The sequence below is a fragment of the Narcine bancroftii genome, chromosome 2, assembly GCF_036971445.1.
Source record: "Narcine bancroftii isolate sNarBan1 chromosome 2, sNarBan1.hap1, whole genome shotgun sequence".
NCBI lineage: Eukaryota > Metazoa > Chordata > Chondrichthyes > Torpediniformes > Narcinidae > Narcine > Narcine bancroftii.
The window spans coordinates 260,437,033-260,508,854 of record NC_091470.1 but is presented as its reverse complement, the minus strand read 5'-3'; positions in this window follow the sequence as shown (position 1 = coordinate 260,508,854).

Below are 71,822 nucleotides of genomic sequence, written 5' to 3'. Positions count from 1 at the left end.
CAGATATGGGGAAACAGAGGCGGGGAATCAGAGGCGGGGAAACAGAGGCGGGGCATCAGATATGGGGAATCAGAGGTGGGGAATCAGAGGTTGGGAATCAGAGGCGGGGAATCAAAGGTGGGGATCAGAGGAAGGGAATCAGAGGCAGGGAATCAGTTGTGGGGAATCAGAGATGGTGAATCAGAGGCAGGGAATCAGAATCAGAAGCGGGGAATCAGAGGCCGGGAATCAGAGGCCGGGAATCAGAGGCCTGGAATCAGAGGCCGGGTATCAGAAGTGGGGACTCAGAGTCCTGGAAATCTGAGGCGGGGAAACAGAGGCGGGGAATCAGATATGGGGAATCAGAGGTGGGGAATCAGAGGTTGTGAATCAGAGATGGTGAATCAGAGGCGGCGAATCAGAGGCGGGGAATCAGACGCGGGGAATCAGAGGCGGGGAATCAGAGCTGGGGAATCAGAGGCGGGGAATCAGAGTTGGGGAATCAGAGGCGGGGAATCAGATATGGGGAAACAGAGGCGGGGAATCAGAGGCTGGGAAACAGAGGCGGAGAATCAGATATAGGGAATCAGAGGTGGGGAATCATAGGTTGGGAACATGAGGTAGGGAATCAGACGCAGGGAATCAGAGGCGTGGAATCAGAGGCAGGGAATCGGATGTGCGGAATAAGAGATGGGGAATCTGAGCTGGGGAATCAGAGTCCGGGAATCAGATATGGGGAAACAGAGGTGGGGAATCAGAGGCGGGGAAACAGAGGCGGGTAATCAGATATGGGGAATCAGAGGTGGGGAATCAGAGGTGGGGAATCAGAGGCGGGGAATCAGAGGCAGGGTATCAGAGGCAGGGAATCAGATGTGGGGAATCAGAGATGGGGAATCAGAGGCAGGGAATCAGAATCAGAAGCGGGGAATCAGAGGCCGGGAATCAGAGGCCGGCAATCAGAGGCCTGGAATCAGAGGCCGGGAATCAGAGGTGGGGAAACAGTCGCGGGGAATCAGATATGGGGAATCAGAGGTGGGGAATCAGAGGTTGAGAATCAGAGGCAGGGAATCAGAGGTGGGGTATCAGAGCTGGGGAATCAGAGGCGGGGAATCAGAATTGGGGAATCAGAGATGGGGAATCAGAGATGGGGAATCAGAGGCGGGGAATCAGACGCAGGGAATCAGAGGAGGTGAATCAGAGATGGGGATTCAGACGCGGGGAATTAGAGGCAGGGAATCAGACGCGGGGAATCAGAGGCGGGGAATCATAGCTGGCGAATCAGAGGCGGGGAATCAGAGTTGGGGAATCAGAAGCGGAGAATCAGATATGGGGAATCAGAGGCGGGGAATCAAATTCGGGGAAACAGAGGCGGGGAATCAGATATGGGGAATCAGATGTGGGGAATCAGAGGTGATGAATCAGAGATGGGGAATCAGAGGCGGGGAATCAGAGGCAGGGAATCAGACGCGGGGAATCAGAGGTGGGGAATCAGAGCTGGGGAATCAGAGGCGGGGAATCAGAGGCAGGGAATCAGATGCGGGGTATCAGAGGCGGGGAATCAGAGCTGGGGAATCAGAGGTGGGGTATAAGGGTTGGGGAATCAGAGGCGGGGAATCAGATATGGGGAAACAGAGTGAGAGAATCAGAGGCTGGGAAACAGAGGCGGAGAATCAGATATAGGGAATCAGAGGTGGGGAATCATAGATTGGGAATCAGAGGTAAGGAATCAGACGCGGGGAATCAGAGGCGTGGAATCAGAGGCAGGGAATCGGATGTGCGGAATCAAAGATGGGGAATCAGAGATGGGGAATCAGAATCCGGGAATCAGATATGGGGAAACAGAGGCGGGGAATCAGAGGCGGGGAAACAGAGGCGGGGCATCAGATATGGGGAATCAGAGGTGGGGAATCAGAGGTTGGGAATCAGAGGCGGGGAATCAAAGGTGGGGATCAGAGGAAGGGAATCAGAGGCAGGGAATCAGTTGTGGGGAATCAGAGATGGTGAATCAGAGGCAGGGAATCAGAATCAGAAGCGGGGAATCAGAGGCCGGGAATCAGAGGCCGGGAATCAGAGGCCTGGAATCAGAGGCCGGGTATCAGAAGTGGGGACTCAGAGTCCTGGAAATCTGAGGCGGGGAAACAGAGGCGGGGAATCAGATATGGGGAATCAGAGGTGGGGAATCAGAGGTTGTGAATCAGAGATGGTGAATCAGAGGCGGCGAATCAGAGGCGGGGAATCAGACGCGGGGAATCAGAGGCGGGGAATCAGAGCTGGGGAATCAGAGGCGGGGAATCAGAGTTGGGGAATCAGAGGCGGGGAATCAGATATGGGGAATCAGAGGCGGGGAATCAGAGGCGGGGAATCAGAGGCAGGGAATCAGAGATTAGGAATCAGAGGCAGGGTATCAGAGGCAAGGAATCAGACGCGGGGTATCAGAGGTGGGGAATTAGAGCTGGGGAATCAGGGGCAGGGAATCAGAGTTGGGGAATCAAAGGCGAGGAATCAGATATGGGGAAACAGAGGCGGGAAATCAGAGGCTGGGAAACAGAGGCGGAGAATCAGATATAGGGAATCAGAGGTGGGGAATCATAGGTTGGGAATGAGAGGTAGGGAATCAGACGCAGGGAATCAGAGGCGGGGAATCAGAGGCAGGGAATCGGATGTGCGGAATCAGAGATGGGTAATCTGAGCTGGGGAATCAGAGTCCGGGAATCAGATATGGGGTAACAGAGGTGGGGAATCAGAGGAGGGGAAACAGAGGCGGGTAATCAGATATGGGGAATCAGAGGTGGGGAATCAGAGGCGGGGAATCAGAGGCAGGGAATCAGATGTGGGGAATCAGAGATGGGGAATCAGAGGCAGGGAATCAGAATCAGAAGCGGGAAATCAGAGGCCGGGAATCAGAGGCCGGGAATCAGAGGCCTGGAATCAGAGGCCGGGAATCAGAGGTGTGGAAACAGACGCGGGGAATCAGATATGGGGAATCAGAGCTGGGGAATCAGAGGTTGAGAATCAGAGGCAGGGAATCATTGGTGGGGTATCAGAGCTGGGGAACCAGAGGCGGGGAATCAGAATTGGGGAATCAGAGATGGGGAATCAGAGATGGAGAATCAGAGGCGGGGAATCAGACGCAGGGAATCAGAGGTGGTGAATCAGAGATGGGGATTCAGAGGCGGGGAATCAGAGGCAGGGAATCAGACGCGGGGAATCAGAGGCGGGGAATCATAGCTGGAGATTCAGAGGCGGGGAATCAGAGTTGGGGAATCAGAAGCGGAGAATCATATATGGGGAATCAGAGGTGGGGAATCAGAGTCGGGGAAACAGAGGCGGGGTATCAGATATGGGGAATCAGAGGTGGGGAATCAGAGGTGATGAATCAGAGATGGGGAATCAGAGGCGGGGAATCAGAGGCAGGGAATCAGACGCGGGGAATCAGAGGTGGGGAATCATAGCTGGGGAATCAGTGGCAGGGAATCAGAGGCAGGGAATCAGACGTGGGGTATCAGAGGTGGGGAATCAGAGCTGGGGAATCAGAGGCGGGGAATCAGAGTTGGGGAATCAGAGGCGGGGAATCAGATATGGGGAAACAGAGTCAGAGAATCAGAGGCTGGGAAACAGAGGCGGAGAATCAGATATAGGGAATCAGAGGTGGGGAATCAAGGGTTGTGAATCAGAGGTAGGGAATCAGATGCGGGGAATCAGAGGCGGGGAATCAGAGGCAGGGAATCGGATATACGGAATCAGAGCTGGGGAATCAGAGGTGGGGAATCAGATTCCGGGAATGAGATATGGGGAAACAGAGGCGGGGAATCAGATATGGGGAATCAGAGGTTGCGAATCAGAGGTGGTGATTCAGAGATGGGAATCAGAGGCGGGGAATCAGAGGCAGGGAATCAGACGCGGGGAATCAGAGCTGGGGAATCAGAGCTGGGGAATCAGAGGTGGGGAATCAGAGGCAGGGAATCAGACGCGGGGTATCAGAGGCGGGGAATCAGAGCTGGGGAATCAGAGGTGGGGAATCAGATATGGGGAAACAGAGTCGGAGAATTAGAGGCTGGGAAACAGAGGAGGAGAATAAGATATAGGGAATCAGAGGTGGGGAATCATAGATTGGGAATCAGAGGTAAGGAATCAGACGCGGGGAATCAGAGGCAGGGAGTCAGAGGCAGGGATTCGGATGTGCGGAATCAGAGATGGGGAATCAGAGGTGGGGAATCAGAATCCGGGAATCAGATATGGGGAAACAGAGGCGGGGAATCAGAGGCGGGGAATCAGAGGCGGGGCATCAGAGGCGGGGAATCAGACGCAGGGAATCAGAGGTGGTGAATCAGAGATGGGGATTCAGAGGCGGGGAATCAGAGGCAGGGTATCAGACGCGGGGAAACAGAGGCGGGGAATCATAGGTTGGGAACCAGAGGTAGGGAATCAGACGCAGGGAATCAGAGGCGTGGAATCAGAGGCAGGGAATCGGATGTGCGGAATCAGAGATGGGGAATCTGAGCTGGGGAATCAGAGTCCGGGAATCAGATATGGGGAAACAGAGGTGGGGAATCAGAGGCGGGGAAACAGAGGCGGGTAATCAGATATGGGGAATCAGAGGTGGGGAATCAGAGGTGGGGAATCAGAGGCGGGGAATCAGAGGCAGGGTATCAGAGGCAGGGAATCAGATGTGGGGAATCAGAGATGGGGAATCAGAGGCAGGGAATCAGAATCAGAAGCGGGGAATCAGAGGCGGGGAATCAGAGTTGGGGAATCACAGGCGGGGAATCAGATATGGGGAAACAGAGTCAGAGAATCAGAGGCTGGGAAACAGAGGCGGAGAATCAGATATAGGGAATCAGAGGTGGGGAATCAAGGGTTGTGAATCAGAGGTAGGGAATCAGACGCGGGGAATCAGAGGCGGGGAATCAGAGGCAGGGAATCGGATGTGCGGAATCAGAGCTGGGGAATCAGAGGTGGGGAATCAGAGTCCGGGAATGAGATATGGGGAAACAGAGGCGGGGAATCAGATATGGGGAATCAGAGGTGGCGAATCAGAGGTGGTGATTCAGAGATGGGGAATCAGAGGCGGGGAATCAGAGGCAGGGAATCAGACGCGGTGAATCAGAGGTGGGGAATCAGAGCTGGGGAATCAGAGGCGGGGAATCAGAGGCAGGGAATCAGACGCGGGGTATCAGAGGCGGGGAATCAGAGCAGGGGAATCAGAGGTGGGGAATCAGATATGGGGAAACAGAGTCGGAGAATCAGAGGCTGGGAAACAGAGGCGGAGAATAAGATATAGGGAATCAGAGGTGGGGAATCAGACGCGGGGAATCAGAGGCGGGGAATCAGAGGCAGGGAATCGGATGTGCGGAATCAGAGATGGGGAATCAGAGGTGGGGAATCAGAATCCGGGAATCAGATATGGGGAAACAGAGGCGGGGAATCAGAGGCGGGGAATCAGAGGTGGGGCATCAGATATGGGGAATCAGAGGTGGGGAATCAGAGGTTGGGAATCAGAGGCGGGGAATCAAATGTGGGGATCAGAGGCAGGGAATCAGAGGCAGGGAATCAGATGTGGGGAATCAGAAATGGGGAATCAGAGGCAGGGAATCAGAATCAGAAGCGGGGAATCAGAGGCCGGGAATCAGAGGCCGGGAATCAGAGGCCGGGAATCTGAGGCCGGGAATCAGAGGCCGGGAATCAGAGGTGGGGACTCAGAGTCCGGGAATCAGAGGCGGGGAATCTGAGGCGGGGAAACAGAGGCGGGGAATCAGATATGGGGAATCAGAGGTAGTGAATCAGAGATGGTGAATCAGAGGCGGGGAATCAGAGGCAGGGAATCAGACGCGGGGAATCAGAGGCGGGGAATCAGAGCTGGGGAATCAGAGGCGGGGAATCAGAGTTGGGGAATCAGAGGCGGGGAATCAGATATGGGGAATCAGAAGCGGGGAATCAGAGCTGGGGAATCAGAGGCGGGGAATCAGAGTTGGGGAATCAGAGGCGGGGAATCAGATATGGGGAAACAGAGGCGGGGAATCAGAGGCTGGGAAACAGAGGCGGAGAATCAGATATAGGGAATCAGAGGTGGGGAATCATAGGTTGGGAACATGAGGTAGGGAATCAGACGCAGGGAATCAGAGGCGTGGAATCAGAGGCAGGGAATCGGATGTGCGGAATAAGAGATGGGGAATCTGAGCTGGGGAATCAGAGTCCGGGAATCAGATATGGGGAAACAGAGGTGGGGAATCAGAGGCGGGGAAACAGAGGCGGGTAATCAGATATGGGGAATCAGAGGTGGGGAATCAGAGGTGGGGAATCAGAGGCGGGGAATCAGAGGCAGGGTATCAGAGGCAGGGAATCAGATGTGGGGAATCAGAGATGGGGAATCAGAGGCAGGGAATCAGAATCAGAAGCGGGGAATCAGAGGCCGGGAATCAGAGGCCGGCAATCAGAGGCCTGGAATCAGAGGCCGGGAATCAGAGGTGGGGAAACAGTCGCGGGGAATCAGATATGGGGAATCAGAGGTGGGGAATCAAAGGTTGAGAATCAGAGGCAGGGAATCAGAGGTGGGGTATCAGAGCTGGGGAATCAGAGGCGGGGAATCAGAATTGGGGAATCAGAGATGGGGAATCAGAGATGGGGAATCAGAGGCGGGGAATCAGACGCAGGGAATCAGAGGAGGTGAATCAGAGATGGGGATTCAGACGCGGGGAATTAGAGGCAGGGAATCAGACGCGGGGAATCAGAGGCGGGGAATCATAGCTGGCGAATCAGAGGCGGGGAATCAGAGTTGGGGAATCAGAAGCGGAGAATCAGATATGGGGAATCAGAGGCGGGGAATCAAATTCGGGGAAACAGAGGCGGGGAATCAGATATGGGGAATCAGATGTGGGGAATCAGAGGTGATGAATCAGAGATGGGGAATCAGAGGCGGGGAATCAGAGGCAGGGAATCAGACGCGGGGAATCAGAGGTGGGGAATCAGAGCTGGGGAATCAGAGGCGGGGAATCAGAGGCAGGGAATCAGATGCGGGGTATCAGAGGCGGGGAATCAGAGCTGGGGAATCAGAGGTGGGGTATCAGGGTTGGGGAATCAGAGGCGGGGAATCAGATATGGGGAAACAGAGTGAGAGAATCAGAGGCTGGGAAACAGAGGCGGAGAATCAGATATAGGGAATCAGAGGTGGGGAATCATAGATTGGGAATCAGAGGTAAGGAATCAGACGCGGGGAATCAGAGGCGTGGAATCAGAGGCAGGGAATCGGATGTGCGGAATCAAAGATGGGGAATCAGAGATGGGGAATCAGAATCCGGGAATCAGATATGGGGAAACAGAGGCGGGGAATCAGAGGCGGGGAAACAGAGGCGGGGCATCAGATATGGGGAATCAGAGGTGGGGAATCAGAGGTTGGGAATCAGAGGCGGGGAATCAAAGGTGGGGATCAGAGGAAGGGAATCAGAGGCAGGGAATCAGTTGTGGGGAATCAGAGATGGTGAATCAGAGGCAGGGAATCAGAATCAGAAGCGGGGAATCAGAGGCCGGGAATCAGAGGCCGGGAATCAGAGGCCTGGAATCAGAGGCCGGGTATCAGAAGTGGGGACTCAGAGTCCTGGAAATCTGAGGCGGGGAAACAGAGGCGGGGAATCAGATATGGGGAATCAGAGGTGGGGAATCAGAGGTTGTGAATCAGAGATGGTGAATCAGAGGCGGCGAATCAGAGGCGGGGAATCAGACGCGGGGAATCAGAGGCGGGGAATCAGAGCTGGGGAATCAGAGGCGGGGAATCAGAGTTGGGGAATCAGAGGCGGGGAATCAGATATGGGGAATCAGAGGCAGGGAATCAGAGGCGGGGAATCAGAGGCAGGGAATCAGAGATTAGGAATCAGAGGCAGGGTATCAGAGGCAAGGAATCAGACGCGGGGTATCAGAGGTGGGGAATTAGAGCTGGGGAATCAGGGGCAGGGAATCAGAGTTGGGGAATCAAAGGCGAGGAATCAGATATGGGGAAACAGAGGCGGGAAATCAGAGGCTGGGAAACAGAGGCGGAGAATCAGATATAGGGAATCAGAGGTGGGGAATCATAGGTTGGGAATGAGAGGTAGGGAATCAGACGCAGGGAATCAGAGGCGGGGAATCAGAGGCAGGGAATCGGATGTGCGGAATCAGAGATGGGTAATCTGAGCTGGGGAATCAGAGTCCGGGAATCAGATATGGGGTAACAGAGGTGGGGAATCAGAGGAGGGGAAACAGAGGCGGGTAATCAGATATGGGGAATCAGAGGTGGGGAATCAGAGGCGGGGAATCAGAGGCAGGGAATCAGATGTGGGGAATCAGAGATGGGGAATCAGAGGCAGGGAATCAGAATCAGAAGCGGGAAATCAGAGGCCGGGAATCAGAGGCCGGGAATCAGAGGCCTGGAATCAGAGGCCGGGAATCAGAGGTGTGGAAACAGACGCGGGGAATCAGATATGGGGAATCAGAGCTGGGGAATCAGAGGTTGAGAATCAGAGGCAGGGAATCATTGGTGGGGTATCAGAGCTGGGGAACCAGAGGCGGGGAATCAGAATTGGGGAATCAGAGATGGGGAATCAGAGATGGAGAATCAGAGGCGGGGAATCAGACGCAGGGAATCAGAGGTGGTGAATCAGAGATGGGGATTCAGAGGCGGGGAATCAGAGGCAGGGAATCAGACGCGGGGAATCAGAGGCGGGGAATCATAGCTGGAGATTCAGAGGCGGGGAATCAGAGTTGGGGAATCAGAAGCGGAGAATCATATATGGGGAATCAGAGGTGGGGAATCAGAGTCGGGGAAACAGAGGCGGGGTATCAGATATGGGGAATCAGAGGTGGGGAATCAGAGGTGATGAATCAGAGATGGGGAATCAGAGGCGGGGAATCAGAGGCAGGGAATCAGACGCGGGGAATCAGAGGTGGGGAATCATAGCTGGGGAATCAGTGGCAGGGAATCAGAGGCAGGGAATCAGACGTGGGGTATCAGAGGTGGGGAATCAGAGCTGGGGAATCAGAGGCGGGGAATCAGAGTTGGGGAATCAGAGGCGGGGAATCAGATATGGGGAAACAGAGTCAGAGAATCAGAGGCTGGGAAACAGAGGCGGAGAATCAGATATAGGGAATCAGAGGTGGGGAATCAAGGGTTGTGAATCAGAGGTAGGGAATCAGATGCGGGGAATCAGAGGCGGGGAATCAGAGGCAGGGAATCGGATATACGGAATCAGAGCTGGGGAATCAGAGGTGGGGAATCAGATTCCGGGAATGAGATATGGGGAAACAGAGGCGGGGAATCAGATATGGGGAATCAGAGGTTGCGAATCAGAGGTGGTGATTCAGAGATGGGAATCAGAGGCGGGGAATCAGAGGCAGGGAATCAGACGCGGGGAATCAGAGGTGGGGAATCAGAGCTGGGGAATCAGAGGTGGGGAATCAGAGGCAGGGAATCAGACGCGGGGTATCAGAGGCGGGGAATCAGAGCTGGGGAATCAGAGGTGGGGAATCAGATATGGGGAAACAGAGTCGGAGAATTAGAGGCTGGGAAACAGAGGAGGAGAATAAGATATAGGGAATCAGAGGTGGGGAATCATAGATTGGGAATCAGAGGTAAGGAATCAGACGCGGGGAATCAGAGGCAGGGAGTCAGAGGCAGGGATTCGGATGTGCGGAATCAGAGATGGGGAATCAGAGGTGGGGAATCAGAATCCGGGAATCAGATATGGGGAAACAGAGGCGGGGAATCAGAGGCGGGGAATCAGAGGCGGGGCATCAGAGGCGGGGAATCAGACGCAGGGAATCAGAGGTGGTGAATCAGAGATGGGGATTCAGAGGCGGGGAATCAGAGGCAGGGTATCAGACGCGGGGAAACAGAGGCGGGGAATCATAGCTGGCGAATCAGAGGCGGGGAATCAGAGTTGGGGAATCAGAAGCGGGGAATCAGATATGGGGAATCAGAGGCGGGGAATCAGAGTCGGGGAAACAGAGGCGGGGAATCAGATATGGGGAATCAGAGGTGGGGAATCAGAGGTGATGAATCAGAGATGGGGAATCAGAGGCGGGGAATCAAAGGCAGGGAATCAGACGTGGGGAATCAGAGGTGGGGAATCAGAGCTGGGGATCAGAGGCGGGGAATCAGAGGCAGGGAATCAGAAGCGGGGTATCTGAGGCGGGGAATCAGAGCTGGGGAATCAGAGGCGGGGAATCAGAGTTGGGGAATCAGAGGTGGGGAATCAGATATGGGGAAACAGAGTCAGAGAATCAGAGGCTGGGAAACAGAGGCGGAGAATCAGATATAGGGAATCAGAGGTGGGGAATCATAGATTGGGAATCAGAGGTAAGGAATCAGACGCGGGGAATCAGAGGCGGGGAATCAGAGGCAGGGAATCGGATGTGCGGAATCAGAGATGGGGAATCAGAGGTGGGGAATCAGAATCCGGGAATCAGATATGTTGAAACAGAGGCGGGGAATCAGAGGCGGGGAAACAGAGGCGGGGCATCAGATATGGGGAATCAGAGGTGGGGAATCAGAGGTTGGGAATCAGAGGCGGGGAATCAAAGGTGGTGATCAGAGGCAGGGAATCAGAGGCATGAAATCTGATGTGGGGAATCAGAGATGGGGAATCAGAGGCAGGGAATCAGAATCAGAAGCGGGGAATCAGAGGCCGGGAATCAGAGGCCGGGAATCAAAGGCCGGGAATCAGAGGCCGGGAATCAGGGGCCGGGAATCAGAGGTGGGGACTCAGAGTCCGGGAATCAGAGGCGGGGAATCTGAGGCGGGGAAACAGAGGCGGGGAATCAGATATGGGGAATCAGAGGTAGTGAATCAGAGATGGTGAATCAGAGGCGGGGAATCAGAGGCAGGGAATCAGACGCGGGGAATCAGAGGCGGGGAATCAGAGCTGGGGAATCAGAGGCGGGGAATCAGAGTTGGGGAATCAGAGTCGGGGAATCAGATATGGGGAATCAGAAGCGGGGAATCAGAGCTGGGGTATCAGAGGCGGGGAATCAGAGTTGGGGAATCAGAGGCGGGGAATCAGATATGGGGAAACAGAGGCGGGGAATCAGAGGCTGGGAAACAGAGGCGGAGAATCAGATATAGGGAATCAGAGGTGGGGAATCATAGGTTGGGAACCAGAGGTAGGGAATCAGACGCAGGGAATCAGAGGCGTGGAATCAGAGGCAGGGAATCGGATGTGCGGAATCAGAGATGGGGAATCTGAGCTGGGGAATCAGAGTCCGGGAATCAGATATGGGGAAACAGAGGCGGGGAATCAGAGGCGGGGAAACAGAGGCGGGTAATCAGATATGGGGAATCAGAGGTGGGGAATCAGAGGTGGGGAATCAGAGGCGGGGAATCAGAGGCAGGGTATCAGAGGCAGGGAATCAGATGTGGGGAATCAGAGATGGGGAATCAGAGGCAGGGAATCAGAATCAGAAGCGGGGAATCAGAGGCCGGGAATCAGAGGCCGGCAATCAGAGGCCTGGAATCAGAGGCCGGGAATCAGAGGTGGGGAAACAGTCGCGGGGAATCAGATATGGGGAATCAGAGGTGGGGAATCAGAGGTTGAGAATCAGAGGCAGGGAATCAGAGGTTGGGTATCAGAGCTGGGGAATCAGAGGCGGGGAATCAGAATTGGGGAATCAGAGATGGGGAATCAGAGATGGGGAATCAGAGGCGGGGAATCAGACGCAGGGAATCAGAGGAGGTGAATCAGAGATGGGGATTCAGACGCGGGGAATTAGAGGCAGGGAATCAGACGCGGGGAATCAGAGGCGGGGAATCATAGCTGGCGAATCAGAGGCGGGGAATCAGAGTTGGGGAATCAGAAGCGGAGAATCAGATATGGGGAATCAGATGCGGGGAATCAAATTCGGGGAAACAGAGGCGGGGAATCAGATATGGGGAATCAGATGTGGGGAATCAGAGGTGATGAATCAGAGATGGGGAATCAGAGGCGGGGAATCAGAGGCAGGGAATCAGACGCGGGGAATCAGAGGTGGGGAATCAGAGCTGGGGAATCAGAGGCGGGGAATCAGAGGCAGGGAATCAGATGCGGGGTATCAGAGGCGGGGAATCAGAGCTGGGGAATCAGAGGTGGGGTATCAGGGTTGGGGAATCAGAGGCGGGGAATCAGATATGGGGAAACAGAGTGAGAGAATCAGAGGCTGGGAAACAGAGGCGGAGAATCAGATATAGGGAATCAGAGGTGGGGAATCATAGATTGGGAATCAGAGGTAAGGAATCAGACGCGGGGAATCAGAGGCGGGGAATCAGAGGCAGGGAATCGGATGTGCGGAATCAAAGATGGGGAATCAGAGATGGGGAATCAGAATCCGGGAATCAGATATGGGGAAACAGAGGCGGGGAATCAGAGGCGGGGAAACAGAGGCGGGGCATCAGATATGGGGAATCAGAGGTGGGGAATCAGAGGTTGGGAATCAGAGGCGGGGAATCAAAGGTGGGGATCAGAGGAAGGGAATCAGAGGCAGGGAATCAGATGTGGGGAATCAGAGATGGTGAATCAGAGGCAGGGAATCAGAATCAGAAGCGGGGAATCAGAGGCCGGGAATCAGAGGCCGGGAATCAGAGGCCGGGAATCAGAGGCCTGGAATCAGAGGCCGGGTATCAGAAGTGGGGACTCAGAGTCCGGGAAATCTGAGGCGGGGAAACAGAGGCGGGGAATCAGATATGGGGAATCAGAGGTTGGGAATCAGAGGTGGTGAATCAGAGATGGAGAATCAGAGGCGGCGAATCAGAGGCGGGGAATCAGACGCGGGGAATCAGAGGCGGGGAATCAGAGCTGGGGAATCAGAGGCGGGGAATCAGAGTTGGGGAATCAGAGGCGGGGAATCAGATATGGGGAATCAGAGGCGGGGAATCAGAGGCGGGGAATCAGAGGCAGGGAATCAGAGATTAGGAATCAGAGGCAGGGTATCAGAGGCAGGGAATCAGACGCGGGGTATCAGAGGTGGGGAATTAGAGCTGGGGAATCAGGGGCAGGGAATCAGAGTTGGGGAATCAAAGGCGAGGAATCAGATATGGGGAAACAGAGGCGGGAAATCAGAGGCTGGGAAACAGAGGCGGAGAATCAGATATAGGGAATCAGAGGTGGGGAATCATAGGTTGGGAATGAGAGGTAGGGAATCAGACGCAGGGAATCAGAGGCGGGGAATCAGAGGCAGGGAATCGGATGTGCGGAATCAGAGATGGGTAATCTGAGCTGGGGAATCAGAGTCCGGGAATCAGATATGGGGAAACAGAGGTGGGGAATCAGAGGAGGGGAAACAGAGGCGGGTAATCAGATATGGGGAATCAGAGGTGGGGAATCAGAGGCGGGGAATCAGAGGCAGGGAATCAGATGTGGGGAATCAGAGATGGGGAATCAGAGGCAGGGAATCAGAATCAGAAGCGGGAAATCAGAGGCCGGGAATCAGAGGCCGGGAATCAGAGGCCTGGAATCAGAGGCCGGGAATCAGAGGTGTGGAAACAGACGCGGGGAATCAGATATGGGGAATCAGAGCTGGGGAATCAGAGGTTGAGAATCAGAGGCAGGGAATCAGTGGTGGGGTATCAGAGCTGGGGAATCAGAGGCGGGGAATCAGAATTGGGGAATCAGAGATGGGCAATCAGAGATGGAGAATCAGAGGCGGGGAATCAGACGCAGGGAATCAGAGGTGGTGAATCAGAGATGGGGATTCAGAGGCGGGGAATCAGAGGCAGGGAATCAGACGCGGGGAATCAGAGGCGGGGAATCATAGCTGGCGATTCAGAGGCGGGGAATCAGAGTTGGGGAATCAGAAGCGGAGAATCATATATGGGGAATCAGAGGTGGGGAATCAGAGTCGGGGAAACAGAGGCGGGGTATCAGATATGGGGAATCAGAGGTGGGGAATCAGAGGTGATGAATCAGAGATGGGGAATCAGAGGCGGGGAATCAGAGGCAGGGAATCAGACGCGGGGAATCAGAGGTGGGGAATCAGAGCTGGGGAATCAGAGGCGGGGAATCAGAGGCAGGGAATCAGATGCGGGGTATCAGAGGCGGGGAATCAGAGCTGGGGAATCAGAGGTGGGGTATCAGGGTTGGGGAATCAGAGGCGGGGAATCAGATATGGGGAAACAGAGTCGGAGAATTAGAGGCTGGGAAACAGAGGAGGAGAATAAGATATAGGGAATCAGAGGTGGGGAATCATAGATTGGGAATCAGATGTAAGGAATCAGACGCGGGGAATCAGAGGCAGGGAGTCAGAGGCAGGGATTCGGATGTGCGGAATCAGAGATGGGGAATCAGAGGTGGGGAATCAGAATCCGGGAATCAGATATGGGGAAACAGAGGCGGGGAATCAGAGGCGGGGAATCAGAGGTGGTGAATCAGAGATGGGGATTCAGAGGCGGGGAATCAGAGGCAGGGTATCAGACGCGGGGAAACAGAGGCGGGGAATCATAGCTGGCGAATCAGAGGCGGGGAATCAGAGTTGGGGAATCAGAAGCGGGGAATCAGATATGGGGAATCAGAGGCGGGGAATCAGAGTCGGGGAAACAGAGGCGGGGAATCAGATATGGGGAATCAGAGGTGGGGAATCAGAGGTGATGAATCAGAGATGGGGAATCAGAGGCGGGGAATCAAAGGCAGGGAATCAGACGTGGGGAATCAGAGGTGGGGAATCAGAGCTGGGGATCAAAGGCGGGGAATCAGAGGCAGGGAATCAGAAGCGGGGTATCAGAGGCGGGGAATCAGAGGTGGGGAATCAGAGGCGGGGAATCAGAGTTGGGGAATCAGAGGTGGGGAATCAGATATGGGGAAACAGAGTCAGAGAATCAGAGGCTGGGAAACAGAGGCGGAGAATCAGATATAGGGAATCAGAGGTGGGGAATCATAGATTGGGAATCAGAGGTAAGGAATCAGACGCGGGGAATCAGAGGCGGGGAATCAGAGGCAGGGAATCGGATGTGCGGAATCAGAGATGGGGAATCAGAGGTGGGGAATCAGAATCCGGGAATCAGATATGTTGAAACAGAGGCGGGGAATCAGAGGCGGGGAAACAGAGGCGGGGCATCAGATATGGGGAATCAGAGGTGGGGAATCAGAGGTTGGGAATCAGAGGCGGGGAATCAAAGGTGGTGATCAGAGGCAGGGAATCAGAGGCATGGAATCAGATGTGGGGAATCAGAGATGGGGAATCAGAGGCAGGGAATCAGAATCAGAAGCGGGGAATCAGAGGCCGGGAATCAGAGGCCGGGAATCAAAGGCCGGGAATCAGAGGCCGGGAATCAGAGGTCGGGAATCAGAGGTGGGGACTCAGAGTCCGGGAATCAGAGGCGGGGAATCTGAGGCGGGGAAACAGAGGCGGGGAATCAGATATGGGGAATCAGAGGTGGGGAATCAGAGGTGGTGAATCAGAGATGGTGAATCAGAGGCGGGGGATCAGAGGCGGGGAATCAGACGCGGGGAATCAGAGGCGGGGAATCAGAGCTGGGGAATCAGAGCCGGGGAATCAGAGTTGGGGAATCAGAGGCGGGGAATCAGATATGGGGAATCAGAGGCGGGGAATCAGAGGCGGGGAATCAGAGGCAGGGAATCAGAGATTAGGAATCAGAGGCAGGGCATCAGAGGCAGGGAATCAGACGCGGTGTATCGGAGGTGGGGAATTAGAGCTGGGGAATCAGGGGCAGGGAATCAGAGTTGGGGAATCAGAGGCGGGGAATCAGATATGGGGAAACAGAGGCGGGGAATCAGAGGCTGGGAAACAGAGGCGGAGAATCAGATATAGGGAATCAGAGGTGGGGATTCATAGGTTGGGAATCAGAGGTAGGGAATCAGATGCAGGGAATCAGAGGCGGGGAATCAGAGGCAGGGAATCGGATGTGAAGAATCAATGATGGGTAATCTGAGCTGGGGAATCAGAGTCCGGGAATCAGATATGGGGAAACAGAGGCGGGGAATCAGAGGCGGGGAAACAGAGGCGGGTAATCAGATATGGGGAATCAGAGGTGGGGAATCAGAGGCGGGGATTCAGAGGCGGGGAATCAGAGGCAGGGAATCAGAGGTGGGGCATCAGAGGCGGGGAATCAGACGCAGGGAATCAGAGGTGGTGAATCAGAGATGGGGATTCAGAGGCGGGGAATCAGAGGCAGGGTATCAGATGCGGGGAAACAGAGGCGGGGAATCATAGCTGGCGAATCAGAGGCGGGGAATCAGAGTTGGGGAATCAGAAGCGGAGAATCAGATATGGGGAATCAGAGGCGGGGAATCAGAGTCGGGGAAACAGAGGCGGGGAATCAGATATGGGGAATCAGAGGTGGGGAATCAGAGGTGATGAATCAGAGATGGGGAATCAGAGGCGGGGAATCAGAGGCAGGGAATCACACGTGGGGAATCAGAGGTGGGGAATCAGAGCTGGGGATCAGAGGCGGGGAATCAGAGGCAGGGAATCAGAAGCGGGGTATCAGAGGCGGGGAATCAGAGCTGGGGAATCAGAGGCGGGGAATCAGAGTTGGGGAATCAGAGGTGGGGAATCAGATATGGGGAAACAGAGTCAGAGAATCAGAGGCTGGGAAACAGAGGCGGAGAATCAGATATAGGGAATCAGAGGTGGGGAATCATAGATTGGGAATCAGAGGTAAGGAATCAGACGCGGGGAATCAGAGGCGGGGAATCAGAGGCAGGGAATCGGATGTGCGGAATCAGAGATGGTGAATCAGAGGTGGGGAATCAGAATCCGGGAATCAGATATGTTGAAACAGAGGCGGGGAATCAGAGGCGGGGAAACAGAGGCGGGGCATCAGATATGGGGAATCAGAGGTGGGGAATCAGAGGTTGGGAATCAGAGGCGGGGAATCAAAGGTGGTGATCAGAGGCAGGGAATCAGAGGCATGGAATCAGATGTGGGGAATCAGAGATGGGGAATCAGAGGCAGGGAATCAGAATCAGAAGCGGGGAATCAGAGGCCGGGAATCAGAGGCCGGGAATCAAAGGCCGGGTATCAGAGGCCGGGAATCAGAGGTCGGGAATCAGAGGTGGGGACTCAGAATCCGGGAATCAGAGGCGGGGAATCTGAGGCGGGGAAACAGAGGCGGGGAATCAGATATGGGGAATCAGAGGTGGGGAATCAGAGGTGGAGAATCAGAGATGGTGAATCAGAGGCGGGGAATCAGAGGCGGGGAATCAGACGCGGGGAATCAGAGGCGGGGAATCAGAGCTGGGGAATCAGAGCCGGGGAATCAGAGTTGGGGAATCAGAGGCGGGGAATCAGATATGGGGAATCAGAGGTGGGGAATCAGAGGCGGGGAATCAGAGGCAGGGAATCAGAGATTACGAATCAGAGGCAGGGCATCAGAGGCAGGGAATCAGACGCGGTGTATCGGAGGTGGGGAATTAGAGCTGGGGAATCAGGGGCAGGGAATCAGAGTTGGGGAATCAGAGGCGGGGAATCAGATATGGGGAAACAGAGGCGGGGAATCAGAGGCTGGGAAACAGAGGCGGAGAATCAGATATAGGGAATCAGAGGTGGGGAATCATAGGTTGGGAATCAGAGGTAGGGAATCAGATGCAGGGAATCAGAGGCGGGGAATCAGAGGCAGGGAATCGGATGTGCAGAATCAATGATGGGTAATCTGAGCTGGGGAATCAGAGTCCGGGAATCAGATATGGGGAAACAGAGGCGGGGAATCAGAGGCGGGGAAACAGAGGCGGGTAATCAGATATGGGGAATCAGAGGTGGGGAATCAAAGGCGGGGATTCAGAGGCGGGGAATCAGAGGCAGGGTATCAGAGGCAGGGAATCAGATGTGGGGAATCAGAGATGGGGAATCAGAGTCAGGGAATCAGAGGTGGTGAATCAGAGATGGTGAATCAGAGGCGGCGAATCAGAGGCGGGGAATCAGACGCGGGGAATCAGAGGCGGGGAATCAGAGCTGGGGAATCAGAGGCGGGGAATCAGAGTTGGGGAATCAGAGGCGGGGAATCAGATATGGGGAATCAGAGGCGGGGAATCAGAGGCGGGGAATCAGAGGCAGGGAATCAGAGGCGGGGAATCAGATATGCGGAATCAGAGGCGGGGAATCAGAGGCGGGGAATCGGAGGCAGGGAATCAGAGATTAGGAATCAGAGGCAGGGTATCAGAGGCAGGGAATCAGACGCGGGGTTTCAGAGGTGGGGAATTAGAGCTGGGGAATCAGGGGCAGGGAATCAGAGTTGGGGAATCAAAGGCGAGGAATCACATATGGGGAAACAGAGGCGGAAAATCAGAGGCTGGGAAACAGAGGCGGAGAATCAGATATAGGGAATCAGAGGTGGGGAATCATAGGTTGGGAATGAGAGGTAGGGAATCAGACGCAGGGAATCAGAGGCGGGGAATCAGAGGCAGGGAATCGGATGTGCGGAATCAGAGATGGGTAATCTGAGCTGGGGAATCAGAGTCCGGGAATCAGATATGGGGAAACAGAGGCGGGGAATCAGAGGCGGGGAAACAGAGGCGGGTAATCAGATATGGGGAATCAGAGGTGGGGAATCAGAGGCGGGGATTCAGAGGCGGGGAATCAGAGGCAGGGAATCAGAGGTGGGGCATCAGAGGCGGGGAATCAGACGCAGGGAATCAGAGGTGGTGAATCAGAGATGGGGATTCAGAGGCGGGGAATCAGAGGCAGGGTATCAGATGCGGGGAAACAGAGGCGGGGAATCATAGCTGGCGAATCAGAGGCGGGGAATCAGAGTTGGGGAATCAGAAGCGGAGAATCAGATATGGGGAATCAGAGGCGGGGAATCAGAGTCGGGGAAACAGAGGCGGGGAATCAGATATGGGGAATCAGAGGTGGGGAATCAGAGGTGATGAATCAGAGATGGGGAATCAGAGGCGGGGAATCAGAGGCAGGGAATCACACGTGGGGAATCAGAGGTGGGGAATCAGAGCTGGGGATCAGAGGCGGGGAATCAGAGGCAGGGAATCAGAAGCGGGGTATCAGAGGCGGGGAATCAGAGCTGGGGAATCAGAGGCGGGGAATCAGAGTTGGGGAATCAGAGGTGGGGAATCAGATATGGGGAAACAGAGTCAGAGAATCAGAGGCTGGGAAACAGAGGCGGAGAATCAGATATAGGGAATCAGAGGTGGGGAATCATAGATTGGGAATCAGAGGTAAGGAATCAGACGCGGGGAATCAGAGGCGGGGAATCAGAGGCAGGGAATCGGATGTGCGGAATCAGAGATGGTGAATCAGAGGTGGGGAATCAGAATCCGGGAATCAGATATGTTGAAACAGAGGCGGGGAATCAGAGGCGGGGAAACAGAGGCGGGGCATCAGATATGGGGAATCAGAGGTGGGGAATCAGAGGTTGGGAATCAGAGGCGGGGAATCAAAGGTGGTGATCAGAGGCAGGGAATCAGAGGCATGGAATCAGATGTGGGGAATCAGAGATGGGGAATCAGAGGCAGGGAATCAGAATCAGAAGCGGGGAATCAGAGGCCGGGAATCAGAGGCCGGGAATCAAAGGCCGGGTATCAGAGGCCGGGAATCAGAGGTCGGGAATCAGAGGTGGGGACTCAGAATCCGGGAATCAGAGGCGGGGAATCTGAGGCGGGGAAACAGAGGCGGGGAATCAGATATGGGGAATCAGAGGTGGGGAATCAGAGGTGGAGAATCAGAGATGGTGAATCAGAGGCGGGGAATCAGAGGCGGGGAATCAGACGCGGGGAATCAGAGGCGGGGAATCAGAGCTGGGGAATCAGAGCCGGGGAATCAGAGTTGGGGAATCAGAGGCGGGGAATCAGATATGGGGAATCAGAGGTGGGGAATCAGAGGCGGGGAATCAGAGGCAGGGAATCAGAGATTACGAATCAGAGGCAGGGCATCAGAGGCAGGGAATCAGACGCGGTGTATCGGAGGTGGGGAATTAGAGCTGGGGAATCAGGGGCAGGGAATCAGAGTTGGGGAATCAGAGGCGGGGAATCAGATATGGGGAAACAGAGGCGGGGAATCAGAGGCTGGGAAACAGAGGCGGAGAATCAGATATAGGGAATCAGAGGTGGGGAATCATAGGTTGGGAATCAGAGGTAGGGAATCAGATGCAGGGAATCAGAGGCGGGGAATCAGAGGCAGGGAATCGGATGTGCAGAATCAATGATGGGTAATCTGAGCTGGGGAATCAGAGTCCGGGAATCAGATATGGGGAAACAGAGGCGGGGAATCAGAGGCGGGGAAACAGAGGCGGGTAATCAGATATGGGGAATCAGAGGTGGGGAATCAAAGGCGGGGATTCAGAGGCGGGGAATCAGAGGCAGGGTATCAGAGGCAGGGAATCAGATGTGGGGAATCAGAGATGGGGAATCAGAGTCAGGGAATCAGAGGTGGTGAATCAGAGATGGTGAATCAGAGGCGGCGAATCAGAGGCGGGGAATCAGACGCGGGGAATCAGAGGCGGGGAATCAGAGCTGGGGAATCAGAGGCGGGGAATCAGAGTTGGGGAATCAGAGGCGGGGAATCAGATATGGGGAATCAGAGGCGGGGAATCAGAGGCGGGGAATCAGAGGCAGGGAATCAGAGGCGGGGAATCAGATATGCGGAATCAGAGGCGGGGAATCAGAGGCGGGGAATCGGAGGCAGGGAATCAGAGATTAGGAATCAGAGGCAGGGTATCAGAGGCAGGGAATCAGACGCGGGGTTTCAGAGGTGGGGAATTAGAGCTGGGGAATCAGGGGCAGGGAATCAGAGTTGGGGAATCAAAGGCGAGGAATCACATATGGGGAAACAGAGGCGGAAAATCAGAGGCTGGGAAACAGAGGCGGAGAATCAGATATAGGGAATCAGAGGTGGGGAATCATAGGTTGGGAATGAGAGGTAGGGAATCAGACGCAGGGAATCAGAGGCGGGGAATCAGAGGCAGGGAATCGGATGTGCGGAATCAGAGATGGGTAATCTGAGCTGGGGAATCAGAGTCCGGGAATCAGATATGGGGAAACAGAGGTGGGGAATCAGAGGCGGGGAAACAGAGGCGGGTAATCAGATATGGGGAATCAGAGGTGGGGAATCAGAGGCGGGGAATCAGAGGTGGGGAATCAGAGGCAGGGTATCAGAGGCAGGGAATCAGATGTGGGGAATCAGAGACAGGGAATCAGAGGCAGGGAATCAGAATCAGAAGCGGGGAATCAGAGGCCGGGAATCAGAGGCCGGGAATCAGAGGCCTGGAATCAGAGGCCGGGAATCAGAGGTGTGGAAACAGACGCGGGGAATCAGATATGGGGAATCAGAGCTGGGGAATCAGAGGTTGAGAATCAGAGGCAGGGAATCAGAGGTGGGGTATCAGAGCTGGGGAATCAGAGGCGGGGAATCAGAATTGGTGAATCAGAGATGGGGAATCAGAGATGGGGAAACAGAGGCGGGGAATCAGACGCAGGGAATCAGAGGTGGTGAATCAGAGATGGGGATTCAGAGGCGGGGAATCAGAGGCAGGGAATCAGATGCGGGGAATCAGAGGCGGGGAATCATAGCTGGCGATTCAGAGGCGGGGAATAAGAGTTGGGGAATCAGAAGCGGAGAATCAGATATGGGGAATCAGAGGTGGGGAATCAGAGTCGGGGAAACAGAGGCGGGGTATCAGATATGGGGAATCAGAGGTGGGGAATCAGAGGTGATGAATCAGAGATGGGGAATCAGAGGCGGGGAATCAGAGGCAGGGAATCAGACGCGGGGAATCAGAGGTGGGGAATCAGAGCTGGGGAATCAGTGGCAGGGAATCAGAGGCAGGGAATCAGACGTGGGGTATCAGAGGCGGGGAATCAGAGCTGGGGAATCAGAGGCGGGGAATCAGAGTTGGGGAATCAGAGGCGGGGAATCAGATATGGGGAAACAGAGTCAGAGAATCAGAGGCTGGGAAACAGAGGCGGAGAATCAGAGGCAGGGAATCAAGGGTTGTGAATCAGAGGTAGGGAATCAGACGCGGGGAATCAGAGGCGGGGAATCAGAGGCAGGGAATCGGATGTACGGAATCAGAGCTGGGGAATCAGAGTTGGGGAATCAGATTCCAGGAATGAGATATGGGGAAACAGAGGCGGGGAATCAGATATGGGTAATCAGAGGTTGCGAATCAGAGGTGGTGATTCAGAGATGGGAATCAGAGGCGGGGAATCAGAGGCAGGGAATCAGACGCGGGGAATCAGAGGTGGGGAATCAGAGCTGGGGAATCAGAGGTGGGGAATCAGAGGCAGGGAATCAGACGCGGGGTATCAGAGGCGGGGAATCAGAGCTGGGGAATCAGTGGTGGGGAATCAGATATGGGGAAACAGAGTCGGAGAATTAGAGGCTGGGAAACAGAGGAGGAGAATAAGATACAGGGAATCAGAGGTGGGGAATCAGAATCCGGGAATCAGATATGGGGAAACAGAGGCGGGGAATCAGAGGCGGGGAATCAGAGGCGGGGCATCAGAGGCGGGGCATCAGAGGCGGGGAATCAGACGCAGGGAATCAGAGGTGGTGAATCAGAGATGGGGATTCAGAGGCGGGGAATCAGAGGCAGGGTATCAGACGCGGGGAAACAGAGGCGGGGAATCATAGCTGGCGAATCAGAGGCGGGGAATCAGAGTTGGGGAATAAGAAGCGGAGAATCAGATATGGGGAATCAGAGGCGGGGAATCAGAGTCGGGGAAACAGAGGCGGGGAATCAGATATGTGGAATCAGAGGTGGGGAATCAGAGGTGATGAATCAGAGATGGGGAATCAGAGGCGGGGAATCAGAGGCAGGGAATCAGACGTGGGGAATCAGAGGTGGGGAATCAGAGCTGGGGATCAGAGGCGGGGAATCAGAGGCAGGGAATCAGAAGCGGGTATCAGAGGCGGGGAATCAGAGCTGGGGAATCAGAGGCGGGGAATCAGAGTTGGGGAATCAGAGGTGGGGAATCAGATATGGGGAAACAGAGTCAGAGAATCAGAGGCTGGGAAACAGAGGTGGAGAATCAGATATAGGGAATCAGAGGTGGGGAATCATAGATTGGGAATCAGAGGTAAGGAATCAGACGCGGGGAATCAGAGGCGGGGAATCAGAGGCAGGGAATCGGATGTGCGGAATCAGAGATGGGGAATCAGAGGTGGGGAATCAGAATCCGGGAATCTGACGCCGGGAATCAGAGGCCGGGAATCAGAGGTGGGGACTCAGAGTCCGGGAATCAGAGGCGGGGAATCTGAGGCGGGGAAACAGACGCGGGGTATCAGAGGTGGGGAATCAGAGCTGGGGAATCAGGGGCAGTGAATCAGAGTTGGGGAATCAGAGGCGGGGAATCAGATATGGGGAATCAGAGGCGGGGAATCAGAGGCTGGGAAACAGAGGCGGAGAATCAGATATAGGGAATCAGAGGTGGGGAATCATAGGTTGGGAACCAGAGGTAGGGAATCAGACGCAGGGAATCAGAGGCGGGGAATCAGAGGCAGGGAATCGGATGTGCGGAATCAGAGATGGGTAATCTGAGCTGGGGAATCAGAGTCCGGGAATCAGATATGGGGAAACAGAGGCGGGGAATCAGAGGCGGGGAAACAGAGGCGGGTAATCAGATATGGGGAATCAGAGGTGGGGAATCAGAGGTGGGGAATCAGAGGCGGGGAATCAGAGGCAGGGTATCAGAGGCAGGGAATCAGATGTGGGGAATCAGAGATGGGGAATCAGAGGCAGGGAATCAGAATCAGAAGCGGGGAATCAGAGGCCGGGAATCAGAGGCCGGCAATCAGAGGCCTGGAATCAGAGGCCGGGAATCAGAGGTGGGGAAACAGTCGTGGGGAATCAGATATGGGGAATCAGAGGTGGGGAATCAGAGGTTGAGAATCAGAGGCAGGGAATCAGAGGTGGGGTATCAGAGCTGGGGAATCAGAGGCGGGGAATCAGAATTGGGGAATCAGAGATGGGGAATCAGAGATGGGGAATCAGAGGCGGGGAATCAGACGCAGGGAATCAGAGGAGGTGAATCAGAGATGGGGATTCAGACGCGGGGAATTAGAGGCAGGGAATCAGACGCGGGGAATCAGAGGCGGGGAATCATAGCTGGCGAATCAGAGGCGGGGAATCAGAGTTGGGGAATCAGAAGCGGAGAATCAGATATGGGGAATCAGAGGCGGGGAATCAAATTCGGGGAAACAGAGGCGGGGAATCAGATATGGGGAATCAGATGTGGGGAATCAGAGGTGATGAATCAGAGATGGGGAATCAGAGGCGGGGAATCAGAGGCAGGGAATCAGACGCGGGGAATCAGAGGTGGGGAATCAGAGCTGGGGAATCAGAGGCGGGGAATCAGAGGCAGGGAATCAGATGCGGGGTATCATAGGCGGGTAATCAGAGCTGGGGAATCAGAGGTGGGGTATCAGGGTTGGGGAATCAGAGGCGGGGAATCAGATATGGGGAAACAGAGTGAGAGAATCAGAGGCTGGGAAACAGAGGCGGAGAATCAGATATAGGGAATCAGAGGTGGGGAATCATAGATTGGGAATCAGAGGTAAGGAATCAGACGCGGGGAATCAGAGGCGGGGAATCAGAGGCAGGGAATCGGATGTGCGGAATCAAAGATGGGGAATCAGAGATGGGGAATCAGAATCCGGGAATCAGATATGGGGAAACAGAGGCGGGGAATCAGAGGCGGGGAAAAAGAGGCGGGGCATCAGATATGGGGAATCAGAGGTGGGGAATCAGAGGTTGGGAATCAGAGGCGGGGAATCAAAGGTGGGGATCATAGGAAGGGAATCAGAGGCAGGGAATCAGATGTGGGGAATCAGAGATGGTGAATCAGAGGCAGGGAATCAGAATCAGAAGCGGGGAATCAGAGGCCGGGAATCAGAGGCCGGGAATCAGAGGCCGGGAATCAGAGGCCTGGAATCAGAGGCCGGGAATCAGAAGTGGGGACTCAGAGTCCGGGAAATCTGAGGCGGGGAAACAGAGGCGGGGAATCAGATATGGGGAATCAGAGGTGGGGAATCAGAGGTGGTGAATCAGAGATGGTGAATCAGAGGCGGCGAATCAGAGGCGGGGAATCAGAGTTGGGGAATCAGAAGCGGAGAATCAGATATGGGGAATCAGAGGTGGGGAATCAGAGTCGGGGAAACAGAGGAGGGGTATCAGATATGGGGAATCAGAGGTGGGGAATCAGAGGTGATGAATCAGAGATGGGGAATCAGAGGCGGGGAATCAGAGGCAGGGAATCAGACGCGGGGAATCAGAGCTGGGGAATCAGAGCTGGGGAATCAGTGGCAGGGAATCAGAGGCAGGGAATCAGACGTGGGGTATCAGAGGCGGGGAATAAGAGCTGGGGAATCAGAGGCGGGGAATCAGAGTTGGGGAATCAGAGGCGGGGAATCAGATATGGGGAAACAGAGTCAGAGAATCAGAGGCTGGGAAACAGAGGCGGAGAATCAGATATAGGGAATCAGAGGTGGGGAATCAAGGGTTGTGAATCAGAGGTAGGGAATCAGACGCGGGGAATCAGAGGCGGGGAATCAGAGGCAGGGAATCGGATGTACGGAATCATAGCTGGGGAATCAGAGTTGGGGAATCAGATTCCGGGAATGAGATATGGGGAAACAGAGGCGGGGAATCAGATATGGGTAATCAGAGGTTGCGAATCAGAGGTGGTGATTCAGAGATGGGAATCAGAGGCGGGGAATCAGAGGCAGGGAATCAGACGCGGGGAATCAGAGGTGGGGAATCAGAGCTGGGGAATCAGAGGTGGGGAATCAGAGGCAGGGAATCAGACGCGGGGTATCCGAGGCGGGGAATCAGAGCTGGGGAATCAGAGGTGGGGAATCAGATATGGGGAAACAGAGTCGAAGAATTAGAGGCTGGGAAACAGAGGAGGAGAATAAGATATAGGGAATCAGAGGTGGGGAATCATAGATTGGGAATCAGAGGTAAGGAATCAGACGCGGGGAATCAGAGTCAGGGAGTCAGAGGCAGGGAATCGGATGTGCGGAATCAGAGATGGGGAATCAGAGGTGGGGAATCAGAATCCGGGAATCAGATATGGGGAAACAGAGGCGGGGAATCAGAGGCGGGGAATCAGAGGCGGGGCATAAGAGGCGGGGCATCAGAGGCGGGGAATCAGACGCAGGGAATCAGAGGTGGTGAATCAGAGATGGGGATTCAGAGGCGGGGAATCATAGGCAGGGTATCAGACGCGGGGAAACAGAGGCGGGGAATCATAGCTGGCGAATCAGAGGCGGGGAATCAGAGTTGGGGAATAAGAAGCGGAGAATCAGATATGGGGAATCAGAGGCGGGGAATCAGAGTCGGGGAAACAGAGGCGGGGAATCAGATATGGGGAATCAGAGGTGGGGAATCAGAGGTGATGAATCAGAGATGGGGAATCAGAGGCGGGGAATCAGAGGCAGGGAATCAGACGTGGGGAATGAGAGGTGGGGAATCAGAGCTGGGGATCAGAGGCGGGGAATCAGAGGCAGGGAATCAGAAGCGGGGTATCAGAGGCGGGGAATCAGAGCTGGGGAATCAGAGGCGGGGAATCAGAGTTGGGGAATCAGAGGTGGGGAATCAGATATGGGGAAACAGAGTCAGAGAATCAGAGGCTGGGAAACAGAGGTGGAGAATCAGATATAGGGAATCAGAGGTGGGGAATCATAGATTGGGAATCAGAGGTAAGGAATCAGACGCGGGGAATCAGAGGCGGGGAATCAGAGGCAGGGAATCGGATGTGCGGAATCAGAGATGGGGAATCAGAGGTGGGGAATCAGAATCCGGGAATCAGATATGTTGAAACAGAGGCGGGGAATCAGAGGCGGGGAAACAGAGGCGGGGCATCAGATATGGGGAATCAGAGGCGGGGAATCAGAGGTGGGGAATCAGAGTCCGGGAATGAGATATGGGGAAACAGAGGCGGGGAATCAGATATGGGGAATCAGAGGTTGCGAATCAGAGGTGGTGATTCAGAGATGGGAATCAGAGGCGTGGAATCAGAGGCAGGGAATCAGACGCGGGGAATCAGAGGTGGGGAATCAGAGCTGGGGAATCAGAGGTGGGGAATCAGAATCCGGGAATCAGATATGGGGAAACAGAGGCGGGGAATCAGAGGCGGGGAATCAGAGGTGGTGAATCAGAGATGGGGATTCAGAGGCGGGGAATCAGAGGCAGGGTATCAGACGCGGGGAAACAGAGGCGGGGAATCATAGCTGGCGAATCAGAGGCGGGGAATCAGAGTTGGGGAATCAGAAGCGGGGAATCAGATATGGGGAATCAGAGGCGGGGAATCAGAGTCGGGGAAACAGAGGCGGGGAATCAGATATGGGGAATCAGAGGTGGGGAATCAGAGGTGATGAATCAGAGATGGGGAATCAGAGGCGGGGAATCAAAGGCAGGGAATCAGACGTGGGGAATCAGAGGTGGGGAATCAGAGCTGGGGATCAAAGGCGGGGAATCAGAGGCAGGGAATCAGAAGCGGGGTATCAGAGGCGGGGAATCAGAGCTGGGGAATCAGAGGCGGGGAATCAGAGTTGGGGAATCAGAGGTGGGGAATCAGATATGGGGAAACAGAGTCAGAGAATCAGAGGCTGGGAAACAGAGGCGGAGAATCAGATATAGGGAATCAGAGGTGGGGAATCATAGATTGGGAATCAGAGGTAAGGAATCAGACGCGGGGAATCAGAGGCGGGGAATCAGAGGCAGGGAATCGGATGTGCGGAATCAGAGATGGGGAATCAGAGGTGGGGAATCAGAATCCGGGAATCAGATATGTTGAAACAGAGGCGGGGAATCAGAGGCGGGGAAACAGAGGCGGGGCATCAGATATGGGGAATCAGAGGTGGGGAATCAGAGGTTGGGAATCAGAGGCGGGGAATCAAAGGTGGTGATCAGAGGCAGGGAATCAGAGGCATGGAATCAGATGTGGGGAATCAGAGATGGGGAATCAGAGGCAGGGAATCAGAATCAGAAGCGGGGAATCAGAGGCCGGGAATCAGAGGCCGGGAATCAAAGGCCGGGAATCAGAGGCCGGGAATCAGAGGTCGGGAATCAGAGGTGGGGACTCAGAGTCCGGGAATCAGAGGCGGGGAATCTGAGGCGGGGAAACAGAGGCGGGGAATCAGATATGGGGAATCAGAGGTGGGGAATCAGAGGTGGTGAATCAGAGATGGTGAATCAGAGGCGGGGGATCAGAGGCGGGGAATCAGACGCGGGGAATCAGAGGCGGGGAATCAGAGCTGGGGAATCAGAGCCGGGGAATCAGAGTTGGGGAATCAGAGGCGGGGAATCAGATATGGGGAATCAGAGGCGGGGAATCAGAGGCGGGGAATCAGAGGCAGGGAATCAGAGATTAGGAATCAGAGGCAGGGCATCAGAGGCAGGGAATCAGACGCGGTGTATCGGAGGTGGGGAATTAGAGCTGGGGAATCAGGGGCAGGGAATCAGAGTTGGGGAATCAGAGGCGGGGAATCAGATATGGGGAAACAGAGGCGGGGAATCAGAGGCTGGGAAACAGAGGCGGAGAATCAGATATAGGGAATCAGAGGTGTGGATTCATAGGTTGGGAATCAGAGGTAGGGAATCAGATGCAGGGAATCAGAGGCGGGGAATCAGAGGCAGGGAATCGGATGTGAAGAATCAATGATGGGTAATCTGAGCTGGGGAATCAGAGTCCGGGAATCAGATATGGGGAAACAGAGGCGGGGAATCAGAGGCGGGGAAACAGAGGCGGGTAATCAGATATGGGGAATCAGAGGTGGGGAATCAGAGGCGGGGATTCAGAGGCGGGGAATCAGAGGCAGGGAATCAGAGGTGGGGCATCAGAGGCGGGGAATCAGACGCAGGGAATCAGAGGTGGTGAATCAGAGATGGGGATTCAGAGGCGGGGAATCAGAGGCAGGGTATCAGATGCGGGGAAACAGAGGCGGGGAATCATAGCTGGCGAATCAGAGGCGGGGAATCAGAGTTGGGGAATCAGAAGCGGAGAATCAGATATGGGGAATCAGAGGCGGGGAATCAGAGTCGGGGAAACAGAGGCGGGGAATCAGATATGGGGAATCAGAGGTGGGGAATCAGAGGTGATGAATCAGAGATGGGGAATCAGAGGCGGGGAATCAGAGGCAGGGAATCACACGTGGGGAATCAGAGGTGGGGAATCAGAGCTGGGGATCAGAGGCGGGGAATCAGAGGCAGGGAATCAGAAGCGGGGTATCAGAGGCGGGGAATCAGAGCTGGGGAATCAGAGGCGGGGAATCAGAGTTGGGGAATCAGAGGTGGGGAATCAGATATGGGGAAACAGAGTCAGAGAATCAGAGGCTGGGAAACAGAGGCGGAGAATCAGATATAGGGAATCAGAGGTGGGGAATCATAGATTGGGAATCAGAGGTAAGGAATCAGACGCGGGGAATCAGAGGCGGGGAATCAGAGGCAGGGAATCGGATGTGCGGAATCAGAGATGGTGAATCAGAGGTGGGGAATCAGAATCCGGGAATCAGATATGTTGAAACAGAGGCGGGGAATCAGAGGCGGGGAAACAGAGGCGGGGCATCAGATATGGGGAATCAGAGGTGGGGAATCAGAGGTTGGGAATCAGAGGCGGGGAATCAAAGGTGGTGATCAGAGGCAGGGAATCAGAGGCATGGAATCAGATGTGGGGAATCAGAGATGGGGAATCAGAGGCAGGGAATCAGAATCAGAAGCGGGGAATCAGAGGCCGGGAATCAGAGGCCGGGAATCAAAGGCCGGGTATCAGAGGCCGGGAATCAGAGGTCGGGAATCAGAGGTGGGGACTCAGAATCCGGGAATCAGAGGCGGGGAATCTGAGGCGGGGAAACAGAGGCGGGGAATCAGATATGGGGAATCAGAGGTGGGGAATCAGAGGTGGAGAATCAGAGATGGTGAATCAGAGGCGGGGAATCAGAGGCGGGGAATCAGACGCGGGGAATCAGAGGCGGGGAATCAGAGCTGGGGAATCAGAGCCGGGGAATCAGAGTTGGGGAATCAGAGGCGGGGAATCAGATATGGGGAATCAGAGGTGGGGAATCAGAGGCGGGGAATCAGAGGCAGGGAATCAGAGATTACGAATCAGAGGCAGGGCATCAGAGGCAGGGAATCAGACGCGGTGTATCGGAGGTGGGGAATTAGAGCTGGGGAATCAGGGGCAGGGAATCAGAGTTGGGGAATCAGAGGCGGGGAATCAGATATGGGGAAACAGAGGCGGGGAATTAGAGGCTGGGAAACAGAGGCGGAGAATCAGATATAGGGAATCAGAGGTGGGGAATCATAGGTTGGGAATCAGAGGTAGGGAATCAGATGCAGGGAATCAGAGGCGGGGAATCAGAGGCAGGGAATCGGATGTGCAGAATCAATGATGGGTAATCTGAGCTGGGGAATCAGAGTCCGGGAATCAGATATGGGGAAACAGAGGCGGGGAATCAGAGGCGGGGAAACAGAGGCGGGTAATCAGATATGGGGAATCAGAGGTGGGGAATCAAAGGCGGGGATTCAGAGGCGGGGAATCAGAGGCAGGGTATCAGAGGCAGGGAATCAGATGTGGGGAATCAGAGATGGGGAATCAGAGTCAGGGAATCAGAGGTGGTGAATCAGAGATGGTGAATCAGAGGCGGCGAATCAGAGGCGGGGAATCAGACGCGGGGAATCAGAGGCGGGGAATCAGAGCTGGGGAATCAGAGGCGGGGAATCAGAGTTGGGGAATCAGAGGCGGGGAATCAGATATGGGGAATCAGAGGCGGGGAATCAGAGGCGGGGAATCAGAGGCAGGGAATCAGAGGCGGGGAATCAGATATGCGGAATCAGAGGCGGGGAATCAGAGGCGGGGAATCGGAGGCAGGGAATCAGAGATTAGGAATCAGAGGCAGGGTATCAGAGGCAGGGAATCAGACGCGGGGTTTCAGAGGTGGGGAATTAGAGCTGGGGAATCAGGGGCAGGGAATCAGAGTTGGGGAATCAAAGGCGAGGAATCACATATGGGGAAACAGAGGCGGAAAATCAGAGGCTGGGAAACAGAGGCGGAGAATCAGATATAGGGAATCAGAGGTGGGGAATCATAGGTTGGGAATGAGAGGTAGGGAATCAGACGCAGGGAATCAGAGGCGGGGAATCAGAGGCAGGGAATCGGATGTGCGGAATCAGAGATGGGTAATCTGAGCTGGGGAATCAGAGTCCGGGAATCAGATATGGGGAAACAGAGGTGGGGAATCAGAGGCGGGGAAACAGAGGCGGGTAATCAGATATGGGGAATCAGAGGTGGGGAATCATAGATTGGGAATCAGAGGTAAGGAATCAGACGCGGGGAATCAGAGTCAGGGAGTCAGAGGCAGGGAATCGGATGTGCGGAATCAGAGATGGGGAATCAGAGGTGGGGAATCAGAATCCGGGAATCAGATATGGGGAAACAGAGGCGGGGAATCAGAGGCGGGGAATCAGAGGCGGGGCATAAGAGGCGGGGCATCAGAGGCGGGGAATCAGACGCAGGGAATCAGAGGTGGTGAATCAGAGATGGGGATTCAGAGGCGGGGAATCATAGGCAGGGTATCAGACGCGGGGAAACAGAGGCGGGGAATCATAGCTGGCGAATCAGAGGCGGGGAATCAGAGTTGGGGAATAAGAAGCGGAGAATCAGATATGGGGAATCAGAGGCGGGGAATCAGAGTCGGGGAAACAGAGGCGGGGAATCAGATATGGGGAATCAGAGGTGGGGAATCAGAGGTGATGAATCAGAGATGGGGAATCAGAGGCGGGGAATCAGAGGCAGGGAATCAGACGTGGGGAATGAGAGGTGGGGAATCAGAGCTGGGGATCAGAGGTGGGGAATCAGAGGCAGGGAATCAGAAGCGGGGTATCAGAGGCGGGGAATCAGAGCTGGGGAATCAGAGGCGGGGAATCAGAGTTGGGGAATCAGAGGTGGGGAATCAGATATGGGGAAACAGAGTCAGAGAATCAGAGGCTGGGAAACAGAGGTGGAGAATCAGATATAGGGAATCAGAGGTGGGGAATCATAGATTGGGAATCAGAGGTAAGGAATCAGACGCGGGGAATCAGAGGCGGGGAATCAGAGGCAGGGAATCGGATGTGCGGAATCAGAGATGGGGAATCAGAGGTGGGGAATCAGAATCCGGGAATCAGATATGTTGAAACAGAGGCGGGGAATCAGAGGCGGGGAAACAGAGGCGGGGCATCAGATATGGGGAATCAGAGGCGGGGAATCAGAGGTGGGGAATCAGAGTCCGGGAATGAGATATGGGGAAACAGAGGCGGGGAATCAGATATGGGGAATCAGAGGTTGCGAATCAGAGGTGGTGATTCAGAGATGGGAATCAGAGGCGTGGAATCAGAGGCAGGGAATCAGACGCGGGGAATCAGAGGTGGGTAATCAGAGCTGGGGAATCAGAGGTGGGGAATCAGAATCCGGGAATCAGATATGGGGAAACAGAGGCGGGGAATCAGAGGCGGGGAATCAGAGGTGGTGAATCAGAGATGGGGATTCAGAGGCGGGGAATCAGAGGCAGGGTATCAGACGCGGGGAAACAGAGGCGGGGAATCATAGCTGGCGAATCAGAGGCGGGGAATCAGAGTTGGGGAATCAGAAGCGGGGAATCAGATATGGGGAATCAGAGGCGGGGAATCAGAGTCGGGGAAACAGAGGCGGGGAATCAGATATGGGGAATCAGAGGTGGGGAATCAGAGGTGATGAATCAGAGATGGGGAATCAGAGGCGGGGAATCAAAGGCAGGGAATCAGACGTGGGGAATCAGAGGTGGGGAATCAGAGCTGGGGATCAAAGGCGGGGAATCAGAGGCAGGGAATCAGAAGCGGGGTATCAGAGGCGGGGAATCAGAGCTGGGGAATCAGAGGCGGGGAATCAGAGTTGGGGAATCAGAGGTGGGGAATCAGATATGGGGAAACAGAGTCAGAGAATCAGAGGCTGGGAAACAGAGGCGGAGAATCAGATATAGGGAATCAGAGGTGGGGAATCATAGATTGGGAATCAGAGGTAAGGAATCAGACGCGGGGAATCAGAGGCGGGGAATCAGAGGCAGGGAATCGGATGTGCGGAATCAGAGATGGGGAATCAGAGGTGGGGAATCAGAATCCGGGAATCAGATATGTTGAAACAGAGGCGGGGAATCAGAGGCGGGGAAACAGAGGCGGGGCATCAGATATGGGGAATCAGAGGTGGGGAATCAGAGGTTGGGAATCAGAGGCGGGGAATCAAAGGTGGTGATCAGAGGCAGGGAATCAGAGGCATGGAATCAGATGTGGGGAATCAGAGATGGGGAATCAGAGGCAGGGAATCAGAATCAGAAGCGGGGAATCAGAGGCCGGGAATCAGAGGCCGGGAATCAAAGGCCGGGAATCAGAGGCCGGGAATCAGAGGTCGGGAATCAGAGGTGGGGACTCAGAGTCCGGGAATCAGAGGCGGGGAATCTGAGGCGGGGAAACAGAGGCGGGGAATCAGATATGGGGAATCAGAGGTGGGGAATCAGAGGTGGTGAATCAGAGATGGTGAATCAGAGGCGGGGGATCAGAGGCGGGGAATCAGACGCGGGGAATCAGAGGCGGGGAATCAGAGCTGGGGAATCAGAGCCGGGGAATCAGAGTTGGGGAATCAGAGGCGGGGAATCAGATATGGGGAATCAGAGGCGGGGAATCAGAGGCGGGGAATCAGAGGCAGGGAATCAGAGATTAGGAATCAGAGGCAGGGCATCAGAGGCAGGGAATCAGACGCGGTGTATCGGAGGTGGGGAATTAGAGCTGGGGAATCAGGGGCAGGGAATCAGAGTTGGGGAATCAGAGGCGGGGAATCAGATATGGGGAAACAGAGGCGGGGAATCAGAGGCTGGGAAACAGAGGCGGAGAATCAGATATAGGGAATCAGAGGTGGGGATTCATAGGTTGGGAATCAGAGGTAGGGAATCAGATGCAGGGAATCAGAGGCGGGGAATCAGAGGCAGGGAATCGGATGTGAAGAATCAATGATGGGTAATCTGAGCTGGGGAATCAGAGTCCGGGAATCAGATATGGGGAAACAGAGGCGGGGAATCAGAGGCGGGGAAACAGAGGCGGGTAATCAGATATGGGGAATCAGAGGTGGGGAATCAGAGGCGGGGATTCAGAGGCGGGGAATCAGAGGCAGGGAATCAGAGGTGGGGCATCAGAGGCGGGGAATCAGACGCAGGGAATCAGAGGTGGTGAATCAGAGATGGGGATTCAGAGGCGGGGAATCAGAGGCAGGGTATCAGATGCGGGGAAACAGAGGCGGGGAATCATAGCTGGCGAATCAGAGGCGGGGAATCAGAGTTGGGGAATCAGAAGTGGAGAATCAGATATGGGGAATCAGAGGCGGGGAATCAGAGTCGGGGAAACAGAGGCGGGGAATCAGATATGGGGAATCAGAGGTGGGGAATCAGAGGTGATGAATCAGAGATGGGGAATCAGAGGCGGGGAATCAGAGGCAGGGAATCACACGTGGGGAATCAGAGGTTGGGAATCAGAGCTGGGGATCAGAGGCGGGGAATCAGAGGCAGGGAATCAGAAGCGGGGTATCAGAGGCGGGGAATCAGAGCTGGGGAATCAGAGGCGGGGAATCAGAGTTGGGGAATCAGAGGTGGGGAATCAGATATGGGGAAACAGAGTCAGAGAATCAGAGGCTGGGAAACAGAGGCGGAGAATCAGATATAGGGAATCAGAGGTGGGGAATCATAGATTGGGAATCAGAGGTAAGGAATCAGACGCGGGGAATCAGAGGCGGGGAATCAGAGGCAGGGAATCGGATGTGCGGAATCAGAGATGGTGAATCAGAGGTGGGGAATCAGAATCCGGGAATCAGATATGTTGAAACAGAGGCGGGGAATCAGAGGCGGGGAAACAGAGGCGGGGCATCAGATATGGGGAATCAGAGGTGGGGAATCAGAGGTTGGGAATCAGAGGCGGGGAATCAAAGGTGGTGATCAGAGGCAGGGAATCAGAGGCATGGAATCAGATGTGGGGAATCAGAGATGGGGAATCAGAGGCAGGGAATCAGAATCAGAAGCGGGGAATCAGAGGCCGGGAATCAGAGGCCGGGAATCAAAGGCCGGGTATCAGAGGCCGGGAATCAGAGGTCGGGAATCAGAGGTGGGGACTCAGAATCCGGGAATCAGAGGCGGGGAATCTGAGGCGGGGAAACAGAGGCGGGGAATCAGATATGGGGAATCAGAGGTGGGGAATCAGAGGTGGAGAATCAGAGATGGTGAATCAGAGGCGGGGAATCAGAGGCGGGGAATCAGACGCGGGGAATCAGAGGCGGGGAATCAGAGCTGGGGAATCAGAGCCGGGGAATCAGAGTTGGGGAATCAGAGGCGGGGAATCAGATATGGGGAATCAGAGGTGGGGAATCAGAGGCGGGGAATCAGAGGCAGGGAATCAGAGATTACGAATCAGAGGCAGGGCATCAGAGGCAGGGAATCAGACGCGGTGTATCGGAGGTGGGGAATTAGAGCTGGGGAATCAGGGGCAGGGAATCAGAGTTGGGGAATCAGAGGCGGGGAATCAGATATGGGGAAACAGAGGCGGGGAATCAGAGGCTGGGAAACAGAGGCGGAGAATCAGATATAGGGAATCAGAGGTGGGGAATCATAGGTTGGGAATCAGAGGTAGGGAATCAGATGCAGGAAATCAGAGGCGGGGAATCAGAGGCAGGGAATCGGATGTGCAGAATCAATGATGGGTAATCTGAGCTGGGGAATCAGAGTCCGGGAATCAGATATGGGGAAACAGAGGCGGGGAATCAGAGGCGGGGAAACAGAGGCGGGTAATCAGATATGGGGAATCAGAGGTGGGGAATCAAAGGCGGGGATTCAGAGGCGGGGAATCAGAGGCAGGGTATCAGAGGCAGGGAATCAGATGTGGGGAATCAGAGATGGGGAATCAGAGTCAGGGAATCAGAGGTGGTGAATCAGAGATGGTGAATCAGAGGGGGCGAATCAGAGGCGGGGAATCAGACGCGGGGAATCAGAGGCGGGGAATCAGAGCTGGGGAATCAGAGGCGGGGAATCAGAGTTGGGGAATCAGAGGCGGGGAATCAGATATGGGGAATCAGAGGCGGGGAATCAGAGGCGGGGAATCAGAGGCAGGGAATCAGAGGCGGGGAATCAGATATGCGGAATCAGAGGCGGGGAATCAGAGGCGGGGAATCGGAGGCAGGGAATCAGAGATTAGGAATCAGAGGCAGGGTATCAGAGGCAGGGAATCAGACGCGGGGTTTCAGAGGTGGGGAATTAGAGCTGGGGAATCAGGGGCAGGGAATCAGAGTTGGGGAATCAAAGGCGAGGAATCACATATGGGGAAACAGAGGCGGAAAATCAGAGGCTGGGAAACAGAGGCGGAGAATCAGATATAGGGAATCAGAGGTGGGGAATCATAGGTTGGGAATGAGAGGTAGGGAATCAGACGCAGGGAATCAGAGGCGGGGAATCAGAGGCAGGGAATCGGATGTGCGGAATCAGAGATGGGTAATCTGAGCTGGGGAATCAGAGTCCGGGAATCAGATATGGGGAAACAGAGGTGGGGAATCAGAGGCGGGGAAACAGAGGCGGGTAATCAGATATGGGGAATCATAGGTGGGGAATCAGAGGCGGGGAATCAGAGGTGGGGAATCAGAGGCAGGGTATCAGAGGCAGGGAATCAGATGTGGGGAATCAGAGGCAGGGAATCAGAGGCAGGGAATCAGAATCAGAAGCGGGGAATCAGAGGCCGGGAATCAGAGGCCGGGAATCAGAGGCCTGGAATCAGAGGCCGGGAATCAGAGGTGTGGAAACAGACGCGGGGAATCAGATATGGGGAATCAGAGCTGGGGAATCAGAGGTTGAGAATCAGAGGCAGGGAATCAGAGGTGGGGTATCAGAGCTGGGGAATCAGAGGCGGGGAATCAGAATTGGTGAATCAGAGATGGGGAATCAGAGATGGGGAAACAGAGGCGGGGAATCAGACGCAGGGAATCAGAGGTGGTGAATCAGAGATGGGGATTCAGAGGCGGGGAATCAGAGGCAGGGAATCAGATGCGGGGAATCAGAGGCGGGGAATCATAGCTGGCGATTCAGAGGCGGGGAATAAGAGTTGGGGAATCAGAAGCGGAGAATCAGATATGGGGAATCAGAGGTGGGGAATCAGAGTCGGGGAAACAGAGGCGGGGTATCAGATATGGGGAATCAGAGGTGGGGAATCAGAGGTGATGAATCAGAGATGGGGAATCAGAGGCGGGGAATCAGAGGCAGGGAATCAGACGCGGGGAATCAGAGGTGGGGAATCAGAGCTGGGGAATCAGTGGCAGGGAATCAGAGGCAGGGAATCAGACGTGGGGTATCAGAGGCGGGGAATCAGAGCTGGGGAATCAGAGGCGGGGAATCAGAGTTGGGGAATCAGAGGCGGGGAATCAGATATGGGGAAACAGAGTCAGAGAATCAGAGGCTGGGAAACAGAGGCGGAGAATCAGAGGCAGGGAATCAAGGGTTGTGAATCAGAGGTAGGGAATCAGACGCGGGGAATCAGAGGCGGGGAATCAGAGGCAGGGAATCGGATGTACGGAATCAGAGCTGGGGAATCAGAGTTGGGGAATCAGATTCCAGGAATGAGATATGGGGAAACAGAGGCGGGGAATCAGATATGGGTAATCAGAGGTTGCGAATCAGAGGTGGTGATTCAGAGATGGGAATCAGAGGCGGGGAATCAGAGGCAGGGAATCAGACGCGGGGAATCAGAGGTGGGGAATCAGAGCTGGGGAATCAGAGGTGGGGAATCAGAGGCAGGGAATCAGACGCGGGGTATCAGAGGCGGGGAATCAGAGCTGGGGAATCAGTGGTGGGGAATCAGATATGGGGAAACAGAGTCGGAGAATTAGAGGCTGGGAAACAGAGGAGGAGAATAAGATATAGGGAATCAGAGGTGGGGAATCATAGATTGGGAATCAGAGGTAAGGAATCAGACGCGGGGAATCAGAGGCAGGGAGTCAGAGGCAGGGAATCGGATGTGCGGAATCAGAGATGGGGAATCAGAGGTGGGGAATCAGAATCCGGGAATCAGATATGGGGAAACAGAGGCGGGGAATCAGAGGCGGGGAATCAGAGGCGGGGCATCAGAGGCGGGGCATCAGAGGCGGGGAATCAGACGCAGGGAATCAGAGGTGGTGAATCAGAGATGGGGATTCAGAGGCGGGGAATCAGAGGCAGGGTATCAGACGCGGGGAAAAAGAGGCGGGGAATCATAGCTGGCGAATCAGAGGCGGGGAATCAGAGTTGGGGAATAAGAAGCGGAGAATCAGATATGGGGAATCAGAGGCGGGGAATCAGAGTCGGGGAAACAGAGGCGGGGAATCAGATATGTGGAATCAGAGGTGGGGAATCAGAGGTGATGAATCAGAGATGGGGAATCAGAGGCGGGGAATCAGAGGCAGGGAATCAGACGTGGGGAATCAGAGGTGGGGAATCAGAGCTGGGGATCAGAGGCGGGGAATCAGAGGCAGGGAATCAGAAGCGGGTATCAGAGGCGGGGAATCAGAGCTGGGGAATCAGAGGCGGGGAATCAGAGTTGGGGAATCAGAGGTGGGGAATCAGATATGGGGAAACAGAGTCAGAGAATCAGAGGCTGGGAAACAGAGGTGGAGAATCAGATATAGGGAATCAGAGGTGGGGAATCATAGATTGGGAATCAGAGGTAAGGAATCAGACGCGGGGAATCAGAGGCGGGGAATCAGAGGCAGGGAATCGGATGTGCGGAATCAGAGATGGGGAATCAGAGGTGGGGAATCAGAATCCGGGAATCTGACGCCGGGAATCAGAGGCCGGGAATCAGAGGTGGGGACTCAGAGTCCGGGAATCAGAGGCGGGGAATCTGAGGCGGGGAAACAGACGCGGGGTATCAGAGGTGGGGAATCAGAGCTGGGGAATCAGGGGCAGTGAATCAGAGTTGGGGAATCAGAGGCGGGGAATCAGATATGGGGAATCAGAGGCGGGGAATCAGAGGCTGGGAAACAGAGGCGGAGAATCAGATATGGGGAATCATAGGTTGGGAACCAGAGGTAGGGAATCAGACGCAGGGAATCAGAGGCGGGGAATCAGAGGCAGGGAATCGGATGTGCGGAATCAGAGATGGGTAATCTGAGCTGGGGAATCAGAGTCCGGGAATCAGATATGGGGAAACAGAGGCGGGGAATCAGAGGCGGGGAAACAGAGGCGGGTAATCAGATATGGGGAATCAGAGGTGGGGAATCAGAGGTGGGGAATCAGAGGCGGGGAATCAGAGGCAGGGTATCAGAGGCAGGGAATCAGATGTGGGGAATCAGAGATGGGGAATCAGAGGCAGGGAATCAGAATCAGAAGCGGGGAATCAGAGGCCGGGAATCAGAGGCCGGCAATCAGAGGCCTGGAATCAGAGGCCGGGAATCAGAGGTGGGGAAACAGTCGTGGGGAATCAGATATGGGGAATCAGAGGTGGGGAATCAGAGGTTGAGAATCAGAGGCAGGGAATCAGAGGTGGGGTATCAGAGCTGGGGAATCAGAGGCGGGGAATCAGAATTGGGGAATCAGAGATGGGGAATCAGAGATGGGGAATCAGAGGCGGGGAATCAGACGCAGGGAATCAGAGGAGGTGAATCAGAGATGGGGATTCAGACGCGGGGAATTAGAGGCAGGGAATCAGACGCGGGGAATCAGAGGCGGGGAATCATAGCTGGCGAATCAGAGGCGGGGAATCAGAGTTGGGGAATCAGAAGCGGAGAATCAGATATGGGGAATCAGAGGCGGGGAATCAAATTCGGGGAAACAGAGGCGGGGAATCAGATATGGGGAATCAGATGTGGGGAATCAGAGGTGATGAATCAGAGATGGGGAATCAGAGGCGGGGAATCAGAGGCAGGGAATCAGACGCGGGGAATCAGAGGTGGGGAATCAGAGCTGGGGAATCAGAGGCGGGGAATCAGAGGCAGGGAATCAGATGCGGGGTATCATAGGCGGGTAATCAGAGCTGGGGAATCAGAGGTGGGGTATCAGGGTTGGGGAATCAGAGGCGGGGAATCAGATATGGGGAAACAGAGTGAGAGAATCAGAGGCTGGGAAACAGAGGCGGAGAATCAGATATAGGGAATCAGAGGTGGGGAATCATAGATTGGGAATCAGAGGTAAGGAATCAGACGCGGGGAATCAGAGGCGGGGAATCAGAGGCAGGGAATCGGATGTGCGGAATCAAAGATGGGGAATCAGAGATGGGGAATCAGAATCCGGGAATCAGATATGGGGAAACAGAGGCGGGGAATCAGAGGCGGGGAAAAAGAGGCGGGGCATCAGATATGGGGAATCAGAGGTGGGGAATCAGAGGTTGGGAATCAGAGGCGGGGAATCAAAGGTGGGGATCATAGGAAGGGAATCAGAGGCAGGGAATCAGATGTGGGGAATCAGAGATGGTGAATCAGAGGCAGGGAATCAGAATCAGAAGCGGGGAATCAGAGGCCGGGAATCAGAGGCCGGGAATCAGAGGCCGGGAATCAGAGGCCTGGAATCAGAGGCCGGGAATCAGAAGTGGGGACTCAGAGTCCGGGAAATCTGAGGCCGGGAAACAGAGGCGGGGAATCAGATATGGGGAATCAGAGGTGGGGAATCAGAGGTGGTGAATCAGAGATGGTGAATCAGAGGCGGCGAATCAGAGGCGGGGAATCAGAGTTGGGGAATCAGAAGCGGAGAATCAGATATGGGGAATCAGAGGTGGGGAATCAGAGTCGGGGAAACAGAGGCGGGGTATCAGATATGGGGAATCAGAGGTGGGGAATCAGAGGTGATGAATCAGAGATGGGGAATCAGAGGCGGGGAATCAGAGGCAGGGAATCAGACGCGGGGAATCAGAGGTGGGGAATCAGAGCTGGGGAATCAGTGGCAGGGAATCAGAGGCAGGGAATCAGACGTGGGGTATCAGAGGCGGGGAATAAGAGCTGGGGAATCAGAGGCGGGGAATCAGAGTTGGGGAATCAGAGGCGGGGAATCAGATATGGGGAAACAGAGTCAGAGAATCAGAGGCTGGGAAACAGAGGCGGAGAATCAGATATAGGGAATCAGAGGTGGGGAATCAAGGGTTGTGAATCAGAGGTAGGGAATCAGACGCGGGGAATCAGAGGCGGGGAATCAGTGGCAGGGAATCGGATGTACGGAATCAGAGCTGGGGAATCAGAGTTGGGGAATCAGATTCCGGGAATGAGATATGGGGAAACAGAGGCGGGGAATCAGATATGGGTAATCAGAGGTTGCGAATCAGAGGTGGTGATTCAGAGATGGGAATCAGAGGCGGGGAATCAGAGGCAGGGAATCAGACGCGGGGAATCAGAGGTGGGGAATCAGAGCTGGGGAATCAGAGGTGGGGAATCAGAGGCAGGGAATCAGACGCGGGGTATCAGAGGCGGGGAATCAGAGCTGGGGAATCAGAGGTGGGGAATCAGATATGGGGAAACAGAGTCGGAGAATTAGAGGCTGGGAAACAGAGGAGGAGAATAAGATATAGGGAATCAGAGGTGGGGAATCATAGATTGGGAATCAGAGGTAAGGAATCAGACGCGGGGAATCAGAGTCAGGGAGTCAGAGGCAGGGAATCGGATGTGCGGAATCAGAGATGGGGAATCAGAGGTGGGGAATCAGAATCCGGGAATCAGATATGGGGAAACAGAGGCGGGAATCAGAGGCGGGGAATCAGAGGCGGGGCATAAGAGGCGGGGCATCAGAGGCGGGGAATCAGACGCAGGGAATCAGAGGTGGTGAATCAGAGATGGGGATTCAGAGGCGGGGAATCATAGGCAGGGTATCAGACGCGGGGAAACAGAGGCGGGGAATCATAGCTGGCGAATCAGAGGCGGGGAATCAGAGTTGGGGAATAAGAAGCGGAGAATCAGATATGGGGAATCAGAGGCGGGGAATCAGAGTCGGGGAAACAGAGGCGGGGAATCAGATATGGGGAATCAGAGGTGGGGAATCAGAGGTGATGAATCAGAGATGGGGAATCAGAGGCGGGGAATCAGAGGCAGGGAATCAGACGTGGGGAATGAGAGGTTGGGAATCAGAGCTGGGGATCAGAGGCGGGGAATCAGAGGCAGGGAATCAGAAGCGGGGTATCAGAGGCGGGGAATCAGAGCTGGGGAATCAGAGGCGGGGAATCAGAGTTGGGGAATCAGAGGTGGGGAATCAGATATGGGGAAACAGAGTCAGAGAATCAGAGGCTGGGAAACAGAGGTGGAGAATCAGATATAGGGAATCAGAGGTGGGGAATCATAGATTGGGAATCAGAGGTAAGGAATCAGACGCGGGGAATCAGAGGCGGGGAATCAGAGGCAGGGAATCGGATGTGCGGAATCAGAGATGGGGAATCAGAGGTGGGGAATCAGAATCCGGGAATCAGATATGTTGAAACAGAGGCGGGGAATCAGAGGCGGGGAAACAGAGGCGGGGCATCAGATATGGGGAATCAGAGGCGGGGAATCAGAGGTGGGTAATCAGAGTCCGGGAATGAGATATGGGGAAACAGAGGCGGGGAATCAGATATGGGGAATCAGAGGTTGCGAATCAGAGGTGGTGATTCAGAGATGGGAATCAGAGGCGTGGAATCAGAGGCAGGGAATCAGACGCGGGGAATCAGAGGTGGGGAATCAGAGCTGGGGAATCAGAGGTGGGGAATCAGAGGCAGGGAATCAGACGCGGGGTATCAGAGGCGGGGAATCAGAGCTGGGGAATCAGAGGTGGGGAATCAGATATGGGGAAACAGAGTCGGAGAATTAGAGGCTGGGAAACAGAGGAGGAGAATAAGATATAGGGAATCAGAGGTGGGGAATCATAGATTGGGAATCAGAGGTAAGGAATCAGACGCGGGGAATCAGAGGCAGGGAGTCAGAGGCAGGGAATCGGATGTGCGGAATCAGAGATGGGGAATCAGAGGTGGGGAATCAGAATCCGGGAATCAGATATGGGGAAACAGAGGCGGGGAATCAGAGGTGGGGAATCAGAGGCGGGGCATCAGAGGCGGGGAATCAGACGCAGGGAATCAGAGGTGGTGAATCAGAGATGGGGATTCAGAGGCGGGGAATCAGAGGCAGGGTATCAGACGCGGGGAAACAGAGGCGGGGAATCATAGCTGGCGAATCAGAGGCGAGGAATCAGAGTTGGGGAATCAGAAGCGGAGAATCAGATATGGGGAATCAGAGGCGGGGAATCAGAGTCGGGGAAACAGAGGCGGGGAATCAGATATGGGGAATCAGAGGTGGGGAATCAGAGGTGATGAATCAGAGATGGGGAATCAGAGGCGGGGAATCAGAGGCAGGGAATCAGACGTGGGGAATCAGAGGTGGGGAATCAGAGCTGGGGATCAGAGGCGGGGAATCAGAGGCAGGGAATCAGAAGCGGGGTATCAGAGGCGGGGAATCAGAGCTGGGGAATCAGAGGCGGGGAATCAGAGTTGGGGAATCAGAGGTGGGGAATCAGATATGGGGAAACAGAGTCAGAGAATCAGAGGCTGGGAAACAGAGGTGGAGAATCAGATATAGGGAATCAGAGGTGGGGAATCATAGATTGGGAATCAGAGGTAAGGAATCAGACGCGGGGAATCAGAGGCGGGGAATCAGAGGCAGGGAAACAGAGGCGGGGCATCAGATATGGGGAATCAGAGGTGGGGAATCAGAGGTTGGGAATCAGAGGCGGGGAATCAAAGGTGGTGATCAGAGGCAGGGAATCAGAGGCATGGAATCAGATGTGGGGAATCAGAGATGGGGAATCAGAGGCAGGGAATCAGAATCAGAAGCGGGGAATCAGAGGCCGGGAATCAGAGGCCGGGAATCAAAGGCCGGGAATCAGAGGCCGGGAATCAGAGGTCGGGAATCAGAGGTGGGGACTCAGAGTCCGGGAATCAGAGGCGGGGAATCTGAGGCGGGGAAACAGAGGCGGGGAATCAGATATGGGGAATCAGAGGTGGGGAATCAGAGGTGGTGAATCAGAGATGGTGAATCAGAGGCGGGGGATCAGAGGCGGGGAATCAGACGCGGGGAATCAGAGGCGGGGAATCAGAGCTGGGGAATCAGAGCCGGGGAATCAGAGTTGGGGAATCAGAGGCGGGGAATCAGATATGGGGAATCAGAGGCGGGGAATCAGAGGCGGGGAATCAGAGGCAGGGAATCAGAGATTAGGAATCAGAGGCAGGGCATCAGAGGCAGGGAATCAGACGCGGTGTATCGGAGGTTGGGAATTAGAGCTGGGGAATCAGGGGTAGGGAATCAGAGGTGGGGAATCAGAGGCGGGGAATCAGATATGGGTAAACAGAGGCGGGGAATCAGAGGCTGGGAAACAGAGGCGGAGAATCACATATAGGGAATCAGAGGTGGGGAATCATAGGTTGGGAATCAGAGGTAGGGAATCAGATGCAGGGAATCAGAGGCGGGGAATCAGTGGCAGGGAATCGGATGTGCAGAATCAATGATGGGTAATCTGAGCTGGGGAATCAGAGTCCGGGAATCAGATATGGGGAAACAGAGGCGGGGAATCAGAGGCGGGGAAACAGAGGCGGGTAATCAGATATGGGGAATCAGAGGTGGGGAATCAGAGGCGGGGATTCAGAGGCGGGGAATCAGAGGCAGGGAATCAGAGGCGGGGCATCAGAGGCGGGGAATCAGACGCAGGGAATCAGAGGTGGTGAATCAGAGATGGGGATTCAGAGGCGGAGAATCAGAGGCAGGTTATCAGACGCGCGGAAACAGAGGCGGGGAATCATAGCTGGCGAATCAGAGGCGGGGAATCAGAGTTGGGGAATCAGAAGCGGAGAATCAGATATGGGGAATCAGAGGCGGGGAATCAGAGTCGGGGAAACAGAGGCGGGGAATCAGATATGGGGAATCAGAGGTGGGGAATCAGAGGTGATGAATCAGAGATGGGGAATCAGATGCGGGGAATCAGAGGCAGGGAATCAGACGTGGGGAATCAGAGGTTGGGAATCAGAGCTGGAGATCAGAGGCGGGGAATCAGAGGCAGGGAATCAGAAGCGGGGTATCAGAGGCGGGGAATCAGAGCTGGGGAATCAGAGGCAGGGAATCAGAGTTGGGGAATCAGAGGTGGGGAATCAGATATGGGGAATCAGAGGTGGGGAATCATAGATTGGGAATCAGAGGTAAGGAATCAGACGCGGGGAATCAGAGATGGCGAATCAGAGGCAGGGAATCAGATGTGCGGAATCAGAGATGGGGAATCAGAGGTGGGGAATCAGAATCCGGGAATCAGATATGTTGAAACAGAGGCGGGGAATCAGAGGCGGGGAAACAGAGGCGGGGCATCAGAAATGGGGAATCAGAGGTGGGGAATCAGAGGTTGGGAATCAGAGGCGGGGAATCAAAGATGGTGATCAGAGGCAGGGAATCAGAGGCATGGAATCAGATGTGGGGAATCAGAGATGGGGAATCAGAGGCAGGGAATCAGAATCAGAAGCGGGGAATCAGAGGCCGGGAATCAGAGGCCGGGAATCAAAGGCCGGGAATCAGAGGCCGGGAATCAGAGGTCGGGAATCAGAGGTGGGGACTCAGAGTCCGGGAATCAGAGGCGGGGAATCTGAGGCGGGGAAACAGAGGCGGGGAATCAGATATGGGGAATCAGAGGTGGGTAATCAGAGGTGGTGAATCACAGATGGTGAATCAGAGGCGGGGAATCAGAGGCGGGGAATCAGACGCGGGGAATCAGAGGCGGGGAATCAGAGCTGGGGAATCAGAGCCGGGGAATCAGAGTTGGGGAATCAGAGGCGGGGAATCAGATATGGGGAATCAGAGGCGGGGAATCAGAGGCAGGGAATCAGAGATTAGGAATCAGAGGCAGGGCATCAGAGGCAGGGAATCAGACGCGGTGTATCGGAGGTGGGGAATTAGAGCTGGGGAATCAGGGGCAGGGAATCAGAGTTGGGGAATCAGAGGCGGGGAATCAGATATGGGGAAACAGAGGCGGGGAATCAGAGGCTGGGAAACAGAGGCGGAGAATCAGATATAGGGAATTAGAGGTGGGGAATCATAGGTCGGGAATCAGAGGTAGGGAATCAGATGCAGGGAATCAGAGGCGGGGAATCAGAGGCAGGGAATCGGATGTGCAGAATCAATGATGGGTAATCTGAGCTGGGGAATCAGAGTCCGGGAATCAGATATGGGGAAACAGAGGCGGGGAATCAGAGGCGGGGAAACAGAGGCGGGTAATCAGATATGGGGAATCAGAGGTGGGGAAACAAAGGCGGGGATTCAGAGGCGGGGAATCAGAGGCAGGGTATCAGAGGCAGGGAATCAGATGTGGGGAATCAGAGATGGGGAATCAGAGTCAGGGAATCAGAGGTGGTGAATCAGAGATGGTGAATCAGAGGCGGCGAATCAGAGGCGGGGAATCAGACGCGGGGAATCAGAGGCGGGGAATCAGAGCTGGGGAATCAGAGGCGGGGAATCAGAGTTGGGGAATCAGAGGCGGGGAATCAGATATGGGGAATCAGAGGTGGGGAATCAGAGGCGGGGAATCAGAGGCAGGCAATCAGAGGCGGGGAATCAGATATGCGGAATCAGAGGCGGGGAATCAGAGGCGGGGAATCAGAGGCAGGGAATCAGAGATTAGGAATCAGAGGCGGGGAATCAGAGGCAGGGAATCAGACGCGGGGAATCAGAGGTGGGGAATCAGAGCTGGGGAATCAGTGGCAGGGAATCAGAGGCAGGGAATCAGACGTGGGGTATCAGAGGTGGGGAATAAGAGCTGGGGAATCAGAGGCGGGGAATCAGAGTTGGGGAATCAGAGGCGGGGAATCAGATATGGGGAAACAGAGTCAGAGAATCAGAGGCTGGGAAACAGAGGCGGAGAATCAGATATAGGGAATCAGAGGTGGGGAATCAAGGGTTGTGAATCAGAGGTAGGGAATCAGACGCGGGGAATCAGAGGCGGGGAATCAGAGGCAGGGAATCGGATGTACGGAATCAGAGCTGGGGAATCAGAGTTGGGGAATCAGATTCCGGGAATGAGATATGGGGAAACAGAGGCGGGGAATCAGATATGGGTAATCAGAGGTTGCGAATCAGAGGTGGTGATTCAGAGATGGGAATCAGAGGCGGGGAATCAGAGGCAGGGAATCAGACGCGGGGAATCAGAGGTGGGGAATCAGAGCTGGGGAATCAGAGGTGGGGAATCAGAGGCAGGGAATCAGACGCGGGGTATCAGAGGCGGGGAATCAGAGCTGGGGAATCAGAGGTGGGGAATATGATATGGGGAAACAGAGTCGGAGAATTAGAGGCTGGGAAACAGAGGAGGAGAATAAGATATAGGGAATCAGAGGTGGGGAATCATAGATTGGGAATCAGAGGTAAGGAATCAGACGCGGGGAATCAGAGGCAGGGAGTCAGAGGCAGGGAATCGGATGTGCGGAATCAGAGATGGGGAATCAGAGGTGGGGAATCAGAATCCGGGAATCAGATATGGGGAAACAGAGGCGGGGAATCAGAGGCGGGGAATCAGAGGCGGGGCATAAGAGGCGGGGCATCAGAGGCGGGGAATCAGACGCAGGGAATCAGAGGTGGTGAATCAGAGATGGGGATTCAGAGGCGGGGAATCATAGGCAGGGTATCAGACGCGGGGAAACAGAGGCGGGGAATCATAGCTGGCGAATCAGAGGCGGGGAATCAGAGTTGGGGAATAAGAAGCGGAGAATCAGATATGGGGAATCAGAGGCGGGGAATCAGAGTCGGGGAAACAGAGGCGGGGAATCAGATATGGGGAATCAGAGGTGGGGAATCAGAGGTGATGAATCAGAGATGGGGAATCAGAGGCGGGGAATCAGAGGCAGGGAATCAGACGTGGGGAATCAGAGGTGGGGAATCAGAGCTGGGGATCAGAGGCGGGGAATCAGAGGCAGGGAATCAGAAGCGGGGTATCAGAGGCGGGGAATCAGAGCTGGGGAATCAGAGGCGGGGAATCAGAGTTGGGGAATCAGAGGTGGGGAATCAGATATGGGGAAACAGAGTCAGAGAATCAGAGGCTGGGAAACAGAGGTGGAGAATCAGATATAGGGAATCAGAGGTGGGGAATCATAGATTGGGAATCAGAGGTAAGGAATCAGACGCGGGGAATCAGAGGCGGGGAATCAGAGGCAGGGAATCGGATGTGCGGAATCAGAGATGGGGAATCAGAGGTGGGGAATCAGAATCCGGGAATCAGATATGTTGAAACAGAGGCGGGGAATCAGAGGCGGGGAAACAGAGGCGGGGCATCAGATATGGGGAATCAGAGGCGGGGAATCAGAGGTGGGGAATCAGAGTCCGGGAATGAGATATGGGGAAACAGAGGCGGGGAATCAGATATGGGGAATCAGAGGTTGCGAATCAGAGGTGGTGATTCAGAGATGGGAATCAGAGGCGGGGAATCAGAGGCAGGGAATCAGACGCGGGGAATCAGAGGTGGGGAATCAGAGCTGGGGAATCAGAGGTGGGGAATCAGAGGCAGGGAATCAGACGCGGGGTATCAGAGGCGGGGAATCAGAGCTGGGGAATCAGAGGTGGGGAATCAGATATGGGGAAACAGAGTCGGAGAATTAGAGGCTGGGAAACAGAGGAGGAGAATAAGATATAGGGAATCAGAGGTGGGGAATCATAGATTGGGAATCAGAGGTAAGGAATCAGACGCGGGGAATCAGAGGCAGGGAGTCAGAGGCAGGGAATCGGATGTGCGGAATCAGAGATGGGGAATCAGAGGTGGGGAATCAGAATCCGGGAATCAGATATGGGGAAACAGAGGCGGGGAATCAGAGGCGGGGAATCAGAGGCGGGGCATCAGAGGCGGGGAATCAGACGCAGGGAATCAGAGGTGGTGAATCAGAGATGGGGATTCAGAGGCGGGGAATCAGAGGCAGGGTATCAGACGCGGGGAAACAGAGGCGGGGAATCATAGCTGGCGAATCAGAGGCGAGGAATCAGAGTTGGGGAATCAGAAGCGGAGAATCAGATATGGGGAATCAGAGGCGGGGAATCAGAGTCGGGGAAACAGAGGCGGGGAATCAGATATGGGGAATCAGAGGTGGGGAATCAGAGGTGATGTATCAGAGATGGGGAATCAGAGGCGGGGAATCAGAGGCAGGGAATCAGACGTGGGGAATCAGAGGTGGGGAATCAGAGCTGGGGATCAGAGGCGGGGAATCAGAGGCAGGGAATCAGAAGCGGGGTATCAGAGGCGGGGAATCAGAGCTGGGGAATCAGAGGCGGGGAATCAGAGTTGGGGAATCAGAGGTGGGGAATCAGATATGGGGAAACAGAGTCAGAGAATCAGAGGCTGGGAAACAGAGGTGGAGAATCAGATATAGGGAATCAGAGGTGGGGAATCATAGATTGGGAATCAGAGGTAAGGAATCAGACGCGGGGAATCAGAGGCGGGGAATCAGAGGCAGCGAAACAGAGGCGGGGCATCAGATATGGGGAATCAGAGGTGGGGAATCAGAGGTTGGGAATCAGAGGCGGGGAATCAAAGGTGGTGATCAGAGGCAGGGAATCAGAGGCATGGAATCAGATGTGGGGAATCAGAGATGGGGAATCAGAGGCAGGGAATCAGAATCAGAAGCGGGGAATCAGAGGCCGGGAATCAGAGGCCGGGAATCAAAGGCCGGGAATCAGAGGCCGGGAATCAGAGGTCGGGAATCAGAGGTGGGGACTCAGAGTCCGGGAATCAGAGGCGGGGAATCTGAGGCGGGGAAACAGAGGCGGGGAATCAGATATGGGGAATCAGAGGTGGGGAATCAGAGGTGGTGAATCAGAGATGGTGAATCAGAGGCGGGGGATCAGAGGCGGGGAATCAGACGCGGGGAATCAGAGGCGGGGAATCAGAGCTGGGGAATCAGAGCCGGGGAATCAGAGTTGGGGAATCAGAGGCGGGGAATCAGATATGGGGAATCAGAGGCGGGGAATCAGAGGTGGGGAATCAGAGGCAGGGAATCAGAGATTAGGAATCAGAGGCAGGGCATCAGAGGCAGGGAATCAGACGCGGTGTATCGGAGGTTGGGAATTAGAGCTGGGGAATCAGGGGTAGGGAATCAGAGGTGGGGAATCAGAGGCGGGGAATCAGATATGGGTAAACAGAGGCGGGGAATCAGAGGCTGGGAAACAGAGGCGGAGAATCACATATAGGGAATCAGAGGTGGGGAATCATAGGTTGGGAATCAGAGGTAGGGAATCAGATGCAGGGAATCAGAGGCGGGGAATCAGTGGCAGGGAATCGGATGTGCAGAATCAATGATGGGTAATCTGAGCTGGGGAATCAGAGTCCGGGAATCAGATATGGGGAAACAGAGGCGGGGAATCAGAGGCGGGGAAACAGAGGCGGGTAATCAGATATGGGGAATCAGAGGTGGGGAATCAGAGGCGGGGATTCAGAGGCGGGGAATCAGAGGCAGGGAATCAGAGGCGGGGCATCAGAGGCGGGGAATCAGACGCAGGGAATCAGAGGTGGTGAATCAGAGATGGGGATTCAGAGGCGGAGTATCAGAGGCAGGTTATCAGACGCGCGGAAACAGAGGCGGGGAATCATAGCTGGCGAATCAGAGGCGGGGAATCAGAGTTGGGGAATCAGAAGCGGAGAATCAGATATGGGGAATCAGAGGCGGGGAATCAGAGTCGGGGAAACAGAGGCGGGGAATCAGATATGGGGAAACAGAGGCGGGGAATCAGAGGCGGGGAATCAGAGGCGGGGCATAAGAGGCGGGGCATCAGAGGCGGGGAATCAGACGCATGGAATCAGAGGTGGTGAATCAGAGATGGGGATTCAGAGGCGGGGAATCATAGCTGGCGAATCAGAGGCGGGGAATCAGAGTTGGGAAATCAGAAGCGGAGAATCAGATATGGGGAATCAGAGTCGGGGAATCAGAGTCGGGGAAACAGAGGCGGGGAATCAGATATGGGGAATCAGAGGTGGGGAATCAGAGGTGATGAATCAGAGATGGGGAATCAGAGGCGGGGAATCAGAGGCAGGGAATCAGACGTGGGGAATCAGAGGTGGGGAATCAGAGCTGGGGATCAGAGGCGGGGAATCAGAGGCAGGGAATCAGAAGCGGGGTATCAGAGGCGGGGAATCAGAGCTGGGGAATCAGAGGCGGGGAATCAGAGTTGGGGAATCAGAGGTGGGGAATCAGATATGGGGAATCAGAGGTGGGGAATCATAGATTGGGAATCAGAGGTAAGGAATCAGACGCGGGGAATCAGAGATGGCGAATCAGAGGCAGGGAATCAGATGTGCGGAATCAGAGATGGGGAATCAGAGGTGGGGAATCAGAATCCAGGAATCAGATATGTTGAAACAGAGGCGGGGAATCAGAGGCGGGGAAACAGAGGCGGGGCATCAGATATGGGGAATCAGAGGTGGGGAATCAGAGGTTGGGAATCAGAGGCGGGGAATCAAAGATGGTGATCAGAGGCAGGGAATCAGAGGCATGGAATCAGATGTGGGGAATCAGAGATGGGGAATCAGAGGCAGGGAATCAGAATCAGAAGCGGGGAATCAGAGGCCGGGAATCAGAGGCCGGGAATCAAAGGCCGGGAATCAGAGGCCGGGAATCAGAGGTCGGGAATCAGAGGTGGGGACTCAGAGTCCGGGAATCAGAGGCGGGGAATCTGAGGCGGGGAAACAGAGGCGGGGAATCAGATATGGGGAATCAGAGGTTGGGAATCAGAGGTGGTGAATCAGAGATGGTGAATCAGAGGCGGGGAATCAGAGGCGGGGAATCAGACGCGGGGAATCAGAGGCGGGGAATCAGAGCTGGGGAATCAGAGCCGGGGAATCAGAGTTGGGGAATCAGAGGCGGGGAATCAGATATGGGGAATCAGAGGCGGGGAATCAGAGGCAGGGAATCAGAGATTAGGAATCAGAGGCAGGGCATCAGAGGCAGGGAATCAGACGCGGTGTATCGGAGGTGGGGAATTAGAGCTGGGGAATCAGGGGCAGGGAATCAGAGTTGGGGAATCAGAGGCGGGGAATCAGATATGGGGAAACAGAGGCGGGGAATCAGAGGCTGGGAAACAGAGGCGGAGAATCAGATATAGGGAATTAGAGGTGGGGAATCATAGGTCGGGAATCAGAGGTAGGGAATCAGATGCAGGGAATCAGAGGCGGGGAATCAGAGGCAGGGAATCGGATGTGCAGAATCAATGATGGGTAATCTGAGCTGGGGAATCAGAGTCCGGGAATCAGATATGGGGAAACAGAGGCGGGGAATCAGAGGCGGGGAAACAGAGGCGGGTAATCAGATATGGGGAATCAGAGGTGGGGAAACAAAGGCGGGGATTCAGAGGCGGGGAATCAGAGGCAGGGTATCAGAGGCAGGGAATCAGATGTGGGGAATCAGAGATGGGGAATCAGAGTCAGGGAATCAGAGGTGGTGAATCAGAGATGGTGAATCAGAGGCGGCGAATCAGAGGCGGGGAATCAGACGCGGGGAATCAGAGGCGGGGAATCAGAGCTGGGGAATCAGAGGCGGGGAATCAGAGTTGGGGAATCAGAGGCGGGGAATCAGATATGGGGAATCAGAGGTGGGGAATCAGAGGCGGGGAATCAGAGGCAGGCAATCAGAGGCGGGGAATCAGATATGCGGAATCAGAGGCGGGGAATCAGAGGCGGGGAATCAGAGGCAGGGAATCAGAGATTAGGAATCAGAGGCAGGGTATCAGAGGCAGGGAGTCAGACGCGGGGTTTCAGAGGTGGGGAATTAGAGCTGGGGAATCAGGGGCAGGGAATCAGAGTTGGGGAATCAAAGGCGAGGAATCACATATGGGGAAACAGAGGCGGAAAATCAGAGGCTGGGAAACAGAGGCGGAGAATCAGATATAGGGAATCAGAGGTGGGGAATCATAGGTTGGGAATGAGAGGTAGGGAATCAGACGCAGGGAATCAGAGGCGGGGAATCAGAGGCAGGGAATCGGATGTGCGGAATCAGAGATGGGTAATCTGAGCTGGGGAATCAGAGTCCTGGAATCAGATATGGGGAAACCGAGGTGGGGAATCAGAGGCGGGGAAACAGAGGCGGGTAATCAGAGGCGGGGAATCAGAGGCAGGGTATCAGAGGCAGGGAATCAGATGTGGGGAATCAGAGATGGGGAATCAGAGGCAGGGAATCAGAATCAGAAGCGGGGAATCAGAGGCCGGGAATCAGAGGCCTGGAATCAGAGGCCGGGAATCAGAGGTGTGGAAACAGACGCGGGGAATCAGATATGGGGAATCAGAGCTGGGGAATCAGAGGTTGAGAATCAGAGGCAGGGAATCAGAGGTGGGGTATCAGAGCTGGGAAATCAGAGGCGGGGAATCAGAATTGGGGAATCAGAGATGGGGAATCAGAGATGGGGAATCAGAGGCGTGGAATCAGACGCAGGGAATCAGAGGTGGTGAATCAGAGATGGGAATCAGAGGCGGGGAATCAGAGGCAGGGAATCAGAGGTGGTGATTCAGAGATGGGAATCAGAGGCGGGGAATCAGAGGCAGGGAATCAGAGGTGGTGATTCAGAGATGGGAATCAGAGGCGGGGAATCAGAGGCAGGGAATCAGACGCGGGGAATCAGAGGTGGGGAATCAGAGCTGGGGAATCAGAGGTGGGGAATCAGAGGCAGGGAATCAGACGCGGGGTATCAGAGGCGGGGAATCAGAGCTGGGGAATCAGAGGTGGGGAATCAGATATGGGGAAACAGAGTCGGAGAATTAGAGGCTGGGAAACAGAGGAGGAGAATAAGATATAGGGAATCAGAGGTGGGGAATCATAGATTGGGAATCAGAGGTAAGGAATCAGACGCGGGGAATCAGAGGCAGGGAGTCAGAGGCAGGGAATCGGATGTGCGGAATCAGAGATGGGGAATCAGAGGTGGGGAATCAGAATCCGGGAATCAGATATGGGGAAACAGAGGCGGGGAATCAGAGGCTGGGAATCAGAGGCGGGGCATCAGAGGCGGGGCATCAGAGGCGGGGAATCAGACGCAGGGAATCAGAGGTGGTGAATCAGAGATGGGGATTCAGAGGCGGGGAATCAGAGGCAGGGTATCAGACGCGGGGAAACAGAGGCGGGGAATCATAGCTGGCGAATCAGAGGCGGGGAATCAGAGTTGGGGAATAAGAAGCGGAGAATCAGATATGGGGAATCAGAGACGGGGAATCAGAGTCGGGGAAACAGAGGCGGGGAATCAGATATGGGGAATCAGAGGTGGGGAATCAGAGGTGATGAATCAGAGATGGGGAATCAGAGGCGGGGAATCAGAGGCAGGGAATCAGACGTGGGGAATCAGAGGTGGGGAATCAGAGCTGGGGATCAGAGGCGGGGAATCAGAGGCAGGGAATCAGAAGCGGGGTATTAGAGGCGGGGAATCAGAGCTGGGGAATCAGAGGCGGGGAATCAGAGTTGGGGAATCAGAGGTGGGGAATCAGATATGGGGAAACAGAGTCAGAGAATCAGAGGCTGGGAAACAGAGGTGGAGAATCAGATATAGGGAATCAGAGGTGGGGAATCATAGATTGGGAATCAGAGGTAAGGAATCAGACGCGGGGAATCAGAGGCGGGGAATCAGAGGCAGAGAATCGGATGTGCGGAATCAGAGATGGGGAATCAGAGGTGGGGAATCAGAATCCGGGAATCAGATATGTTGAAACAGAGGCGGGGAATCAGAGGCGGGGAAAAGGAGGCGGGGCATCAGATATGGGGAATCAGAGGCGGGGAATCAGAGGTGGGGAATCAGAGTCCGGGAATGAGATATGGGGAAACAGAGGCGGGGAATCAGATATGGGGAATCAGAGGTGGCGAATCAGAGGTGGTGATTCAGAGATGGGGAATCAGAGGCGGGGAATCAGAGGCAGGGAATCAGACGCGGGGAATCAGAGGTGGGGAATCAGAGCTGGGGAATCAGAGGCGGGGAATAAGAGGCAGGGAATCAGACGCGGGGTATCAGAGGCGGGGAATCAGAGCTGGGGAATCAGAGGTGGGGAATCAGATATGGGGAATCATAGATTGGGAATCAGAGGTAAGGAATCAGACGCGGGGAATCAGAGGCGGGGAATCAGAGGCAGCGAAACAGAGGCGGGGCATCAGATATGGGGAATCAGAGGTGGGGAATCAGAGGTTGGGAATCAGAGGCGGGGAATCAAAGGTGGTGATCAGAGGCAGGGAATCAGAGGCATGGAATCAGATGTGGGGAATCAGAGATGGGGAATCAGAGGCAGGGAATCAGAATCAGAAGCGGGGAATCAGAGGCCGGGAATCAGAGGCCGGGAATCAAAGGCCGGGAATCAGAGGCCGGGAATCAGAGGTCGGGAATCAGAGGTGGGGACTCAGAGTCCGGGAATCAGAGGCGGGGAATCTGAGGCGGGGAAACAGAGGCGGGGAATCAGATATGGGGAATCAGAGGTGGGGAATCAGAGGTGGTGAATCAGAGATGGTGAATCAGAGGCGGGGGATCAGAGGCGGGGAATCAGACGCGGGGAATCAGAGGCGGGGAATCAGAGCTGGGGAATCAGAGCCGGGGAATCAGAGTTGGGGAATCAGAGGCGGGGAATCAGATATGGGGAATCAGAGGCGGGGAATCAGAGGCGGGGAATCAGAGGCAGGGAATCAGAGATTAGGAATCAGAGGCAGGGCATCAGAGGCAGGGAATCAGACGCGGTGTATCGGAGGTTGGGAATTAGAGCTGGGGAATCAGGGGTAGGGAATCAGAGGTGGGGAATCAGAGGCGGGGAATCAGATATGGGTAAACAGAGGCGGGGAATCAGAGGCTGGGAAACAGAGGCGGAGAATCACATATAGGGAATCAGAGGTGGGGAATCATAGGTTGGGAATCAGAGGTAGGGAATCAGATGCAGGGAATCAGAGGCGGGGAATCAGTGGCAGGGAATCGGATGTGCAGAATCAATGATGGGTAATCTGAGCTGGGGAATCAGAGTCCGGGAATCAGATATGGGGAAACAGAGGCGGGGAATCAGAGGCGGGGAAACAGAGGCGGGTAATCAGATATGGGGAATCAGAGGTGGGGAATCAGAGGCGGGGATTCAGAGGCGGGGAATCAGAGGCAGGGAATCAGAGGCGGGGCATCAGAGGCGGGGAATCAGACGCAGGGAATCAGAGGTGGTGAATCAGAGATGGGGATTCAGAGGCGGAGAATCAGAGGCAGGTTATCAGACGCGCGGAAACAGAGGCGGGGAATCATAGCTGGCGAATCAGAGGCGGGGAATCAGAGTTGGGGAATCAGAAGCGGAGAATCAGATATGGGGAATCAGAGGCGGGGAATCAGAGTCGGGGAAACAGAGGCGGGGAATCAGATATGGGGAAACAGAGGCGGGGAATCAGAGGCGGGGAATCAGAGGCGGGGCATAAGAGGCGGGGCATCAGAGGCGGGGAATCAGACGCATGGAATCAGAGGTGGTGAATCAGAGATGGGGATTCAGAGGCGGGGAATCATAGCTGGCGAATCAGAGGCGGGGAATCAGAGTTGGGAAATCAGAAGCGGAGAATCAGATATGGGGAATCAGAGTCGGGGAATCAGAGTCGGGGAAACAGAGGCGGGGAATCAGATATGGGGAATCAGAGGTGGGGAATCAGAGGTGATGAATCAGAGATGGGGAATCAGAGGCGGGGAATCAGAGGCAGGGAATCAGACGTGGGGAATCAGAGGTGGGGAATCAGAGCTGGGGATCAGAGGCGGGGAATCAGAGGCAGGGAATCAGAAGCGGGGTATCAGAGGCGGGGAATCAGAGCTGGGGAATCAGAGGCGGGGAATCAGAGTTGGGGAATCAGAGGTGGGGAATCAGATATGGGGAATCAGAGGTGGGGAATCATAGATTGGGAATCAGAGGTAAGGAATCAGACGCCGGGAATCAGAGATGGCGAATCAGAGGCAGGGAATCAGATGTGCGGAATCAGAGATGGGGAATCAGAGGTGGGGAATCAGAATCCGGGAATCAGATATGTTGAAACAGAGGCGGGGAATCAGAGGCGGGGAAACAGAGGCGGGGCATCAGATATGGGGAATCAGAGGTGGGGAATCAGAGGTTGGGAATCAGAGGCGGGGAATCAAAGATGGTGATCAGAGGCAGGGAATCAGAGGCATGGAATCAGATGTGGGGAATCAGAGATGGGGAATCAGAGGCAGGGAATCAGAATCAGAAGCGGGGAATCAGAGGCCGGGAATCAGAGGCCGGGAATCAAAGGCCGGGAATCAGAGGCCGGGAATCAGAGGTCGGGAATCAGAGGTGGGGACTCAGAGTCCGGGAATCAGAGGCGGGGAATCTGAGGCGGGGAAACAGAGGCGGGGAATCAGATATGGGGAATCAGAGGTTGGGAATCAGAGGTGGTGAATCAGAGATGGTGAATCAGAGGCGGGGAATCAGAGGCGGGGAATCAGACGCGGGGAATCAGAGGCGGGGAATCAGAGCTGGGGAATCAGAGCCGGGGAATCAGAGTTGGGGAATCAGAGGCGGGGAATCAGATATGGGGAATCAGAGGCGGGGAATCAGAGGCAGGGAATCAGAGATTAGGAATCAGAGGCAGGGCATCAGAGGCAGGGAATCAGACGCGGTGTATCGGAGGTGGGGAATTAGAGCTGGGGAATCAGGGGCAGGGAATCAGAGTTGGGGAATCAGAGGCGGGGAATCAGATATGGGGAAACAGAGGCGGGGAATCAGAGGCTGGGAAACAGAGGCGGAGAATCAGATATATTGAATTAGAGGTGGGGAATCATAGGTCGGGAATCAGAGGTAGGGAATCAGATGCAGGGAATCGGATGTGCAGAATCAATGATGGGTAATCTGAGCTGGGGAATCAGAGTCCGGGAATCAGATATGGGGAAACAGAGGCGGGGAATCAGAGGCGGGGAAACAGAGGCGGGTAATCAGATATGGGGAATCAGAGGTGGGGAAACAAAGGCGGGGATTCAGAGGCGGGGAATCAGAGGCAGGGTATCAGAGGCAGGGAATCAGATGTGGGGAATCAGAGATGGGGAATCAGAGTCAGGGAATCAGAGGTGGTGAATCAGAGATGGTGAATCAGAGGCGGCGAATCAGAGGCGGGGAATCAGACGCGGGGAATCAGAGGCGGGGAATCAGAGCTGGGGAATCAGAGGCGGGGAATCAGAGTTGGGGAATCAGAGGCGGGGAATCAGATATGGGGAATCAGAGGTGGGGAATCAGAGGCGGGGAATCAGAGGCAGGCAATCAGAGGCGGGGAATCAGATATGCGGAATCAGAGGCGGGGAATCAGAGGCGGGGAATCAGAGGCAGGGAATCAGAGATTAGGAATCAGAGGCAGGGTATCAGAGGCAGGGAGTCAGACGCGGGCTTTCAGAGGTGGGGAATTAGAGCTGGGGAATCAGGGGCAGGGAATCAGAGTTGGGGAATCAAAGGCGAGGAATCACATATGGGGAAACAGAGGCGGAAAATCAGAGGCTGGGAAACAGAGGCGGAGAATCAGATATAGGGAATCAGAGGTGGGGAATCATAGGTTGGGAATGAGAGGTAGGGAATCAGACGCAGGGAATCAGAGGCGGGGAATCAGAGGCAGGGAATCGGATGTGCGGAATCAGAGATGGGTAATCTGAGCTGGGGAATCAGAGTCCTGGAATCAGATATGGGGAAACCGAGGTGGGGAATCAGAGGCGGGGAAACAGAGGCGGGTAATCAGAGGCGGGGAATCAGAGGCAGGGTATCAGAGGCAGGGAATCAGATGTGGGGAATCAGAGATGGGGAATCAGAGGCAGGGAATCAGAATCAGAAGCGGGGAATCAGAGGCCGGGAATCAGAGGCCTGGAATCAGAGGCCGGGAATCAGAGGTGTGGAAACAGACGCGGGGAATCAGATATGGGGAATCAGAGCTGGGGAATCAGAGGTTGAGAATCAGAGGCAGGGAATCAGAGGTGGGGTATCAGAGCTGGGAAATCAGAGGCGGGGAATCAGAATTGGGGAATCAGAGATGGGGAATCAGAGATGGGGAATCAGAGGCGTGGAATCAGACGCAGGGAATCAGAGGTGGTGAATCAGAGATGGGAATCAGAGGCGGGGAATCAGAGGCAGGGAATCAGAGGTGGTGATTCAGAGATGGGAATCAGAGGCGGGGAATCAGAGGCAGGGAATCAGAGGTGGTGATTCAGAGATGGGAATCAGAGGCGGGGAATCAGAGGCAGGGAATCAGACGCGGGGAATCAGAGGTGGGGAATCAGAGCTGGGGAATCAGAGGTGGGGAATCAGAGGCAGGGAATCAGACGCGGGGTATCAGAGGCGGGGAATCAGAGCTGGGGAATCAGAGGTGGGGAATCAGATATGGGGAAACAGAGTCGGAGAATTAGAGGCTGGGAAACAGAGGAGGAGAATAAGATATAGGGAATCAGAGGTGGGGAATCATAGATTGGGAATCAGAGGTAAGGAATCAGACGCGGGGAATCAGAGGCAGGGAGTCAGAGGCAGGGAATCGGATGTGCGGAATCAGAGATGGGGAATCAGAGGTGGGGAATCAGAATCCGGGAATCAGATATGGGGAAACAGAGGCGGGGAATCAGAGGCTGGGAATCAGAGGCGGGGCATCAGAGGCGGGGCATCAGAGGCGGGGAATCAGACGCAGGGAATCAGAGGTGGTGAATCAGAGATGGGGATTCAGAGGCGGGGAATCAGAGGCAGGGTATCAGACGCGGGGAAACAGAGGCGGGGAATCATAGCTGGCGAATCAGAGGCGGGGAATCAGAGTTGGGGAATAAGAAGCGGAGAATCAGATATGGGGAATCAGAGACGGGGAATCAGAGTCGGGGAAACAGAGGCGGGGAATCAGATATGGGGAATCAGAGGTGGGGAATCAGAGGTGATGAATCAGAGATGGGGAATCAGAGGCGGGGAATCAGAGGCAGGGAATCAGACGTGGGGAATCAGAGGTGGGGAATCAGAGCTGGGGATCAGAGGCGGGGAATCAGAGGCAGGGAATCAGAAGCGGGGTATCAGAGGCGGGGAATCAGAGCTGGGGAATCAGAGGCGGGGAATCAGAGTTGGGGAATCAGAGGTGGGGAATCAGATATGGGGAAACAGAGTCAGAGAATCAGAGGCTGGGAAACAGAGGTGGAGAATCAGATATAGGGAATCAGAGGTGGGGAATCATAGATTGGGAATCAGAGGTAAGGAATCAGACGCGGGGAATCAGAGGCGGGGAATCAGAGGCAGAGAATCGGATGTGCGGAATCAGAGATGGGGAATCAGAGGTGGGGAATCAGAATCCGGGAATCAGATATGTTGAAACAGAGGCGGGGAATCAGAGGCGGGGAAAAGGAGGCGGGGCATCAGATATGGGGAATCAGAGGCGGGGAATCAGAGGTGGGGAATCAGAGTCCGGGAATGAGATATGGGGAAACAGAGGCGGGGAATCAGATATGGGGAATCAGAGGTGGCGAATCAGAGGCAGGGAATCAGACGCGGGGAATCAGAGGTGGGGAATCAGAGCTGGGGAATCAGAGACGGGGAATAAGAGGCAGGGAATCAGACGCGGGGTATCAGAGGCGGGGAATCAGAGCTGGGGAATCAGAGGTGGGGAATCAGATATGGGGAAACAGAGTCGGAGAATCAGAGGCTGGGAAACAGAGGCGGAGAATAAGATATAGGGAATCAGAGGTGGGGAATAAGACGCGGGGAATCAGAGGCGGGGAATCAGAGGCAGGGAATCGGATGTGCGGAATCAGAGATGGGGAATCAGAGGTGGGGAATCAGAATCCGGGAATCAGATATGGGGAAACAGAGGCGGGGAATCAGAGGCGGGGAATCAGAGGCGGGGCATCAGATATGGGGAATCAGAGGTGGGGAATCAGAGGTTGGGAATCAGAGGCGGGGAATCAAATGTGGGGATCAGAGGCAGGGAATCAGAGGCAGGGAATCAGATGTGGGGAATCAGAAATGGGGAATCAGAGGCAGGGAATCAGAATCAGAAGCGGGGAATCAGAGGCTGGGAATCAGAGGCCGGGAATCAGAGGCCGGGAATCTGACGCCGGGAATCAGAGGCCGGGAATCAGAGGTGGGGTCTCAGAGTCCGGGAATCAGAGGCGGGGAATCTGAGGCGGGGAAACAGAGGCAGGGAATCAGATGTGGGGAATCAGAGCTGGGGAATCAGAGGCGGGGAATCAGAGTTGGGGAATCAGAGGCGGGGAATCAGATAGGGGGAATCAGAAGCGGGGAATCAGAGGCGGGGAATCAGAGACAGGGAATCAGAGATTAGGAATCAGAGGCAGGGCATCAGAGGCAGGGAATCAGACGTGGGGTATCAGAGGTGGGGAATCAGAGCTGGGGAATCAGGGGCAGTGAATCAGAGTTGGGGAATCAGAGGCGGGGAATCAGATATGGGGAAACAGAGGCGGGGAATCAGAGGCTGGGAAACAGAGGCGGAGAATCAGATATAGGGAATCAGAGGTGGGGAATCATAGGTTGGGAACCAGAGGTAGGGAATCAGACGCAGGGAATCAGAGGCGGGGAATCAGAGGCAGGAAATCGGATGTGCGGAATCAGAGATGGGTAATCTGAGCTGGGGAATCAGAGTCCGGGAATCAGATATGGGGAAACAGAGGCGGGGAATCAGAGGCGGGGAAACAGAGGCGGGTAATCAGATATGGGGAATCAGAGGTGGGGAATCAGAGGTGGGGAATCAGAGGCGGGGAATCAGAGGCAGGGTATCAGAGGCAGGGAATCAGATGTGGGGAATCAGAGATGGGGAATCAGAGGCAGGGAATCAGAATCAGAAGCGGGGAATCAGAGGCCGGGAATCAGAGGCCGGCAATCAGAGGCCTGGAATCAGAGGCCGGGAATCAGAGGTGGGGAAACAGTCGCGGGGAATCAGATATGGGGAATCAGAGGTGGGGAATCAGAGGTTGAGAATCAGAGGCAGGGAATCAGAGGTGGGGTATCAGAGCTGGGGAATCAGAGGCGGGGAATCAGAATTGGGGAATCAGAGATGGGGAATCAGAGATGGGGAATCAGAGGCGGGGAATCAGACGCAGGGAATCAGAGGAGGTGAATCAGAGATGGGGATTCAGACGCGGGGAATTAGAGGCAGGGAATCAGACGCGGGGAATCAGAGGCGGGGAATCATAGCTGGCGAATCAGAGGCGGGGAATCAGAGTTGGGGAATCAGAAGCGGAGAATCAGATATGGGGAATCAGAGGCGGGGAATCAAATTCGGGGAAACAGAGGCGGGGAATCAGATATGGGGAATCAGATATGGGGAATCAGAGGTGATGAATCAGAGATGGGGAATCAGAGGCGGGGAATCAGAGGCAGGGAATCAGACGCGGGGAATCAGAGGTGGGGAATCAGAGCTGGGGAATCAGAGGCGGGGAATCAGAGGCAGGGAATCAGAGCTGGGGAATCAGAGGTGGGGTATCAGGGTTGGGGAATCAGAGGCGGGGAATCAGATATGGGGAAACAGAGTGAGAGAATCAGAGGCTGGGAAACAGAGGCGGAGAATCAGATATAGGGAATCAGAGGTGGGGAATCATAGATTGGGAATCAGAGGTAAGGAATCAGACGCGGGGAATCAGAGGCGGGGAATCAGAGGCAGGGAATCGGATGTGCGGAATCAAAGATGGGGAATCAGAGGTGGGGAATCAGAATCCTGGAATCAGATATGGGGAAACAGAGGCGGGGAATCAGAGGCGGGGAAAAAGAGGCGGGGCATCAGATATGGGGAATCAGAGGTGGGGAATCAGAGGTTGGGAATCAGAGGCGGGGAATCAAAGGTGGGGATCAGAGGAAGGGAATCAGAGGCAGGGAATCAGATGTGGGGAATCAGAGATGGTGAATCAGAGGCAGGGAATCAGAATCAGAAGCGGGGAATCAGAGGCCGGGAATCAGAGGCCGGGAATCAGAGGCCGGGAATCAGAGGCCTGGAATCAGAGGCCGGGAATCAGAAGTGGGGACTCAGAGTCCGGGAAATCTGAGGCGGGGAAACAGAGGCGGGGAATCAGATATGGGGAATCAGAGGTGGGGAATCAGAGGTGGTGAATCAGAGATGGTGAATCAGAGGCGGCGAATCAGAGGCGGGGAATCAGACGCGGGGAATCAGAGGCGGGGAATCAGAGCTGGGGAATCAGAGGCGGGGAATCAGAGTTGGGGAATCAGAGGCGGGGAATCAGATATGGGGAATCAGAGGCGGGGTATCAGAGGCGGGGAATCAGAGGCAGGGAATCAGAGATTAGGAATCAGAGGCAGGGTATAAGAGGCAGGGAATCAGACGCGGGGTATCAGAGGTGGGGAATTAGAGCTGGGGAATCAGGGGCAGGGAATCAGAGGTGGGGAATCAGATATGGGGAAACAGAGTCGGAGAATTAGAGGCTGGGAAACAGAGGAGGAGAATAAGATATAGGGAATCAGAGGTGGGGAATCATAGATTGGGAATCAGAGGTAAGGAATCAGACGCGGGGAATCAGAGGCAGGGAGTCAGAGGCAGGGAATCGGATGTGCGGAATCAGAGATGGGGAATCAGAGGTGGGGAATCAGAATCCGGGAATCAGATATGGGGAAACAGAGGCGGGGAATCAGAGGCGGGGAATCAGAGGCGGGGCATCAGAGGCGGGGAATCAGACGCAGGGAATCAGAGGTGGTGAATCAGAGATGGGGATTCAGAGGCGGGGAATCAGAGGCAGGGTATCAGACGCGGGGAAACAGAGGCGGGGAATCATAGCTGGCGAATCAGAGGCGAGGAATCAGAGTTGGGGAATCAGAAGCGGAGAATCAGATATGGGGAATCAGAGGCGGGGAATCAGAGTCGGGGAAACAGAGGCGGGGAATCAGATATGGGGAATCAGAGGTGGGGAATCAGAGGTGATGTATCAGAGATGGGGAATCAGAGGCGGGGAATCAGAGGCAGGGAATCAGACGTGGGGAATCAGAGGTGGGGAATCAGAGCTGGGGATCAGAGGCGGGGAATCAGAGGCAGGGAATCAGAAGCGGGGTATCAGAGGCGGGGAATCAGAGCTGGGGAATCAGAGGTGGGGAATCAGATATGGGGAAACAGAGTCAGAGAATCAGAGGCTGGGAAACAGAGGTGGAGAATCAGATATAGGGAATCAGAGGTGGGGAATCATAGATTGGGAATCAGAGGTAAGGAATCAGACGCGGGGAATCAGAGGCGGGGAATCAGAGGCAGCGAAACAGAGGCGGGGCATCTGATATGGGGAATCAGAGGTGGGGAATCAGAGGTTGGGAATCAGAGGCGGGGAATCAAAGGTGGTGATCAGAGGCAGGGAATCAGAGGCATGGAATCAGATGTGGGGAATCAGAGATGGGGAATCAGAGGCAGGGAATCAGAATCAGAAGCGGGGAATCAGAGGCCGGGAATCAGAGGCCGGGAATCAGAGGTCGGGAATCAGAGGTGGGGACTCAGAGTCCGGGAATCAGAGGCGGGGAATCTGAGGCGGGGAAGCAGAGGCGGGGAATCAGATATGGGGAATCAGAGGTGGGGAATCAGAGGTGGTGAATCAGAGATGGTGAATCAGAGGCGGGGGATCAGAGGCGGGGAATCAGACGCGGGGAATCAGAGGCGGGGAATCAGAGCTGGGGAATCAGAGCCGGGGAATCAGAGTTGGGGAATCAGAGGCGGGGAATCAGATATGGGGAATCAGAGGCGGGGAATCAGAGGCGGGGAATCAGAGGCAGGGAATCAGAGATTAGGAATCAGAGGCAGGGCATCAGAGGCAGGGAATCAGACGCGGTGTATCGGAGGTTGGGAATTAGAGCTGGGGAATCAGGGGTAGGGAATCAGAGGTGGGGAATCAGAGGCGGGGAATCAGATATGGGTAAACAGAGGCGGGGAATCAGAGGCTGGGAAACAGAGGCGGAGAATCACATATAGGGAATCAGAGGTGGGGAATCATAGGTTGGGAATCAGAGGTAGGGAATCAGATGCAGGGAATCAGAGGCGGGGAATCAGTGGCAGGGAATCGGATGTGCAGAATCAATGATGGGTAATCTGAGCTGGGGAATCAGAGTCCGGGAATCAGATATGGGGAAACAGAGGCGGGGAATCAGAGGCGGGGAAACAGAGGCGGGTAATCAGATATGGGGAATCAGAGGTGGGGAATCAGAGGCGGGGATTCAGAGGCGGGGAATCAGAGGCAGGGAATCAGAGGCGGGGCATCAGAGGCGGGGAATCAGACGCAGGGAATCAGAGGTGGTGAATCAGAGATGGGGATTCAGAGGCGGAGAATCAGAGGCAGGTTATCAGACGCGCGGAAACAGAGGCGGGGAATCATAGCTGGCGAATCAGAGGCGGGGAATCAGAGTTGGGGAATCAGAAGCGGAGAATCAGATATGGGGAATCAGAGGCGGGGAATCAGAGTCGGGGAAACAGAGGCGGGGAATCAGATATGGGGAAACAGAGGCGGGGAATCAGAGGCGGGGAATCAGAGGCGGGGCATAAGAGGCGGGGCATCAGAGGCGGGGAATCAGACGCAGGGAATCAGAGGTGGTGAATCAGAGATGGGGATTCAGAGGCGGGGAATCATAGCTGGCGAATCAGAGGCGGGGAATCAGAGTTGGGAAATCAGAAGCGGAGAATCAGATATGGGGAATCAGAGTCGGACAATCAGAGTCGGGGAAACAGAGGCGGGGAATCAGATATGGGGAATCAGAGGTGGGGAATCAGAGGTGATGAATCAGAGATGGGGAATCAGAGGCGGGGAATCAGAGGCAGGGAATCAGACGTGGGGAATCAGAGGTGGGGAATCAGAGCTGGGGATCAGAGGCGGGGAATCAGAGGCAGGGAATCAGAAGCGGGGTATCAGAGGCGGGGAATCAGAGCTGGGGAATCAGAGGCGGGGAATCAGAGTTGGGGAATCAGAGGTGGGGAATCAGATATGGGGAATCAGAGGTGGGGAATCATAGATTGGGAATCAGAGGTAAGGAATCAGACGCGGGGAATCAGAGATGGCGAATCAGAGGCAGGGAATCAGATGTGCGGAATCAGAGATGGGGAATCAGAGGTGGGGAATCAGAATCCGGGAATCAGATATGTTGAAACAGAGGCGGGGAATCAGAGGCGGGGAAACAGAGGCGTGGCATCAGATATGGGGAATCAGAGGTGGGGAATCAGAGGTTGGGAATCAGAGGCGGGGAATCAAAGATGGTGATCAGAGGCAGGGAATCAGAGGCATGGAATCAGATGTGGGGAATCAGAGATGGGGAATCAGAGGCAGGGAATCAGAATCAGAAGCGGGGAATCAGAGGCCGGGAATCAGAGGCCGGGAATCAAAGGCCGGGAATCAGAGGCCGGGAATCAGAGGTCGGGAATCAGAGGTGGGGACTCAGAGTCCGGGAATCAGAGGCGGGGAATCTGAGGCGGGGAAACAGAGGCGGGGAATCAGATATGGGGAATCAGAGGTGGGGAATCAGAGGTGGTGAATCAGAGATGGTGAATCAGAGGCGTGGAATCAGAGGCGGGGAATCAGACGCGGGGAATCAGAGGCGGGGAATCAGAGCTGGGGAATCAGAGCCGGGGAATCAGAGTTGGGGAATCAGAGGCGGGGAATCAGATATGGGGAATCAGAGGCGGGGAATCAGAGGCAGGGAATCAGAGATTAGGAATCAGAGGCAGGGCATCAGAGGCAGGGAATCAGACGCGGTGTATCGGAGGTGGGGAATTAGAGCTGGGGAATCAGGGGCAGGGAATCAGAGTTGGGGAATCAGAGGCGGGGAATCAGATATGGGGAAACAGAGGCGGGGAATCAGAGGCTGGGAAACAGAGGCGGAGAATCAGATATAGGGAATTAGAGGTGGGGAATCATAGGTCGGGAATCAGAGGTAGGGAATCAGATGCAGGGAATCAGAGGCGGGGAATCAGAGGCAGGGAATCGGATGTGCAGAATCAATGATGGGTAATCTGAGCTGGGGAATCAGAGTCCGGGAATCAGATATGGGGAAACAGAGGCGGGGAATCAGAGGCGGGGAAACAGAGGCGGGTAATCAGATATGGGGAATCAGAGGTGGGGAAACAAAGGCGGGGATTCAGAGGCGGGGAATCAGAGGCAGGGTATCAGAGGCAGGGAATCAGATGTGGGGAATCAGAGATGGGGAATCAGAGTCAGGGAATCAGAGGTGGTGAATCAGAGATGGTGAATCAGAGGCGGCGAATCAGAGGCGGGGAATCAGACGCGGGGAATCAGAGGCGGGGAATCAGAGCTGGGGAATCAGAGGCGGGGAATCAGAGTTGGGGAATCAGAGGCGGGGAATCAGATATGGGGAATCAGAGGTGGGGAATCAGAGGCGGGGAATCAGAGGCAGGCAATCAGAGGCGGGGAATCAGATATGCGGAATCAGAGGCGGGGAATCAGAGGCGGGGAATCAGAGGCAGGGAATCAGAGATTAGGAATCAGAGGCAGGGTATCAGAGGCAGGGAGTCAGACGCGGGGTTTCAGAGGTGGGGAATTAGAGCTGGGGAATCAGGGGCAGGGAATCAGAGTTGGGGAATCAAAGGCGAGGAATCACATATGGGGAAACAGAGGCGGAAAATCAGAGGCTGGGAAACAGAGGCGGAGAATCAGATATAGGGAATCAGAGGTGGGGAATCATAGGTTGGGAATGAGAGGTAGGGAATCAGACGCAGGGAATCAGAGGCGGGGAATCAGAGGCAGGGAATCGGATGTGCGGAATCAGAGATGGGTAATCTGAGCTGGGGAATCAGAGTCCTGGAATCAGATATGGGGAAACCGAGGTGGGGAATCAGAGGCGGGGAAACAGAGGCGGGTAATCAGAGGCGGGGAATCAGAGGCAGGGTATCAGAGGCAGGGAATCAGATGTGGGGAATCAGAGATGGGGAATCAGAGGCAGGGAATCAGAATCAGAAGCGGGGAATCAGAGGCCGGGAATCAGAGGCCTGGAATCAGAGGCCGGGAATCAGAGGTGTGGAAACAGACGCGGGGAATCAGATATGGGGAATCAGAGCTGGGGAATCAGAGGTTGAGAATCAGAGGCAGGGAATCAGAGGTGGGGTATCAGAGCTGGGAAATCAGAGGCGGGGAATCAGAATTGGGGAATCAGAGATGGGGAATCAGAGATGGGGAATCAGAGGCGTGGAATCAGACGCAGGGAATCAGAGGTGGGGAATCAGAGATGGGAATCAGAGGCGGGGAATCAGAGGCAGGGAATCAGAGGTGGTGATTCAGAGATGGGAATCAGAGGCGGGGAATCAGAGGCAGGGAATCAGAGGTGGTGATTCAGAGATGGGAATCAGAGGCGGGGAATCAGAGGCAGGGAATCAGACGCGGGGAATCAGAGGTGGGGAATCAGAGCTGGGGATTCAGAGGCGGGGAATCAGAGGCAGGGTATCAGACGCGGGGAAACAGAGGCGGGGAATCATAGCTGGCGAATCAGAGGCGGGGAATCAGAGTTGGGGAATAAGAAGCGGAGAATCAGATATGGGGAATCAGAGACGGGGAATCAGAGTCGGGGAAACAGAGGCGGGGAATCAGATATGGGGAATCAGAGGTGGGGAATCAGAGGTGATGAATCAGAGATGGGGAATCAGAGGCGGGGAATCAGAGGCAGGGAATCAGACGTGGGGAATCAGAGGTGGGGAATCAGAGCTGGGGATCAGAGGCGGGGAATCAGAGGCAGGGAATCAGAAGCGGGGTATCAGAGGCGGGGAATCAGAGCTGGGGAATCAGAGGCGGGGAATCAGAGTTGGGGAATCCGAGGTGGGGAATCAGATATGGGGAAACAGAGTCAGAGAATCAGAGGCTGGGAAACAGAGGTGGAGAATCAGATATAGGGAATCAGAGGTGGGGAATCATAGATTGGGAATCAGAGGTAAGGAATCAGACGCGGGGAATCAGAGGCGGGGAATCAGAGGAAGAGAATCGGATGTGCGGAATCAGAGATGGGGAATCAGAGGTGGGGAATCAGAATCCGGGAATCAGATATGTTGAAACAGAGGCGGGGAATCAGAGGCGGGGAAAAGGAGGCGGGGCATCAGATATGGGGAATCAGAGGCGGGGAATCAGAGGTGGGGAATCAGAGTCCGGGAATGAGATATGGGGAAACAGAGGCGGGGAATCAGATATGGGGAATCAGAGGTGGCGAATCAGAGGTGGTGATTCAGAGATGGGGAATCAGAGGCGGGGAATCAGAGGCAGGGAATCAGACGCGGGGAATCAGAGGTGGGGAATCAGAGCTGGGGAATCAGAGGCGGGGAATAAGAGGCAGGGAATCAGACGCGGGGTATCAGAGGCGGGGAATCAGAGCTGGGGAATCAGAGGTGGGGAATCAGATATGGGGAAACAGAGTCGGAGAATCAGAGGCTGGGAAACAGAGGCGGAGAATAAGATATAGGGAATCAGAGGTGGGGAATAAGACGCGGGGAATCAGAGGCGGGGAATCAGAGGCAGGGAATCGGATGTGCGGAATCAGAGATGGGGAATCAGAGGTGGGGAATCAGAATCCGGGAATCAGATATGGGGAAACAGAGGCGGGGAATCAGAGGCGGGGAATCAGAGGCGGGGAATCAGAGGCGGGGCATCAGATATGGGGAATCAGAGGTGGGGAATCAGAGGTTGGGAATCAGAGGCGGGGAATCAAATGTGGGGATCAGAGGCAGGGAATCAGAGGCAGGGAATCAGATGTGGGGAATCAGAAATGGGGAATCAGAGGCAGGGAATCAGAATCAGAAGCGGGGAATCAGAGGCTGGGAATCAGAGGCCGGGAATCAGAGGCCGGGAATCTGACGCCGGGAATCAGAGGCCGGGAATCAGAGGTGGGGTCTCAGAGTCCGGGAATCAGAGGCGGGGAATCTGAGGCGGGGAAACAGAGGCGGGGAATCAGATATGTGGAATCAGAGGTAGTGAATCAGAGATGGTGAATCAGAGGCGGGGAATCAGAGGCAGGGAATCAGACGCGGGGAATCAGAGGCGGGGAATCAGAGCTGGGGAATCAGAGGCGGGGAATCAGAGTTGGGGAATCAGAGGCGGGGAATCAGATAGGGGGAATCAGAAGCGGGGAATCAGAGGCGGGGAATCAGAGACAGGGAATCAGAGATTAGGAATCAGAGGCAGGGCATCAGAGGCAGGGAATCAGACGCGGGGTATCAGAGGTGGGGAATCAGAGCTGGGGAATCAGGGGCAGTGAATCAGAGTTGGGGAATCAGAGGCGGGGAATCAGATATGGGGAAACAGAGGCGGGGAATCAGAGGCTGGGAAACAGAGGCGGAGAATCAGATATAGGGAATCAGAGGTGGGGAATCATAGGTTGGGAACCAGAGGTAGGGAATCAGACGCAGGGAATCAGAGGCGGGGAATCAGAGGCAGGAAATCGGATGTGCGGAATCAGAGATGGGTAATCTGAGCTGGGGAATCAGAGTCCGGGAATCAGATATGGGGAAACAGAGGCGGGGAATCAGAGGCGGGGAAACAGAGGCGGGTAATCAGATATGGGGAATCAGAGGTGGGGAATCAGAGGTGGGGAATCAGAGGCGGGGAATCAGAGGCAGGGTATCAGAGGCAGGGAATCAGATGTGGGGAATCAGAGATGGGGAATCAGAGGCAGGGAATCAGAATCAGAAGCGGGGAATCAGAGGCCGGGAATCAGAGGCCGGCAATCAGAGGCCTGGAATCAGAGGCCGGGAATCAGAGGTGGGGAAACAGTCGCGGGGAATCAGATATGGGGAATCAGAGGTGGGGAATCAGAGGTTGAGAATCAGAGGCAGGGAATCAGAGGTTGGGTATCAGAGCTGGGGAATCAGAGGCGGGGAATCAGAATTGGGGAATCAGAGATGGGGAATCAGAGATGGGGAATCAGAGGCGGGGAATCAGACGCAGGGAATCAGAGGAGGTGAATCAGAGATGGGGATTCAGACGCGGGGAATTAGAGGCAGGGAATCAGACGCGGGGAATCAGAGGCGGGGAATCATAGCTGGCGAATCAGAGGCGGGGAATCAGAGTTGGGGAATCAGAAGCGGAGAATCAGATATGGGGAATCAGAGGCGGGGAATCAAATTCGGGGAAACAGAGGCGGGGAATCAGATATGGGGAATCAGATATGGGGAATCAGAGGTGATGAATCAGAGATGGGGAATCAGAGGCGGGGAATCAGAGGCAGGGAATCAGACGCGGGGAATCAGAGGTGGGGAATCAGAGCTGGGGAATCAGAGGCGGGGAATCAGAGGCAGGGAATCAGAGCTGGGGAATCAGAGGTGGGGTATCAGGGTTGGGGAATCAGAGGCGGGGAATCAGATATGGGGAAACAGAGTGAGAGAATCAGAGGCTGGGAAACAGAGGCGGAGAATCAGATATAGGGAATCAGAGGTGGGGAATCATAGATTGGGAATCAGAGGTAAGGAATCAGATGCGGGGAATCAGAGGCGGGGAATCAGAGGCAGGGAATCGGATGTGCGGAATCAAAGATGGGGAATCAGAGGTGGGGAATCAGAATCCTGGAATCAGATATGGGGAAACAGAGGCGGGGAATCAGAGGCGGGGAAAAAGAGGCGGGGCATCAGATATGGGGAATCAGAGGTGGGGAATCAGAGGTTGGGAATCAGAGGCGGGGAATCAAAGGTGGGGATCAGAGGAAGGGAATCAGAGGCAGGGAATCAGATGTGGGGAATCAGAGATGGTGAATCAGAGGCAGGGAATCAGAATCAGAAGCGGGGAATCAGAGGCCGGGAATCAGAGGCCGGGAATCAGAGGCCGGGAATCAGAGGCATGGAATCAGAGGCCGGGAATCAGAAGTGGGGACTCAGAGTCCGGGAAATCTGAGGCGGGGAAACAGAGGCGGGGAATCAGATATGGGGAATCAGAGGTGGGGAATCAGAGGTGGTGAATCAGAGATGGTGAATCAGAGGCGGCGAATCAGAGGCGGGGAATCAGACGCGGGGAATCAGAGGCGGGGAATCAGAGCTGGGGAATCAGAGT